Below are 72,089 nucleotides of genomic sequence, written 5' to 3' on the forward strand. Positions count from 1 at the left end.
TGCCCAGGAATTATTTATAAAGAGCTTGCAGCATGATGTTTCGGATCTGGAATCAAGGTATTTAAAGGTTCTGTGTACGATTATTGGATCGGAAGCAAAAGAACACAACAGATTAAGTTTTGGTATTACATCATTTATGTTTCCTATTTGCTCGGCGACTGGCCTCTCCGGAGTAATGGATGCAAATACAAAGTGGAGACAAACCCTTAGTGCCTGAACGAGTAGCACGGATTTCATCAACGTGCAATTTCTGATAAATCTTTTCACTTCTGCGTAAAAGATCCGCATCTCACCTATAAAATAGAAAGTAGGAAAGTATATAAGCGCTGATCTCTACAATGTAATGACACTTTGTAAAGTAACCTACAGTGGTCACAATGTTCGCCTTAGAATGCGTTGACTGCTTGGCGTTGGCAGTAACTGTGGAGAATCGCCTTCTGTAATTTGATTAATGGTTTTGGAAGCAGTGTTGATTTTCACCATTTTAGTTTGCCAGCTCATAATAATGGCACTTCTTATTCGTTTCCTGTACACCAAATGTTTGGCGGCAAAATGGTTGTTTTAGTAGGCTGAAACATTTTACGTCGTTGGACGATCACCTGTTGCGACTTTTGGATTTCTGTGTACGATTGTTGGATGAATTTTTTTCTCCATGTGAGATCATCCTGTTCTTCGCTGACTTCATCTTCTTCATCTTCTTGATTTTTTGGACGGGGCACCGTCTCCCTCCAATATTCATATCAGCCTGTTTCACAGAGTGTCTTTGCCTTCCACCGCCATCAGAATGCAAATCTCCATCTTCGAGGAAAAGCTCTTGAAAAGTCAGACTTCACGCTGGTCTTGATCAAGCATTGTCTTCATATAGGCTCTTCAGCTTGCTCACGAACTTCGTTTTCATCAATATCCTCCTTATCGCCTTCCTCCTCCTCCAAATCGGCATCCATTTCGTCTTCTCGTTCATCACCGCTCACCAGCTTCGGAACCGGACAGTTTCAGCCTCGTCTTCAAAAACTCAGTCAGACCCTCTAAATTCTCGTTCCTCTTCATGCATTCCCTCTTCTTCCCGACAAACGAATGGTTTTCATCGATAGTTTCATCTTCGTCATCTGACCGAATAGGCTTGGGCCCTTTTTTTCACAGCGGTGATTTTCTCCATCCTCTAAAAAAGAGAGGCACAGTTCCAGAACCATCAGCGTCATTTCAGAAACGAATTTTGGGAGGCACTACTGGAGCCATCTTCCTCGTCATCCTCATCAGCCATTGGAGATTATTCTTGCGAACGACCTTCTTCATCAGATTCATCATCTGCGTTTTTCAGTCAAACTGTGGCCGTGTCTCTTCCAGAAAGTCAGTGAATCTACGCGGTAAAAATAAGTTAGCTAAGCATACAACGAAAAACAAATCTTTTCGACCACAGCTTGCAGGAATTTTCCCAGGCAGAGGATAATAGTTCTTCGACGTTTGAGGTTTCATTGTTTATGTGCACTTCAACAGGAATAATATCTTCTTCTTCTTCAGCACTATCACTCCACGTCCAGGTTGCAGGTGAGATCCTCAAATTAATTCGAACATCCGATTCCCTGAAACATTAAATTGCATTACAAAATGCAAATTAACGCGCCAATTAAGATAATATTTACTTTCAAACTGGGCTTCATCCGATCTTGGGTAGATGTGCTGATCCCAAACACGAATCCAGCTTTTTGCAGCTGCTTCAAAGTTGAGGCGGAGGTTTCAAGAACCATTACTTTGATCGTCAGACTGGTTAGATGTTTGTACTGCTGATTTACTTTTGACTTATCATTTTCTTCGTAACCAAGAGAATCTTCTTGGTCTTGATCTTCGGGATCTTGGTCACTGCTGTCTTCAGTCTCTTTACTCAACAAATGTAATTTTCTTCTTTTTCCCTTTTTAGTGCGCTCAAGTCAATACTGCCAAGAATCTGGGCAGGGAACTGCAGCGTAACGGTCTGCCTATCGGTATTTGCTGAATAGTCATTCATCTTCTACACTACTTCTATACATCACAATTACTTAGCGATGGGTTATCTTTCGAGTTCAACCGCTGCAATCTCTGACCATACGATACTTTCAAGCGTTTCTTTGGCAGAAGTGGGTTGGTTAGTGACTACCCAGTGAAGACCGGATGCTATGTCTGGAGATTTCCGGTTCAACAATGGTTTCAGTAACATTGGTGCTTGAATTCAGAATAGCCATTTTGATCCACAATGGAAGTTTTACTTTTGTTGCTATACATCTTATGACTGTTTGAGAATTTTTCTGGAAGCTTTTCTTCATACTGGAAGGGATCTTCATTGGAGCTTGAAATGTTGTGGGTTCTCGTAAAATTAGTTCTCACTATTTACTACGAACATCAGCAGAAGTTGCAAGGAGATTTATCCTCTGAAATGTTTGTGGGATCTTTAGTAGTTTTGGTTCACTTGCAATGGCTTCTTCGATATTATTTCCCCCTTCTGCCCCTCCCACTACTTCCATTTCTTCCACAGTCTACTGAATTCTGTAGATCATCAGGCTGAAAATATCAAATTCTTTTAGAATACTTAAAATTCTATCTTTGCTTTTGACTGAACACAGCAGCTTCCCAGAATAGATGTACTCAGAACACAAAACACGAATTCAGATTTATCAGAAATTGCATCGTTGATGAAATCCGTGTTACCTGTTCCAGGCACCAAGGGTCGTTTCCAATTTTTGTATTTGCATCCATTACTCCGGAGAGGCCAGTCGCCGAGCAAAATAGGAAAACATAAACAAGATGTAATACCAAGGAAACTTAATCTGTTATTGTTCTTTTGCTTCCGATAGTATTTTATTTTTATTTTTTTTTTCAGAGTTCACAAATACGATTCATCCAAGCAAAATCCAGCACCAACCAAGAAAGCTAAAATGCCTCTAGAGTGCCAAAACTAATTTAACATTTAGTTCAAGTGAATTAGGTTTCTCCATATCTACTTAATAAAATATTTAGTCGTACCTTTCAAAGTGTCAGCGATAGTGTTGACTGTATGGGGCAGATGCGTTGTGTATCGATTCGATTCGGCGACCGATATGGGTATGCTATGCCCGGATACAGCGGCTGTCTTATAACATGTATCCCCCACACATCCACCCCACACATCCAATCGTACGCAGAACCTTTAAATACCTTGATTCCAGATCCGAAAACATCATGCTGCAGTTTTACAACATTCCCAGTTTTTATTTTTTTATTACTTTTCATTTACGGGTAAGTTTTAATTTTATGAGCTGTATACACGTATTGTTTGTACATCAATCAATTTTTCTAGTGCATAAAAATTTTTGCATTACATTATACGAACTAAATGGGTCCGTGCACGTCGCTAGCCGGACCACGTCGTGAAAAAGATTTATCAGGAATTGCATCGTTGATGAAATCCGTGTTACCTGTTCAGGCACAGGGTCGGTTCCAATTTTTGTATTTTGCATCCATTACTCCGGAAGGCCAGTCGCCGATGCACAATAGGAAACATAAACAAGATGTAATACCAAAAACAATCTGTTGTGTTCTTTGCTTTACGTGGTATTTTTTTTATTTTTTTTCAGGGTTCTAAATGCGATTCATCCAAGCAAAATCCAGCACCACCCAAGCTAAAATGCCTCTAAAGTGCAAACTAATTTAACATTTAGTTCAATTAGTTAGTTTCTCCATATCTGCTTAATAAAGAAATGATTTAGTCATTGCCTTTCAAAAGTGTCAACGACGGTGTTGACTGTGTGGGCCGGATTACGTTGTGTATCGATTCGGTTCGGCGATGATATGGGTATGCTATGCCGCGGATACGGCAATATCTTATAACATATCCCTTACACATCCACCCCCACACATCAATAATCGTACACAGAGCCTTTAAATACCCATTGATTCCAGATCCGAAAGCATCGTATCTTGCAAGTTTTACAACAATTCCGCAGTTTTTATTTTTTTTTATTACTTTTTATTTTACGGGTAAGTTTTAATTTATGAGCTGTATCACGTATTGTTTGTACACGTCAATCAATTTTTCTAGTGCATAAAACATTTTTGCATTACATTATACGAACTAAATAGGTCCCGTGCACGTCGCTAGCCGGACCACGTCGTGAAAAAGATTTATCAGAAATTGCATCGTTGATGAAATCCGTGTTACCTGTTCAGGCACCAAGGGTCGGTTCCAATTTTGTATTTGCATCCATTACTCCGGAGAGGCCAGTCGCCGAGCAAAATAGGAAACATAAACAAGATGTAATACCAAAACTTAATCTGTTGTGTTCTTTTGCTTCCGATGGTATTTATTTTTATTTTTTTCAGAGTTCTAAATGCGATTCATCCAAGCAAAATCCAGCACCAGCCAAGAAAGCTAAAATGCCTCTAAGTGCAAAACTAATTTAACATTTAGTTCAATTAGTTAGTTTCTCCATATCTACTTAATAAAAAATAATTTAGTCGTACCTTTCAAAGTGTCAACGACAGTGTTGACTGTGTGGGGCAGATACGTTGTGTATCGATTCGATTCGGCGACCGATATGGGTATGCTATGCCCGAGATACAGCGGCTATCTTATAACATGTATCCCTTACACCTCCACCCCACACATCCAATAATCGTACACAGAACCTTTAAATACCTTGATTCCAGATCCGAAAACATCATGCTGCAAGTTTTACAACAATTCCGCAGTTTTTATTTTTTTTTATTACTTTTCTATTTTACGGGTAAGTTTTAATTTATGAGCTGTATACACGTATTGTTTGTACACATCAATCAATTTTTCTAGTGCATAAAAATTTTTGCATTACATTATTCAAACTAAGGAGTCCGTGCACGTCGCTAGCCGGACCACGTCGTGAAAAAGATTTATCAGAAATTGCATCGTTGATGAAATCCGTGTTACCTGTTCAGGCACCAAGGGTCGGTTCCAATTTTGTATTTGCATCCATTACTCCGGGAGAGGCCAGTCGCCGAGCAAAATAGGAAACATAAACAAGATGTAATACCAAAACTTAATCTGTTGTGTTCTTTTGCTTCCGATGGTATTTATTTTTATTTTTTTCAGAGTTCTAAATGCGATTCATCCAAGCAAAATCCAGCACCAGCCAAGAAAGCTAAAATGCCTCTAAGTGCAAAACTAATTTAACATTTAGTTCAATTAGTTAGTTTCTCCATATCTACTTAATAATAAAAAATAATTTAGTCGTACCTTTCAAAAGTGTCAACGACAGTGTTGACTGTGTGGGGCAGATACGTTGTGTATCGATTCGATTCGGCGACCGATATGGGTATGCTATGCCCGAGATACAGCGGCTATCTTATAACATGTATCCCTTACACATCCACCCCACACATCCAATAATCGTACACAGAACCTTTAAATACCTTGATTCCAGATCCGAAAACATCATGCTGCAAGTTTTACAACAATTCCGCAGTTTTTATTTTTTTTATTACTTTTCTATTTTACGGGTAAGTTTTAATTTATGAGCTGTATACACGTATTGTTTGTACACATCAATCAATTTTTCTAGTGCATAAAACATTTTTGCATTACATTATACGAACTAAATAGGTCCCGTGCACGTCGCTAGCCGGACCACGTCGTGAAAAAGATTTATCAGAAATTGCATCGTTGATGAAATCCGTGTTACCTGTTCAGGCACCAAGGGTCGGTTCCAATTTTGTATTTGCATCCATTACTCCGGAGAGGCCAGTCGCCGAGCAAAATAGGAAACATAAACAAGATGTAATACCAAAACTTAATCTGTTGTGTTCTTTTGCTTCCGATGGTATTTATTTTTATTTTTTCAGAGTTCTAAATGCGATTCATCCAAGCAAAATCCAGCACCAGCCAAGAAAGCTAAAATGCCTCTAAGTGCAAAACTAATTTAACATTTAGTTCAATTAGTTAGTTTCTCCATATCTACTTAATAAAAAAATAATTTAGTCGTACCTTTCAAAAGTGTCAACGACAGTGTTGACTGTGTGGGGCAGATACGTTGTGTATCGATTCGATTCGGCGACCGATATGGGTATGCTATGCCCGAGATACAGCGGCTATCTTATAACATGTATCCCTTACACATCCAATAATAACATGTACACAGAACCTTTAAATACCTTGATTCCAGATCCGAAAACATCATGCTGCAAGTTTTACAACAATTCCGCAGTTTTTATTTTTTTTATTACTTTTCTATTTTACGGGTAAGTTTTAATTTATGAGCTGTATACACGTATTGTTTGTACACATCAATCAATTTTTCTAGTGCATAAAACATTTTTGCATTACATTATACGAACTAAATAGGTCCCGTGCACGTCGCTAGCCGGACCACGTCGTTTGAAAAGATTTATTTCAGAAATTGCATCGTTGATGAAATCCGTGTTACCTGTTCAGGCACCAAGGGTCGGTTCCAATTTTGTATTTGCATCCATTACTCCGGAGAGGCCAGTCGCCGAGCAAAATAGGAAACATAAACAAGATGTAATACCAAAACTTAATCTGTTGTGTTCTTTTGCTTCCGATGGTATTTATTTTTATTTTTTTCAGAGTTCTAAATGCGATTCATCCAAGCAAAATCCAGCACCAGCCAAGAAAGCTAAAATGCCTCTAAGTGCAAAACTAATTTAACATTTAGTTCAATTAGTTAGTTTCTCCATATCTACTTAATAAAAAAATAATTTAGTCGTACCTTTCCAAAAGTGTCAACGACAGTGTTGACTGTGTGGGGCAGATACGTTGTGTATCGATTCGATTCGGCGACCGATATGGGTATGCTATGCCCGAGATACAGCGGCTATCTTATAACATGTATCCCTTACACATCCACCCCACACATCCAATAATCGTACACAGAACCTTTAAATACCTTGATTCCAGATCCGAAAACATCATGCTGCAAGTTTTACAACAATTCCCGCAGTTTTTATTTTTTTTTATTACTTTTCTATTTTACGGGTAAGTTTTAATTTATGAGCTGTATACACGTATTGTTTGTACACATCAATCAATTTTTCTAGTGCATAAAACATTTTTGCATTACATTATACGAACTAAATAGGGTCCCGTGCACGTCGCTAGCCCGGACCACGTCGTGAAAAAGATTTATCAGAAATTGCATCGTTGATGAAATCCGTGTTACCTGTTCAGGCACCAAGGGTCGGTTCCAATTTTGTATTTGCATCCATTACTCCGGAGAGGCCAGTCGCCGAGCAAAATAGGAAACATAAACAAGATGTAATACCAAAACTTAATCTGTTGTGTTCTTTTGCTTCCGATGGTATTTATTTTTATTTTTTTCAGAGTTCTAAATGCGATTCATCCAAGCAAAATCCAGCACCAGCCAAGAAAGCTAAAATGCCTCTAAGTGCAAAACTAATTTAACATTTAGTTCAATTAGTTAGTTTCTCCCATATCTACTTAATAAAAAAATAATTTAGTCGTACCTTTCAAAAGTGTCAACGACAGTGTTGACTGTGTGGGGCAGATACGTTGTGTATCGATTCGATTCGGCGACCGATATGGGTATGCTATGCCCGAGATACAGCGGCTATCTTATAACATGTATCCTTCTTACACATCCAATTACATAACATGTACACAGAACCTTTAAATACCTTGATTCCAGATCCGAAAACATCATGCTGCAAGTTTTACAACAATTCCGCAGTTTTTATTTTTTTTTATTACTTTTCTATTTTACGGGTAAGTTTTAATTTATGAGCTGTATACACGTATTGTTTGTACACATCAATCAATTTTTCTAGTGCATAAAACTTTTTTGCATTACATTATACGAACTAAATAGGTCCCGTGCACGTCGCTAGCCGGACCACGTCGTGAAAAAGATTTATCAGAAATTGCATCGTTGATGAAATCCGTGTTACCTGTTCAGGCACCAAGGGTCGGTTCCAATTTTGTATTTGCATCCATTACTCCGGAGAGGCCAGTCGCCGAGCAAAATAGGAAACATAAACAAGATGTAATACCAAAACTTAATCTGTTGTGTTCTTTTGCTTCCGATGGTATTTATTTTTTTTTTTTTCAGAGTTCTAAATGCGATTCATCCAAGCAAAATCCAGCACCAGCCAAGAAAGCTAAAATGCCTCTAAGTGCAAAACTAATTTAACATTTAGTTCAATTAGTTAGTTTCTCCATATCTACTTAATAAAAAAATAATTTAGTCGTACCTTTCAAAAGTGTCAACGACAGTGTTGACTGTGTGGGGCAGATACGTTGTGTATCGATTCGATTCGGCGACCGATATGGGTATGCTATGCCCGAGATACAGCGGCTATCTTATAACATGTATCCCTTACACATCCACCCCACACATCCAATAATCGTACACAGAACCTTTAAATACCTTGATTCCAGATCCGAAAACATCATGCTGCAAGTTTTACAACAATTCCGCAGTTTTTTATTTTTTTATTACTTTTCTATTTTACGGGTAAGTTTTAATTTATGAGCTGTATACACGTATTGTTTGTACACATCAATCAATTTTTCTAGTGCATAAAACATTTTTGCATTACATTATACGAACTAAATAGGTCCCGTGCACGTCGCTAGCCGGACCACGTCGTGAAAAAGATTTATCAGAAATTGCATCGTTGATGAAATCCGTGTTACCTGTTCAGGCACCAAGGGTCGGTTCCAATTTTGTATTTGCATCCATTACTCCGGAGAGGCCAGTCGCCGAGCAAAATAGGAAACATAAACAAGATGTAATACCAAAACTTAATCTGTTGTGTTCTTTTGCTTCCGATGGTATTTATTTTTATTTTTTTCAGAGTTCTAAATGCGATTCATCCAAGCAAAATCCAGCACCAGCCAAGAAAGCTAAAATGCCTCTAAGTGCAAAACTAATTTAACATTTAGTTCAATTAGTTAGTTTCTCCATATCTACTTAATAAAAAATAATTTAGTCGTACCTTTCAAAAGTGTCAACGACAGTGTTGACTGTGTGGGGCAGATACGTTGTGTATCGATTCGATTCGGCGACCGATATGGGTATGCTATGCCCGAGAAACAGGCGCTATCTTATAACATGTATCCCTTACACATCCACCCCACACATCCAATAATCGTACACAGAACCTTTAAATACCTTGATTCCAGATCCGAAAACATCATGCTGCAAGTTTTACAACAATTCCGCAGTTTTTATTTTTTTTATTACTTTTCTATTTTACGGGTAAGTTTTAATTTATGAGCTGTATACACGTATTGTTTGTACACATCAATCAATTTTTCTAGTGCATAAAACATTTTTGCATTACATTATACGAACTAAATAGGTCCCGTGCACGTCGCTAGCCGGACCACGTCGTGAAAAAGATTTATCAGAAATTGCATCGTTGATGAAATCCGTGTTACCTGTTCAGGCACCAAGGGTCGGTTCCAATTTTGTATTTGCATCCATTACTCCGGAGAGGCCAGTCGCCGAGCAAAATAGGAAATACATAAACAAGATGTAATACCAAAACTTAATCTGTTGTGTTCTTTTGCTTCCGGATGGTATTTATTTTTATTTTTTTCAGAGTTCTAAATGCGATTCATCCAAGCAAAATCCAGCACCAGCCAAGAAAGCTAAAATGCCTCTAAGTGCAAAACTAATTTAACATTTAGTTCAATTAGTTAGTTTCTCCATATCTACTTAATAAAAAAATAATTTAGTCGTACCTTTCAAAAGTGTCAACGACAGTGTTGACTGTGTGGGGCAGATACGTTGTGTATCGATTCGATTCGGCGACCGATATGGGTATGCTATGCCCGAGATACAGCGGCTATCTTATAACATGTATCCCTTACACATCCACCCCACACATCCAATAATCGTACACAGAACCTTTAAATACCTTGATTCCAGATCCGAAAACATCATGCTGCAAGTTTTACAACAATTCCGCAGTTTTTATTTTTTTTATTACTTTTCTATTTTACGGGTAAGTTTTAATTTATGAGCTGTATACACGTATTGTTTGTACACATCAATCAATTTTTCTAGTGCATAAAAAATTTTTGCATTACATTATACGAACTAAATAGGTCCCGTGCACGTCGCTAGCCCGGACCACGTCGTGAAAAAGATTTATCAGAAATTGCATCGTTGATGAAATCCGTGTTACCTGTTCAGGCACCAAGGGTCGGTTCCAATTTTGTATTTGCATCCATTACTCCGGAGAGGCCAGTCGCCGAGCAAAATAGGAAACATAAACAAGATGTAATACCAAAACTTAATATGTTGTGTTCTTTTGCTTCCGATGGTATTTATTTTTATTTTTTTCAGAGTTCTAAATGCGATTCATCCAAGCAAAATCCAGCACCAGCCAAGAAAGCTAAAAAGGCCTCTAAGTGCAAAACTAATTTAACATTTAGTTCAATTAGTTAGTTTCTCCATATCTACTTAATAAAAAAATAATTTAGTCGTACCTTTCAAAAGTGTCAACGACAGTGTTGACTGTGTGGGGCAGATACGTTGTGTATCGATTCGATTCGGCGACCGATATGGGTATGCTATGCCCGAGATACAGCGGCTATCTTATAACATGTATCCCTTACACATCCACCCCACACATCCAATAATCGTACACAGAACCTTTAAATACCTTGATTCCAGATCCGAAAACATCATGCTGCAAGTTTTACAACAATTCCGCAGTTTTTATTTTTTTTTATTACTTTTCTATTTTACGGGTAAGTTTTAATTTATGAGCTGTATACACGTATTGTTTGTACACATCAATCAATTTTTCTAGTGCATAAAACATTTTTGCATTACATTATACGAACTAAATAGGTCCCGTGCACGTCGCTAGCCGGACCACGTCGTGAAAAAGATTTATCAGAAATTGCATCGTTGATGAAATCCGTGTTACCTGTTCAGGCACCAAGGGTCGGTTCCAATTTTGTATTTGCATCCATTACTCCGGAGAGGCCAGTCGCCGAGCAAAATAGGAAACATAAACAAGATGTAATACCAAAACTTAATCTGTTGTGTTCTTTTGCTTCCGATGGTATTTATTTTTATTTTTTTCAGAGTTCTAAATGCGATTCATCCAAGCAAAATCCAGCACCAGCCAAGAAAGCTAAAATGCCTCTAAGTGCAAAACTAATTTAACATTTAGTTCAATTAGTTAGTTTCTCCATATCTACTTAATAAAAAAATAATTTAGTCGTACCTTTCAAAAAGTGTCAACGACAGTGTTGACTGTGTGGGGCAGATACGTTGTGTATCGATTCGATTCGGCGACCGATATGGGTATGCTATGCCCGAGATACAGCGGCTATCTTATAACATGTATCCCTTCATACACATCCACCCCACACATCCAATAATCGTACACAGAACCTTTAAATACCTTGATTCCAGATCCGAAAACATCATGCTGCAAGTTTTACAACAATTCCGCAGTTTTTATTTTTTTTATTACTTTTCTATTTTACGGGTAAGTTTTAATTTATGAGCTGTATACACGTATTGTTTGTACACATCAATCAATTTTTCTAGTGCATAAAAAATTTTTGCATTACATTATACGAACTAAATAGGTCCCGTGCACGTCGCTAGCCGGACCACGTCGTGAAAAAGATTTATCAGAAATTGCATCGTTGATGAAATCCGTGTTACCTGTTCAGGCACCAAGGGTCGGTTCCAATTTTGTATTTGCATCCATTACTCCGGAGAGGCCAGTCGCCGAGCAAAATAGGAAACATAAACAAGATGTAATACCAAAACTTAATATGTTGTGTTCTTTTGCTTCCGATGGTATTTATTTTTATTTTTTCAGAGTTCTAAATGCGATTCATCCAAGCAAAATCCAGCACCAGCCAAGAAAGCTAAAAAGGCCTCTAATGCAAAACTAATTTAACATTTAGTTCAATTAGTTAGTTTCTCCATATCTACTTAATAAAAAAATAATTTAGTCGTACCTTTCAAAAGTGTCAACGACAGTGTTGACTGTGTGGGGCAGATACGTTGTGTATCGATTCGATTCGGCGACCGATATGGGTATGCTATGCCCGAGATACAGCGGCTATCTTATAACATGTATCCCTTTACACATCCACCCCACACATCCAATAATCGTACACAGAACCTTTAAATACCTTGATTCCAGATCCGAAAACATCATGCTGCAAGTTTTACAACAATTCCGCAGTTTTTATTTTTTTTTATTACTTTTCTATTTTACGGGTAAGTTTTAATTTATGAGCTGTATACACGTATTGTTTGTACACATCAATCAATTTTTCTAGTGCATAAAACATTTTTGCATTACATTATACGAACTAAATAGGTCCCGTGCACGTCGCTAGCCGGACCACGTCGTGAAAAAGATTTATCAGAAATTGCATCGTTGATGAAATCCGTGTTACCTGTTCAGGCACCAAGGGTCGGTTCCAATTTTGTATTTGCATCCATTACTCCGGAGAGGCCAGTCGCCGAGCAAAATAGGAAACATAAACAAGATGTAATACCAAAACTTAATCTGTTGTGTTCTTTTGCTTGCTTCCGATGGTATTTATTTTTATTTTTTTCAGAGTTCTAAATGCGATTCATCCAAGCAAAATCCAGCACCAGCCAAGAAAGCTAAAATGCCTCTAAGTGCAAAACTAATTTAACATTTAGTTCAATTAGTTAGTTTCTCCATATCTACTTAATAAAAAATAATTTAGTCGTACCTTTCAAAAGTGTCAACGACAGTGTTGACTGTGTGGGGCAGATACGTTGTGTATCGATTCGATTCGGCGACCGATATGGGTATGCTATGCCCGAGATACAGCGGCTATCTTATAACATGTATCCCTTACACATCCACCCCACACATCCAATAATCGTACACAGAACCTTTAAATACCTTGATTCCAGATCCGAAAACATCATGCTGCAAGTTTTACAACAATTCCGCAGTTTTTATTTTTTTTTATTACTTTTCTATTTTACGGGTAAGTTTTAATTTATGAGCTGTATACACGTATTGTTTGTACACATCAATCAATTTTTCTAGTGCATAAAAAATTTTTGCATTACATTATACGAACTAAATAGGTCCCGTGCACGTCGCTAGCCGGACCACGTCGTGAAAAAGATTTATCAGAAATTGCATCGTTGATGAAATCCGTGTTACCTGTTCAGGCACCAAGGGTCGGTTCCAATTTTGTATTTGCATCCATTACTCCGGAGAGGCCAGTCGCCGAGCAAAATAGGAAACATAAACAAGATGTAATACCAAAACTTAATCTGTTGTGTTCTTTTGCTTCCGATGGTATTTATTTTTATTTTTTTCAGAGTTCTAAATGCGATTCATCCAAGCAAAATCCAGCACCAGCCAAGAAAGCTAAAAGGCCTCTAAGTGCAAAACTAATTTAACATTTAGTTCAATTAGTTAGTTTCTCCATATCTACTTAATAAAAAAATAATTTAGTCGTACCTTTCAAAAGTGTCAACGACAGTGTTGACGTGTGTGGGCAGATACGTTGTGTATCGATTCGATTCGGCGACCGATATGGGTATGCTATGCCCGAGATACAGCGGCTATCTTATAACATGTATCCCTTACACATCCACCCCACACATCCAATAATCGTACACAGAACCTTTAAATACCTTGATTCCAGATCCGAAAACATCATGCTGCAAGTTTTACAACAATTCCGCAGTTTTTATTTTTTTTTATTACTTTTCTATTTTACGGGTAAGTTTTAATTTATGAGCTGTATACACGTATTGTTTGTACACATCAATCAATTTTTCTAGTGCATAAAAATTTTTGCATTACATTATACGAACTAAATAGGTCCCGTGCACGTCGCTAGCCGGACCACGTCGTGAAAAAGATTTATCAAAATTGCATCGTTGATGAAATCCGTGTTACCTGTTCAGGCACCAAGGGTCGGTTCCAATTTTGTATTTGCATCCATTACTCCGGAGAGGCCAGTCGCCGAGCAAAATAGGAAACATAAACAAGATGTAATACCAAAACTTAATCTGTTGTGTTCTTTTGCTTCCGATGGTATTTATTTTTATTTTTTTCAGAGTTCTAAATGCGATTCATCCAAGCAAAATCCAGCACCAGCCAAGAAAGCTAAAAGGCCTCTATGCAAAACTAATTTAACATTTAGTTCAATTAGTTAGTTTCTCCATATCTACTTAATAAAAAAATAATTTAGTCGTACCTTTCAAAAGTGTCAACGACAGTGTTGACTGTGTGGGGCAGATACGTTGTGTATCGATTCGATTCGGCGACCGATATGGGTATGCTATGCCCGAGATACAGCGGCTATCTTATAACATGTATCCCTTACACATCCACCCCACACATCCAATAATCGTACACAGAACCTTTAAATACCTTGATTCCAGATCCGAAAACATCATGCTGCAAGTTTTACAACAATTCCGCAGTTTTTATTTTTTTTTATTACTTTTCTATTTTACGGGTAAGTTTTAATTTATGAGCTGTATACACGTATTGTTTGTACACATCAATCAATTTTTCTAGTGCATAAAAAATTTTTGCATTACATTATACGAACTAAATAGGTCCCGTGCACGTCGCTAGCCGGACCACGTCGTGAAAAAGATTTATCAGAAATTGCATCGTTGATGAAATCCGTGTTACCTGTTCAGGCACCAAGGGTCGGTTCCAATTTTGTATTTGCATCCATTACTCCGGAGAGGCCAGTCGCCGAGCAAAATAGGAAACATAAACAAGATGTAATACCAAAACTTAATCTGTTGTGTTCTTTTGCTTCCGATGGTATTTATTTTTATTTTTTTCAGAGTTCTAACTAAATGCGATTCATCCAAGCAAAATCCAGCACCAGCCAAGAAAGCTAAAATGCCTCTAAGTGCAAAACTAATTTAACATTTAGTTCAATTAGTTAGTTTCTCCATATCTACTTAATAAAAAAATAATTTAGTCGTACCTTTCAAAAGTGTCAACGACAGTGTTGACTGTGTGGGGCAGATACGTTGTGTATCGATTCGATTCGGCGACCGATATGGGTATGCTATGCCCGAGATACAGCGGCTATCTTATAACATGTATCCCTTACACATCCACCCCACACATCCAATAATCGTACACAGAACCTTTAAATACCTTGATTCCAGATCCGAAAACATCATGCTGCAAGTTTTACAACAATTCCGCAGTTTTTATTTTTTTTTATTACTTTTCTATTTTACGGGTAAGTTTTAATTTATGAGCTGTATACACGTATTGTTTGTACACATCAATCAATTTTTCTAGTGCATAAAACATTTTTGCATTACATTATACGAACTAAATAGGTCCCGTGCACGTCGCTAGCCGGACCACGTCGTGAAAAAGATTTATCAGAAATTGCATCGTTGATGAAATCCGTGTTACCTGTTCAGGCACCAAGGGTCGGTTCCAATTTTGTATTTGCATCCATTACTCCGGAGAGGCCAGTCGCCGAGCAAAATAGGAAACATAAACAAGATGTAATACCAAAACTTAATCTGTTGTGTTCTTTTGCTTCCGATGGTATTTATTTTTATTTTTTTCAGAGTTCTAAATGCGATTCATCCAAGCAAAATCCAGCACCAGCCAAGAAAGCTAAAAGGCCTCTAAGTGCAAAACTAATTTAACATTTAGTTCAATTAGTTAGTTTCTCCATATCTACTTAATAAAAAAATAATTTAGTCGTACCTTTCAAAAGTGTCAACGACAGTGTTGACTGTGTGGGGCAGATACGTTGTGTATCGATTCGATTCGGCGACCGATATGGGTATGCTATGCCCGAGATACAGCGGCTATCTTATAACATGTATCCCTTACACATCCACCCCACACATCCAATAATCGTACACAGAACCTTTAAATACCTTGATTCCAGATCCGAAAACATCATGCTGCAAGTTTTACAACAATTCCGCAGTTTTTATTTTTTTTTATTACTTTTCTATTTTACGGGTAAGTTTTAATTTATGAGCTGTATACACGTATTGTTTGTACACATCAATCAATTTTTCTAGTGCATAAAACATTTTTGCATTACATTATACGAACTAAATAGGTCCTCGTCGCTATCAGCCGGACCACGTCGTGAAAAAGATTTATCAGAAATTGCATCGTTGATGAAATCCGTGTTACCTGTTCAGGCACCAAGGGTCGGTTCCAATTTTGTATTTGCATCCATTACTCCGGAGAGGCCAGTCGCCGAGCAAAATAGGAAACATAAACAAGATGTAATACCAAAACTTAATCTGTTGTGTTCTTTTGCTTCCGATGGTATTTATTTTTATTTTTTTCAGAGTTCTAACTAAATGCGATTCATCCAAGCAAAATCCAGCACCAGCCAAGAAAGCTAAAATGCCTCTAAGTGCAAAACTAATTTAACATTTAGTTCAATTAGTTAGTTTCTCCATATCTACTTAATAAAAAAATAATTTAGTCGTACCTTTCAAAAGTGTCAACGACAGTGTTGACTGTGTGGGGCAGATACGTTGTGTATCGATTCGATTCGGCGACCGATATGGGTATGCTATGCCCGAGATACAGCGGCTATCTTATAACATGTATCCCTTACACATCCACCCCACACATCCAATAATCGTACACAGAACCTTTAAATACCTTGATTCCAGATCCGAAAACATCATGCTGCAAGTTTTACAACAATTCCGCAGTTTTTATTTTTTTTTATTACTTTTCTATTTTACGGGTAAGTTTTAATTTATGAGCTGTATACACGTATTGTTTGTACACATCAATCAATTTTTCTAGTGCATAAAACATTTTTGCATTACATTATACGAACTAAATAGGTCCCGTGCACGTCGCTAGCCGGACCACGTCGTGAAAAAGATTTATCAGAAATTGCATCGTTGATGAAATCCGTGTTACCTGTTCAGGCACCAAGGGTCGGTTCCAATTTTGTATTTGCATCCATTACTCCGGAGAGGCCAGTCGCCGAGCAAAATAGGAAACATAAACAAGATGTAATACCAAAACTTAATCTGTTGTGTTCTTTTGCTTCCGATGGTATTTATTTTTATTTTTTTCAGAGTTCTAAATGCGATTCATCCAAGCAAAATCCAGCACCAGCCAAGAAAGCTAAAAGGCCTCTAAGTGCAAAACTAATTTAACATTTAGTTCAATTAGTTAGTTTCTCCATATCTACTTAATAAAAAAATAATTTAGTCGTACCTTTCAAAAGTGTCAACGACAGTGTTGACTGTGTGGGGCAGATACGTTGTGTATCGATTCGATTCGGCGACCGATATGGGTATGCTATGCCCGAGATACAGCGGCTATCTTATAACATGTATCCCTTACACATCCACCCCACACATCCAATAATCGTACACAGAACCTTTAAATACCTTGATTCCAGATCCGAAAACATCATGCTGCAAGTTTTACAACAATTCCGCAGTTTTTATTTTTTTTTATTACTTTTCTATTTTACGGGTAAGTTTTAATTTATGAGCTGTATACACGTATTGTTTGTACACATCAATCAATTTTTCTAGTGCATAAAACATTTTTGCATTACATTATACGAACTAAATAGGTCCCGTGCACGTCGCTAGCCGGACCACGTCGTGAAAAAGATTTATCAGAAATTGCATCGTTGATGAAATCCGTGTTACCTGTTCAGGCACCAAGGGTCGGTTCCAATTTTGTATTTGCATCCATTACTCCGGAGAGGCCAGTCGCCGAGCAAAATAGGAAACATAAACAAGATGTAATACCAAAACTTAATCTGTTGTGTTCTTTTGCTTCCGATGGTATTTATTTTTATTTTTTTCAGAGTTCTAAATGCGATTCATCCAAGCAAAATCCAGCACCAGCCAAGAAAGCTAAAATGCCTCTAAGTGCAAAACTAATTTAACATTTAGTTCAATTAGTTAGTTTCTCCATATCTACTTAATAAAAAAATAATTTAGTCGTACCTTTCAAAAGTGTCAACGACAGTGTTGACTGTGTGGGGCAGATACGTTGTGTATCGATTCGATTCGGCGACCGATATGGGTATGCTATGCCCGAGATACAGCGGCTATCTTATAACATGTATCCCTTACACATCCACCCCACACATCCAATAATCGTACACAGAACCTTTAAATACCTTGATTCCAGATCCGAAAACATCATGCTGCAAGTTTTACAACAATTCCGCAGTTTTTATTTTTTTTTATTACTTTTCTATTTTACGGGTAAGTTTTAATTTATGAGCTGTATACACGTATTGTTTGTACACATCAATCAATTTTTCTAGTGCATAAAAAATTTTTGCATTACATTATACGAACTAAATAGGTCCCGTGCACGTCGCTAGCCGGACCACGTCGTGAAAAAGATTTATCAGAAATTGCATCGTTGATGAAATCCGTGTTACCTGTTCAGGCACCAAGGGTCGGTTCCAATTTTGTATTTGCATCCATTACTCCGGAGAGGCCAGTCGCCGAGCAAAATAGGAAACATAAACAAGATGTAATACCAAAACTTAATCTGTTGTGTTCTTTTGCTTCCGATGGTATTTATTTTTATTTTTTTCAGAGTTCTAAATGCGATTCATCCAAGCAAAATCCAGCACCAGCCAAGAAAGCTAAAATGCCTCTAAGTGCAAAACTAATTTAACATTTAGTTCAATTAGTTAGTTTCTCCATATCTACTTAATAAAAAAATAATTTAGTCGTACCTTTCAAAAGTGTCAACGACAGTGTTGACTGTGTGGGGCAGATACGTTGTGTATCGATTCGATTCGGCGACCGATATGGGTATGCTATGCCCGAGATACAGCGGCTATCTTATAACATGTATCCCTTACACATCCACCCCACACATCCAATAATCGTACACAGAACCTTTAAATACCTTGATTCCAGATCCGAAAACATCATGCTGCAAGTTTTACAACAATTCCGCAGTTTTTATTTTTTTTTATTACTTTTCTATTTTACGGGTAAGTTTTAATTTATGAGCTGTATACACGTATTGTTTGTACACATCAATCAATTTTTCTAGTGCATAAAACATTTTTGCATTACATTATACGAACTAAATAGGTCCCGTGCACGTCGCTAGCCGGACCACGTCGTGAAAAAGATTTATCAGAAATTGCATCGTTGATGAAATCCGTGTTACCTGTTCAGGCACCAAGGGTCGGTTCCAATTTTGTATTTGCATCCATTACTCCGGAGAGGCCAGTCGCCGAGCAAAATAGGAAACATAAACAAGATGTAATACCAAAACTTAATCTGTTGTGTTCTTTTGCTTCCGATGGTATTTATTTTTATTTTTTTCAGAGTTCTAAATGCGATTCATCCAAGCAAAATCCAGCACCAGCCAAGAAAGCTAAAATGCCTCTAAGTGCAAAACTAATTTAACATTTAGTTCAATTAGTTAGTTTCTCCATATCTACTTAATAAAAAAATAATTTAGTCGTACCTTTCAAGAGTGTCAACGACAGTGTTGACTGTGTGGGGCAGATACGTTGTGTATCGATTCGATTCGGCGACCGATATGGGTATGCTATGCCCGAGATACAGCGGCTATCTTATAACATGTATCCCTTACACATCCACCCCACACATCCAATAATCGTACACAGAACCTTTAAATACCTTGATTCCAGATCCGAAAACATCATGCTGCAAGTTTTACAACAATTCCGCAGTTTTTATTTTTTTTTATTACTTTTCTATTTTACGGGTAAGTTTTAATTTATGAGCTGTATACACGTATTGTTTGTACACATCAATCAATTTTTCTAGTGCATAAAACATTTTTGCATTACATTATACGAACTAAATAGGTCCCGTGCACGTCGCTAGCCGGACCACGTCGTGAAAAAGATTTATCAGAAATTGCATCGTTGATGAAATCCGTGTTACCTGTTCAGGCACCAAGGGTCGGTTCCAATTTTGTATTTGCATCCATTACTCCGGAGAGGCCAGTCGCCGAGCAAAATAGGAAACATAAACAAGATGTAATACCAAAACTTAATCTGTTGTGTTCTTTTGCTTCCGATGGTATTTATTTTTATTTTTTTCAGAGTTCTAAATGCGATTCATCCAAGCAAAATCCAGCACCAGCCAAGAAAGCTAAAATGCCTCTAAGTGCAAAACTAATTTAACATTTAGTTCAATTAGTTAGTTTCTCCATATCTACTTAATAAAAAAATAATTTAGTCGTACCTTTCAAAAGTGTCAACGACAGTGTTGACTGTGTGGGGCAGATACGTTGTGTATCGATTCGATTCGGCGACCGATATGGGTATGCTATGCCCGAGATACAGCGGCTATCTTATAACATGTATCCCTTACACATCCACCCCACACATCCAATAATCGTACACAGAACCTTTAAATACCTTGATTCCAGATCCGAAAACATCATGCTGCAAGTTTTACAACAATTCCGCAGTTTTTATTTTTTTTTATTACTTTTCTATTTTACGGGTAAGTTTTAATTTATGAGCTGTATACACGTATTGTTTGTACACATCAATCAATTTTTCTAGTGCATAAAAAATTTTTGCATTACATTATACGAACTAAATAGGTCCCGTGCACGTCGCTAGCCGGACCACGTCGTGAAAAAGATTTATCAGAAATTGCATCGTTGATGAAATCCGTGTTACCTGTTCAGGCACCAAGGGTCGGTTCCAATTTTGTATTTGCATCCATTACTCCGGAGAGGCCAGTCGCCGAGCAAAATAGGAAACATAAACAAGATGTAATACCAAAACTTAATCTCTTGTGTTCTTTTGCTTCCGATGGTATTTATTTTTATTTTTTTCAGAGTTCTAAATGCGATTCATCCAAGCAAAATCCAGCACCAGCCAAGAAAGCTAAAATGCCTCTAAGTGCAAAACTAATTTAACATTTAGTTCAATTAGTTAGTTTCTCCATATCTACTTAATAAAAAAATAATTTAGTCGTACCTTTCAAAAGTGTCAACGACAGTGTTGACTGTGTGGGGCAGATACGTTGTGTATCGATTCGATTCGGCGACCGATATGGGTATGCTATGCCCGAGATACAGCGGCTATCTTATAACATGTATCCCTTACACATCCACCCCACACATCCAATAATCGTACACAGAACCTTTAAATACCTTGATTCCAGATCCGAAAACATCATGCTGCAAGTTTTACAACAATTCCGCAGTTTTATTTTTTTTTTATTACTTTTCTATTTTACGGGTAAGTTTTAATTTATGAGCTGTATACACGTATTGTTTGTACACATCAATCAATTTTTCTAGTGCATAAAACATTTTTGCATTACATTATACGAACTAAATAGGTCCCGTGCACGTCGCTAGCCGGACCACGTCGTGAAAAAGATTTATCAGAAATTGCATCGTTGATGAAATCCGTGTTACCTGTTCAGGCACCAAGGGTCGGTTCCAATTTTGTATTTGCATCCATTACTCCGGAGAGGCCAGTCGCCGAGCAAAATAGGAAACATAAACAAGATGTAATACCAAAACTTAATCTGTTGTGTTCTTTTGCTTCCGATGGTATTTATTTTTATTTTTTTCAGAGTTCTAAATGCGATTCATCCAAGCAAAATCCAGCACCAGCCAAGAAAGCTAAAATGCCTCTAAGTGCAAAACTAATTTAACATTTAGTTCAATTAGTTAGTTTCTCCATATCTACTTAATAAAAAAATAATTTAGTCGTACCTTTCAAAAGTGTCAACGACAGTGTTGACTGTGTGGGGCAGATACGTTGTGTATCGATTCGATTCGGCGACCGATATGGGTATGCTATGCCCGAGATACAGCGGCTATCTTATAACATGTATCCCTTACACATCCACCCCACACATCCAATAATCGTACACAGAACCTTTAAATACCTTGATTCCAGATCCGAAAACATCATGCTGCAAGTTTTACAACAATTCCGCAGTTTTTATTTTTTTTTATTACTTTTCTATTTTACGGGTAAGTTTTAATTTATGAGCTGTATACACGTATTGTTTGTACACATCAATCAATTTTTCTAGTGCATAAAACATTTTTGCATTACATTATACGAACTAAATAGGTCCCGTGCACGTCGCTAGCCGGACCACGTCGTGAAAAAGATTTATCAGAAATTGCATCGTTGATGAAATCCGTGTTACCTGTTCAGGCACCAAGGGTCGGTTCCAATTTTGTATTTGCATCCATTACTCCGGAGAGGCCAGTCGCCGAGCAAAATAGGAAACATAAACAAGATGTAATACCAAAACTTAATCTGTTGTGTTCTTTTGCTTCCGATGGTATTTATTTTTATTTTTTTCAGAGTTCTAAATGCGATTCATCCAAGCAAAATCCAGCACCAGCCAAGAAAGCTAAAATGCCTCTAAGTGCAAAACTAATTTAACATTTAGTTCAATTAGTTAGTTTCTCCATATCTACTTAATAAAAAAATAATTTAGTCGTACCTTTCAAAAGTGTCAACGACAGTGTTGACTGTGTGGGGCAGATACGTTGTGTATCGATTCGATTCGGCGACCGATATGGGTATGCTATGCCCGAGATACAGCGGCTATCTTATAACATGTATCCCTTACACATCCACCCCACACATCCAATAATCGTACACAGAACCTTTAAATACCTTGATTCCAGATCTGAAAACATCATGCTGCAAGTTTTACAACAATTCCGCAGTTTTTATTTTTTTTTTATTACTTTTCTATTTTACGGGTAAGTTTTAATTTATGAGCTGTATACACGTATTGTTTGTACACATCAATCAATTTTTCTAGTGCATAAAAAATTTTTGCATTACATTATACGAACTAAATAGGTCCCGTGCACGTCGCTAGCCGGACCACGTCGTGAAAAAGATTTATCAGAAATTGCATCGTTGATGAAATCCGTGTTACCTGTTCAGGCACCAAGGGTCGGTTCCAATTTTGTATTTGCATCCATTACTCCGGAGAGGCCAGTCGCCGAGCAAAATAGGAAACATAAACAAGATGTAATACCAAAACTTAATCTGTTGTGTTCTTTTGCTTCCGATGGTATTTATTTTTATTTTTTCAGAGTTCTAAATGCGATTCATCCAAGCAAAATCCAGCACCAGCCAAGAAAGCTAAAATGCCTCTAAGTGCAAAACTAATTTAACATTTAGTTCAATTAGTTAGTTTCTCCATATCTACTTAATAAAAAAATAATTTAGTCGTACCTTTCAAAAGTGTCAACGACAGTGTTGACTGTGTGGGGCAGATACGTTGTGTATCGATTCGATTCGGCGACCGATATGGGTATGCTATGCCCGAGATACAGCGGCTATCTTATAACATGTATCCCTTACACATCCACCCCACACATCCAATAATCGTACACAGAACCTTTAAATACCTTGATTCCAGATCCGAAAACATCATGCTGCAAGTTTTACAACAATTCCGCAGTTTTTATTTATTTTTTTATTACTTTTCTATTTTACGGGTAAGTTTTAATTTATGAGCTGTATACACGTATTGTTTGTACACATCAATCAATTTTTCTAGTGCATAAAACATTTTTGCATTACATTATACGAACTAAATAGGTCCCGTGCACGTCGCTAGCCGGACCACGTCGATAACATTTTCCGTTTTTTTTTATCGAATTCCCAAATTTTTTGATTTACTTATGAATTGATCGTATGCGTTATTGAATTTCTCGTAATGTTCATTTATGACATTGCTACTTTTTTCGAAAATTATTCGTAAATTAGAATTTACACGGTAACTGCAAGGCTTTGTTATAATGATGTTTTCGGATTGAAAACGTTCCGCGACACGCTTTGCCGTTGGCAACTTCCATGGTGATTTCCACAAGATACCACCCCATGTTCCAAATACATGAAATACCGGGTCCCCAATAGATTAACTGTAGTGTTGCTATCGTCTATCGTTAATTCGTTATCCTTATCCCCTCACCTCTTCTAGTAGTGGCTAGTGGAAACTGTTTGGGTTGTGAAAAAAAAACGCTATATTTGAACATAAAGATTTTTTTTTATTAGCGTGTTCTTCGTTTTCACAAAGGCCACTTTTGCGGGATGGGAATGGCATCTAAAAGGAAAAAAAACAATGAGTAGTGAAGGTCCAGTTAAGATTGTAGGAATTAACCAGGAGTATGTCTGCATCATTTCTTGTTGATGGATGGATGGAAAAAAGAACAATTCACTGTAAGACATGATTATGGCTGTTTCTCAACAATTAGATTTTCCATTATTTTTAAACAATGAGATTTTGCAAGCTTTGTGTGCTGTGTGTATTATATACACCACCTTATTTTGCCAATTTCCTCTTTAGTCTGTCTCGTTGATTCTCTGAATTTTTTTTATGTTTCAGGATGTTACATTTTTTTGCCAGTCTCCAGATGACAATAATGAACAACACAGCTTACAAAACAAGCTCCGTGCTAACAGAAGTATGATTGGATGAAGTTCAAAATTTTAGAAAATGCTGTATTTCTTGAAATGATTTCATAAAATATTTTACACAGGTGTTCTTGCTGCTGCCAGCCGGTTCTTTTCCATCCTGTTACCTGATTGTGAGTTAGACCTAGATGTCTGCATCTCAATTGATCTGAGCTTTGAAGAACTGTTTTGTGTTCTTGAGTACATCTATTCTGGGAAGCTGCTGTGTTCAGTCAAAAGCAAAGACAGAATTTTAAGTATTCTAAAAGAATTTGATATTTTCGTGCCTGATCATCTACAGAATTCAGTAGACTGTGGAAGAAATGGAAGTAGTGAGGCAGAAGTGGAAATAATATTTGAAGAAGCCATTGCAAGTGAACCAAAAACTACTAAAGATCCCACAAACATTTCAGAGGATAAATCTCCCTTTGCAACTTCTGCCGATGTTCGTGTAGTAAATAGTGGAGAACTAATTTTACGAGAACCCAATATTTCAAGCTCCAATGAAGATCCCTTCCAGTATGAAGAAAAGCTTCCAGAAAAATTCTCAAACAGTCATAAGATGTATAGCAACAAAAGTAAAACTCATTGTGGATCAAAAATGGCTATTCTGAATTCAAACACCAATGTTACTGAAACCATTGTTGAACCGGAAATCTCCAGACATAAAGATCCGGTCTTCACCGTAGTCACCAACCAACCCACTTCGCTGGAAGAAACGCTTGAAAGTATCGTATCGTCAGAGATTGTAGCGGTTGAACCTCAAGATAACCCATCGCTAAGTAATTGTGATGTGCATAGAAGTAGTGTAGAAGATGAATGGACTATTCAGCAAATACCGGATAGGCAGACCGTTACGCTGCAGTTCCCTGCCCAGATTCTTGGCAGTACGACTTTGAGCGCACTAAAAAAGGGAAAAAGAAGAAAATTACATTTGTTGAGGAAGAGACTGAAGACAGTGACCAAGATCCCGAAGATCAAGACCAAGAAGATTCTCTTGGTTACGAAGAAAATGATGAAGTCAAAAGTAAATCAGCAGTACAAACATCTAACCAGTCTGACGATCAAAGTAATGGTTTTGAACCTCCGCTCAACTTTGAAGTAGCTGCAAAAAAGCTGGATTCGTGTTTAGATCAAAGTACATCTACCCTAAGATCGGATGTGAAGCCTAGTTTGAAAGTAAATATCTTAATTGGCGCGTTAATTTCATTTTGTAATGCAATTTTAATGTTTCAGGGAATCGGATGTTCTAGTTCATTTGAGGATCTCACTCCAAACCTGGACGTGAGTGATAGTGCTGAAGAAGAAGATATTATTCCTAAGTTGAAGTGCACACAAAACAATGAAACCTCAAACGTCGAAGAACTATTGGCCCTCTGCTCGGGAAAATTCCCTGGTAAGTTGTGTCGAAGATTTGTTTTTTTCGTTGTATGCTTAGCTAACTTATTTTACCATGTAGATTCGCTTTCTGGAAGAGACACGCAAAAAAGTAGTTTGACTGAAAATGCAGATGACGAATCTGATGAAGAAGTTAAGCCGTTCGCAAGAATAATTCCAATGGCTGATGAGGATGACGAGGAAGATGGCTCCAGTAGTGCTCTCCCAAAATTCGTTTCTGAAAATGACGCTGATGAACCTGGAACTGTGCCTTCTTTTTTAGAGGATGGAGAAAAATCACTGTCAAAGGTGAAAAAAAGGGCCCGTGTTTGTCTGTCAGATGACGAAGATGAAACTATCGATGAAAACCATTCGTTTGTCGAAGAAGAGGAAATGCATGAAGAGGAACGAGAATTTAGAGGTCTGACTGAGTTTTTTTAAGACGAGGCTGAACTGTCCGGTTCCGAAGTTGGCAGCGGTGACGAACGAGAAGACGAAATGGATGACTGGGAAGAGGAGGAAGGCGATAAGGAGGATATTGATGAAAACGAAGTTCGTGAGCAAGTTGGAAGAGCCCATATGAAGACAATGCTTGATCAAGACCAGCGTGAAGTTCGACTTTTTCAAGAGCTTTTTCTCGAAGATGGAGATTTGCATTCTGATGGCGGTGGAAGGCAAAGACAATTTCGGTGGAAACAGGCTGATGGTGAAAATACTGAGGGAGACGGTGCCCGTCCAAAAAATCAAGAAGATGAAGAAGATGAAGCTGCTGAAGAACAGGATGATCTCACATGGAGAAAAATTCACAGTGATAGAGAAAAATGGCTCCTGCAACAAAAGTCGCAACAGGTGATCGTCCAACGACGTAAAATGTTTTCAGTTTACTAATCAACCATTTTTGCCGCCAAACATTTGGTGTACAGGAAACGAATAAAGAAGTGCCATTGGTTATGAGCCGGCAAACTAAAATGGTGAAAATCAACACTGCTTCCAAAACCATTAATCAAATTACAGAAGGCGATTCCTCCGCTGCTACTGCCAACGCCAAGCAGTCAACGCATTCTAAGGCGAACATTGTGACCACTGTAGGTTACTTTTACAAAGTGCTTAACACATTGTAGAGATCAGCGCTTATATACTTTCCTACTTTTCATTTTATAGGTGAGATGCGGATCTTTTTTACGCAGAAGTGAAAAAGATTTATCAGAAATTGCATCGTTGATGAAATCCGTGTTACCTGTTCAGGCACCAAGGGTCGGTTCCAATTTTGTATTTGCATCCATTACTCCGGAGAGGCCAGTCGCCGAGCAAAATAGGAAACATAAACAAGATGTAATACCAAAACTTAATCTGTTGTGTTCTTTTGCTTCCGATGGTATTTATTTTTATTTTTTTCAGAGTTCTAAATGCGATTCATCCAAGCAAAATCCAGCACCAGCCAAGAAAGCTAAAATGCCTCTAAATGCAAAACTAATTTAACATTTAGTTCAATTAGTTAGTTTCTCCATATCTACTTAATAAAAAAATAATTTAGTCGTACCTTTCAAAAGTGTCAACGACAGTGTTGACTGTGTGGGGCAGATACGTTGTGTATCGATTCGATTCGGCGACCGATATGGGTATGCTATGCCCGAGATACAGCGGCTATCTTATAACATGTATCCCTTACACATCCACCCCACACATCCAATAATCGTACACAGAACCTTTAAATACCTTGATTCCAGATCCGAAAACATCATGCTGCAAGTTTTACAACAATTCCGCAGTTTTTATTTTTTTTTATTACTTTTCTATTTTACGGGTAAGTTTTAATTTATGAGCTGTATACACGTATTGTTTGTACACATCAATCAATTTTTCTAGTGCATAAAAAATTTTTGCATTACATTATACGAACTAAATAGGTCCCGTGCACGTCGCTAGCCGGACCACGTCGTGAAAAAGATTTATCAGAAATTGCATCGTTGATGAAATCCGTGTTACCTGTTCAGGCACCAAGGGTCGGTTCCAATTTTGTATTTGCATCCATTACTCCGGAGAGGCCAGTCGCCGAGCAAAATAGGAAACATAAACAAGATGTAATACCAAAACTTAATCTGTTGTGTTCTTTTGCTTCCGATGGTATTTATTTTTATTTTTTTCAGAGTTCTAAATGCGATTCATCCAAGCAAAATCCAGCACCAGCCAAGAAAGCTAAAATGCCTCTAAGTGCAAAACTAATTTAACATTTAGTTCAATTAGTTAGTTTCTCCATATCTACTTAATAAAAAAATAATTTAGTCGTACCTTTCAAAAGTGTCAACGACAGTGTTGACTGTGTGGGGCAGATACGTTGTGTATCGATTCGATTCGGCGACCGATATGGGTATGCTATGCCCGAGATACAGCGGCTATCTTATAACATGTATCCCTTACACATCCACCCCACACATCCAATAATCGTACACAGAACCTTTAAATACCTTGATTCCAGATCCGAAAACATCATGCTGCAAGTTTTACAACAATTCCGCAGTTTTTATTTTTTTTTATTACTTTTCTATTTTACGGGTAAGTTTTAATTTATGAGCTGTATACACGTATTGTTTGTACACATCAATCAATTTTTCTAGTGCATAAAACATTTTTGCATTACATTATACGAACTAAATAGGTCCCGTGCACGTCGCTAGCCGGACCACGTCGATAACATTTTCCGTTTTTTTTTATCGAATTCCCAAATTTTTTGATTTACTTATGAATTGATCGTATGCGTTATTGAATTTCTCGTAATGTTCATTTATGACATTGCTACTTTTTTCGAAAATTATTCGTAAATTAGAATTTACACGGTAACTGCAAGGCTTTGTTATAATGATGTTTTCGGATTGAAAACGTTCCGCGACACGCTTTGCCGTTGGCAACTTCCATGGTGATTTCCACAAGATACCACCCCATGTTCCAAATACATGAAATACCGGGTCCCCAATAGATTAACTGTAGTGTTGCTATCGTCTATCGTTAATTCGTTATCCTTATCCCCTCACCTCTTCTAGTAGTGGCTAGTGGAAACTGTTTGGGTTGTGAAAAAAAAACGCTATATTTGAACATAAAGATTTTTTTATTAGCGTGTTCTTCGTTTTCACAAAGGCCACTTTTGCGGGATGGGAATGGCATCTAAAAGGAAAAAAACAATGAGTAGTGAAGGTCCAGTTAAGATTGTAGGAATTAACCAGGAGTATGTCTGCATCATTTCTTGTTGATGGATGGATGGAAAAAAGAACAATTCACTGTAAGACATGATTATGGCTGTTTCTCAACAATTAGATTTTCCATTATTTTTAAACAATGAGATTTTGCAAGCTTTGTGTGCTGTGTGTATTATATACACCACCTTATTTTGCCAATTTCCTCTTTAGTCTGTCTCGTTGATTCTCTGAATTTTTTTATGTTTCAGGATGTTACATTTTTTTGCCAGTCTCCAGATGACAATAATGAACAACACAGCTTACAAAACAAGCTCCGTGCTAACAGAAGTATGATTGGATGAAGTTCAAAATTTTATAAAATGCTGTATTTCTTGAAATGATTTCATAAAATATTTTACACAGGTGTTCTTGCTGCTGCCAGCCGGTTCTTTTCCATCCTGTTACCTGATTGTGAGTTAGACCTAGATGTCTGCATCTCAATTGATCTGAGCTTTGAAGAACTGTTTTGTGTTCTTGAGTACATCTATTCTGGGAAGCTGCTGTGTTCAGTCAAAAGCAAAGACAGAATTTTAAGTATTCTAAAAGAATTTGATATTTTCGTGCCTGATCATCTACATAATTCAGTAGACTGTGGAAGAAATGGAAGTAGTGAGGCAGAAGTGGAAATAATATTTGAAGAAGCCATTGCAAGTGAACCAAAAACTACTAAAGATCCCACAAACATTTCAGAGGATAAATCTCCCTTTGCAACTTCTGCCGATGTTCGTGTAGTAAATAGTGGAGAACTAATTTTACGAGAACCCAATATTTCAAGCTCCAATGAAGATCCCTTCCAGTATGAAGAAAAGCTTCCAGAAAAATTCTCAAACAGTCATAAGATGTATAGCAACAAAAGTAAAACTCATTGTGGATCAAAAATGGCTATTCTGAATTCAAACACCAATGTTACTGAAACCATTGTTGAACCGGAAATCTCCAGACATAAAGATCCGGTCTTCACCGTAGTCACCAACCAACCCACTTCGCTGGAAGAAACGCTTGAAAGTATCGTATCGTCAGAGATTGTAGCGGTTGAACCTCAAGATAACCCATCGCTAAGTAATTGTGATGTGCATAGAAGTAGTGTAGAAGATGAATGGACTATTCAGCAAATACCGGATAGGCAGACCGTTACGCTGCAGTTCCCTGCCCAGATTCTTGGCAGTACGACTTTGAGCGCACTAAAAAAGGGAAAAAGAAGAAAATTACATTTGTTGAGGAAGAGACTGAAGACAGTGACCAAGATCCCGAAGATCAAGACCAAGAAGATTCTCTTGGTTACGAAGAAAATGATGAAGTCAAAAGTAAATCAGCAGTACAAACATCTAACCAGTCTGACGATCAAAGTAATGGTTTTGAACCTCCGCTCAACTTTGAAGTAGCTGCAAAAAAGCTGGATTCGTGTTTAGATCAAAGTACATCTACCCTAAGATCGGATGTGAAGCCTAGTTTGAAAGTAAATATCTTAATTGGCGCGTTAATTTCATTTTGTAATGCAATTTTAATGTTTCAGGGAATCGGATGTTCTAGTTCATTTGAGGATCTCACTCCAAACCTGGACGTGAGTGATAGTGCTGAAGAAGAAGATATTATTCCTAAGTTGAAGTGCACACAAAACAATGAAACCTCAAACGTCGAAGAACTATTGGCCCTCTGCTCGGGAAAATTCCCTGGTAAGTTGTGTCGAAGATTTGTTTTTTTCGTTGTATGCTTAGCTAACTTATTTTACCATGTAGATTCGCTTTCTGGAAGAGACACGCAAAAAAGTAGTTTGACTGAAAATGCAGATGACGAATCTGATGAAGAAGTTAAGCCGTTCGCAAGAATAATTCCAATGGCTGATGAGGATGACGAGGAAGATGGCTCCAGTAGTGCTCTCCCAAAATTCGTTTCTGAAAATGACGCTGATGAACCTGGAACTGTGCCTTCTTTTTTAGAGGATGGAGAAAAATCACTGTCAAAGGTGAAAAAAAGGGCCCGTGTTTGTCTGTCAGATGACGAAGATGAAACTATCGATGAAAACCATTCGTTTGTCGAAGAAGAGGAAATGCATGAAGAGGAACGAGAATTTAGAGGTCTGACTGAGTTTTTTGAAGACGAGGCTGAACTGTCCGGTTCCGAAGTTGGCAGCGGTGACGAACGAGAAGACGAAATGGATGACTGGGAGGAGGAGGAAGGCGATAAGGAGGATATTGATGAAAACGAAGTTCGTGAGCAAGTTGGAAGAGCCCATATGAAGACAATGCTTGATCAAGACCAGCGTGAAGTTCGACTTTTTCAAGAGCTTTTTCTCGAAGATGGAGATTTGCATTCTGATGGCGGTGGAAGGCAAAGACAATTTCGGTGGAAACAGGCTGATGGTGAAAATACTGAGGGAGACGGTGCCCGTCCAAAAAATCAAGAAGATGAAGAAGATGAAGCTGCTGAAGAACAGGATGATCTCACATGGAGAAAAATTCACAGTGATAGAGAAAATGGCTCCTGCAACAAAAGTCGCAACAGGTGATCGTCCAACGACGTAAAATGTTTTCAGTTTACTAATCAACCATTTTTGCCGCCAAACATTTGGTGTACAGGAAACGAATAAAGAAGTGCCATTGGTTATGAGCCGGCAAACTAAAATGGTGAAAATCAACACTGCTTCCAAAACCATTAATCAAATTACAGAAGGCGATTCCTCCGCTGCTACTGCCAACGCCAAGCAGTCAACGCATTCTAAGGCGAACATTGTGACCACTGTAGGTTACTTTTACAAAGTGCTTAACACATTGTAGAGATCAGCGCTTATATACTTTCCTACTTTTCATTTTATAGGTGAGATGCGGATCTTTTTTACGCAGAAGTGAAAAAGATTTATCAGAAATTGCATCGTTGATGAAATCCGTGTTACCTGTTCAGGCACCAAGGGTCGGTTCCAATTTTGTATTTGCATCCATTACTCCGGAGAGGCCAGTCGCCGAGCAAAATAGGAAACATAAACAAGATGTAATACCAAAACTTAATCTGTTGTGTTCTTTTGCTTCCGATGGTATTTATTTTTATTTTTTTCAGAGTTCTAAATGCGATTCATCCAAGCAAAATCCAGCACCAGCCAAGAAAGCTAAAATGCCTCTAAGTGCAAAACTAATTTAACATTTAGTTCAATTAGTTAGTTTCTCCATATCTACTTAATAAAAAAATAATTTAGTCGTACCTTTCAAAAGTGTCAACGACAGTGGTGACTGTGTGGGGCAGATGCGTTGTGTATCGATTCGATTCGGCGACCGATATGGGTATGCTATGCCCGAGATACAGCGGCTATCTTATAACATGTATCCCTTACACATCCACCCCACACATCCAATAATCGTACACAGAACCCTTAAATACCTTGATTCCAGATCCGAAAACATCATGCTGCAAGTTTTACAACAATTCCGCAGTTTTTATTTTTTTTTATTACTTTTCTATTTTACGGGTAAGTTTTAATTTATGAGCTGTATACACGTATTGTTTGTACACATCAATCAATTTTTCTAGTGCATAAAACATTTTTGCATTACATTATACGAACTAAATAGGTCCCGTGCACGTCGCTAGCCGGACCACGTCGATAACATTTTCCGTTTTTTTTTATCGAATTCCCAAATTTTTTGATTTACTTATGAATTGATCGTATGCGTTATTGAATTTCTCGTAATGTTCATTTATGACATTGCTACTTTTTTCGAAAATTATTCGTAAATTAGAATTTACACGGTAACTGCAAGGCTTTGTTATAATGATGTTTTCGGATTGAAAACGTTCCGCGACACGCTTTGCCGTTGGCAACTTCCATGGTGATTTCCACAAGATACCACCCCATGTTCCAAATACATGAAATACCGGGTCCCCAATAGATTAACTGTAGTGTTGCTATCGTCTATCGTTAATTCGTTATCCTTATCCCCTCACCTCTTCTAGTAGTGGCTAGTGGAAACTGTTTGGGTTGTGAAAAAAAAAACGCTATATTTGAACATAAAGATTTTTTTTATTAGCGTGTTCTTCGTTTTCACAAAGGCCACTTTTGCGGGATGGGAATGGCATCTAAAAGGAAAAAAACAATGAGTAGTGAAGGTCCAGTTAAGATTGTAGGAATTAACCAGGAGTATGTCTGCATCATTTCTTGTTGATGGATGGATGGAAAAAAGAACAATTCACTGTAAGACATGATTATGGCTGTTTCTCAACAATTAGATTTTCCATTATTTTTAAACAATGAGATTTTGCAAGCTTTGTGTGCTGTGTGTATTATATACACCACCTTATTTTGCCAATTTCCTCTTTAGTCTGTCTCGTTGATTCTCTGAATTTTTTTATGTTTCAGGATGTTACATTTTTTTGCCAGTCTCCAGATGACAATAATGAACAACACAGCTTACAAAACAAGCTCCGTGCTAACAGAAGTATGATTGGATGAAGTTCAAAATTTTAGAAAATGCTGTATTTCTTGAAATGATTTCATAAAATATTTTACACAGGTGTTCTTGCTGCTGCCAGCCGGTTCTTTTCCATCCTGTTACCTGATTGTGAGTTAGACCTAGATGTCTGCATCTCAATTGATCTGAGCTTTGAAGAACTGTTTTGTGTTCTTGAGTACATCTATTCTGGGAAGCTGCTGTGTTCAGTCAAAAGCAAAGACAGAATTTTAAGTATTCTAAAAGAATTTGATATTTTCGTGCCTGATCATCTACAGAATTCAGTAGACTGTGGAAGAAATGGAAGTAGTGAGGCAGAAGTGGAAATAATATTTGAAGAAGCCATTGCAAGTGAACCAAAAACTACTAAAGATCCCACAAACATTTCAGAGGATAAATCTCCCTTTGCAACTTCTGCCGATGTTCGTGTAGTAAATAGTGGAGAACTAATTTTACGAGAACCCAATATTTCAAGCTCCAATGAAGATCCCTTCCAGTATGAAGAAAAGCTTCCAGAAAAATTCTCAAACAGTCATAAGATGTATAGCAACAAAAGTAAAACTCATTGTGGATCAAAAATGGCTATTCTGAATTCAAACACCAATGTTACTGAAACCATTGTTGAACCGGAAATCTCCAGACATAAAGATCCGGTCTTCACCGTAGTCACCAACCAACCCACTTCGCTGGAAGAAACGCTTGAAAGTATCGTATCGTCAGAGATTGTAGCGGTTGAACCTCAAGATAACCCATCGCTAAGTAATTGTGATGTGCATAGAAGTAGTGTAGAAGATGAATGGACTATTCAGCAAATACCGGATAGGCAGACCGTTACGCTGCAGTTCCCTGCCCAGATTCTTGGCAGTACGACTTTGAGCGCACTAAAAAAGGGAAAAAGAAGAAAATTACATTTGTTGAGGAAGAGACTGAAGACAGTGACCAAGATCCCGAAGATCAAGACCAAGAAGATTCTCTTGGTTACGAAGAAAATGATGAAGTCAAAAGTAAATCAGCAGTACAAACATCTAACCAGTCTGACGATCAAAGTAATGGTTTTGAACCTCCGCTCAACTTTGAAGTAGCTGCAAAAAAGCTGGATTCGTGTTTAGATCAAAGTACATCTACCCTAAGATCGGATGTGAAGCCTAGTTTGAAAGTAAATATCTTAATTGGCGCGTTAATTTCATTTTGTAATGCAATTTTAATGTTTCAGGGAATCGGATGTTCTAGTTCATTTGAGGATCTCACTCCAAACCTGGACGTGAGTGATAGTGCTGAAGAAGAAGATATTATTCCTAAGTTGAAGTGCACACAAAACAATGAAACCTCAAACGTCGAAGAACTATTGGCCCTCTGCTCGGGAAAATTCCCTGGTAAGTTGTGTCGAAGATTTGTTTTTTTCGTTGTATGCTTAGCTAACTTATTTTACCATGTAGATTCGCTTTCTGGAAGAGACACGCAAAAAAGTAGTTTGACTGAAAATGCAGATGACGAATCTGATGAAGAAGTTAAGCCGTTCGCAAGAATAATTCCAATGGCTGATGAGGATGACGAGGAAGATGGCTCCAGTAGTGCTCTCCCAAAATTCATTTCTGAAAATGACGCTGATGAACCTGGAACTGTGCCTTCTTTTTTAGAGGATGGAGAAAAATCACTGTCAAAGGTGAAAAAAAGGGCCCGTGTTTGTCTGTCAGATGACGAAGATGAAACTATCGATGAAAACCATTCGTTTGTCGAAGAAGAGGAAATGCATGAAGAGGAACGAGAATTTAGAGGTCTGACTGAGTTTTTTGAAGACGAGGCTGAACTGTCCGGTTCCGAAGTTGGCAGCGGTGACGAACGAGAAGACGAAATGGATGACTGGGAGGAGGAGGAAGGCGATAAGGAGGATATTGATGAAAACGAAGTTCGTGAGCAAGTTGGAAGAGCCCATATGAAGACAATGCTTGATCAAGACCAGCGTGAAGTTCGACTTTTTCAAGAGCTTTTTCTCGAAGATGGAGATTTGCATTCTGATGGCGGTGGAAGGCAAAGACAATTTCGGTGGAAACAGGCTGATGGTGAAAATACTGAGGGAGACGGTGCCCGTCCAAAAAATCAACAAGATGAAGAAGATGAAGCTGCTGAAGAACAGGATGATCTCACATGGAGAAAAATTCACAGTGATAGAGAAAAATGGCTCCTGCAACAAAAGTCGCAACAGGTGATCGTCCAACAACGTAAAATGTTTTCAGTTTACTAATCAACCATTTTTGCCGCCAAACATTTGGTGTACAGGAAACGAATAAAGAAGTGCCATTGGTTATGAGCCGGCAAACTAAAATGGTGAAAATCAACACTGCTTCCAAAACCATTAATCAAATTACAGAAGGCGATTCCTCCGCTGCTACTGCCAACGCCAAGCAGTCAACGCATTCTAAGGCGAACATTGTGACCACTGTAGGTTACTTTTACAAAGTGCTTAACACATTGTAGAGATCAGCGCTTATATACATTCCTACTTTTCATTTTATAGGTGAGATGCGGATCTTTTTTACGCAGAAGTGAAAAAGATTTATCAGAAATTGCATCGTTGATGAAATCCGTGTTACCTTTTCAGGCACCAAGGGTCGGTTCCAATTTTGTATTTGCATCCATTACTCCGGAGAGGCCAGTCGCCGAGCAAAATAGGAAACATAAACAAGATGTAATACCAAAACTTAATCTGTTGTGTTCTTTTGCTTCCGATGGTATTTATTTTTATTTTTTTCAGAGTTCTAAATGCGATTCATCCAAGCAAAATCCAGCACCAGCCAAGAAAGCTAAAATGCCTCTAAGTGCAAAACTAATTTAACATTTAGTTCAATTAGTTAGTTTCTCCATATCTACTTAATAAAAAAATAATTTAGTCGTACCTTTCAAAAGTGTCAACGACAGTGTTGACTGTGTGGGGCAGATACGTTGTGTATCGATTCGATTCGGCGACCGATATGGGTATGCTATGCCCGAGATACAGCGGCTATCTTATAACATGTATCCCTTACACATCCACCCCACACATCCAATAATCGTAAACAGAACCTTTAAATACCTTGATTCCAGATCCGAAAACATCATGCTGCAAGTTTTACAACAATTCCGCAGTTTTTATTTTTTTTTATTACTTTTCTATTTTACGGGTAAGTTTTAATTTATGAGCTGTATACACGTATTGTTTGTACACATCAATCAATTTTTCTAGTGCATAAAACATTTTTGCATTACATTATACGAACTAAATAGGTCCCGTGCACGTCGCTAGCCGGACCACGTCGATAACATTTTCCGTTTTTTTTTATCGAATTCCCAAATTTTTTGATTTACTTATGAATTGATCGTATGCGTTATTGAATTTCTCGTAATGTTCATTTATGACATTGCTACTTTTTTCGAAAATTATTCGTAAATTAGAATTTACACGGTAACTGCAAGGCTTTGTTATAATGATGTTTTCGGATTGAAAACGTTCCGCGACACGCTTTGCCGTTGGCAACTTCCATGGTGATTTCCACAAGATACCACCCCATGTTCCAAATACATGAAATACCGGGTCCCCAATAGATTAACTGTAGTGTTGCTATCGTCTATCGTTAATTCGTTATCCTTATCCCCTCACCTCTTCTAGTAGTGGCTAGTGGAAACTGTTTGGGTTGTAAAAAAAACGCTATATTTGAACATAAAGATTTTTTTATTAGCGTGTTCTTCGTTTTCACAAAGGCCACTTTTGCGGGATGGGAATGGCATCTAAAAGGAAAAAAACAATGAGTAGTGAAGGTCCAGTTAAGATTGTAGGAATTAACCAGGAGTATGTCTGCATCATTTCTTGTTGATAGATGGATGGAAAAAAGAACAATTCACTGTAAGACATGATTATGGCTGTTTCTCAACAATTAGATTTTCCATTATTTTTAAACAATGAGATTTTGCAAGCTTTGTGTGCTGTGTGTATTATATACACCACCTTATTTTGCCAATTTCCTCTTTAGTCTGTCTCGTTGATTCTCTGAATTTTTTTATGTTTCAGGATGTTACATTTTTTTGCCAGTCTCCAGATGACAATAATGAACAACACAGCTTACAAAACAAGCTCCGTGCTAACAGAAGTATGATTGGATGAAGTTCAAAATTTTAGAAAATGCTGTATTTCTTGAAATGATTTCATAAAATATTTTACACAGGTGTTCTTGCTGCTGCCAGCCGGTTCTTTTCCATCCTGTTACCTGATTGTGAGTTAGACCTAGATGTCTGCATCTCAATTGATCTGAGCTTTGAAGAACTGTTTTGTGTTCTTGAGTACATCTATTCTGGGAAGCTGCTGTGTTCAGTCAAAAGCAAAGACAGAATTTTAAGTATTCTAAAAGAATTTGATATTTTCGTGCCTGATCATCTACAGAATTCAGTAGACTGTGGAAGAAATGGAAGTAGTGAGGCAGAAGTGGAAATAATATTTGAAGAAGCCATTGCAAGTGAACCAAAAACTACTAAAGATCCCACAAACATTTCAGAGGATAAATCTCCCTTTGCAACTTCTGCCGATGTTCGTGTAGTAAATAGTGGAGAACTAATTTTACGAGAACCCAATATTTCAAGCTCCAATGAAGATCCCTTCCAGTATGAAGAAAAGCTTCCAGAAAAATTCTCAAACAGTCATAAGATGTATAGCAACAAAAGTAAAACTCATTGTGGATCAAAAATGGCTATTCTGAATTCAAACACCAATGTTACTGAAACCATTGTTGAACCGGAAATCTCCAGACATAAAGATCCGGTCTTCACCGTAGTCACCAACCAACCCACTTCGCTGGAAGAAACGCTTGAAAGTATCGTATCGTCAGAGATTGTAGCGGTTGAACCTCAAGATAACCCATCGCTAAGTAATTGTGATGTGCATAGAAGTAGTGTAGAAGATGAATGGACTATTCAGCAAATACCGGATAGGCAGACCGTTACGCTGCAGTTCCCTGCCCAGATTCTTGGCAGTACGACTTTGAGCGCACTAAAAAAGGGAAAAAGAAGAAAATTACATTTGTTGAGGAAGAGACTGAAGACAGTGACCAAGATCCCGAAGATCAAGACCAAGAAGATTCTCTTGGTTACGAAGAAAATGATGAAGTCAAAAGTAAATCAGCAGTACAAACATCTAACCAGTCTGACGATCAAAGTAATGGTTTTGAACCTCCGCTCAACTTTGAAGTAGCTGCAAAAAAGCTGGATTCGTGTTTAGATCAAAGTACATCTACCCTAAGATCGGATGTGAAGCCTAGTTTGAAAGTAAATATCTTAATTGGCGCGTTAATTTCATTTTGTAATGCAATTTTAATGTTTCAGGGAATCGGATGTTCTAGTTCATTTGAGGATCTCACTCCAAACCTGGACGTGAGTGATAGTGCTGAAGAAGAAGATATTATTCCTAAGTTGAAGTGCACACAAAACAATGAAACCTCAAACGTCGAAGAACTATTGGCCCTCTGCTCGGGAAAATTCCCTGGTAAGTTGTGTCGAAGATTTGTTTTTTTCGTTGTATGCTTAGCTAACTTATTTTACCATGTAGATTCGCTTTCTGGAAGAGACACGCAAAAAAGTAGTTTGACTGAAAATGCAGATGACGAATCTGATGAAGAAGTTAAGCCGTTCGCAAGAATAATTCCAATGGCTGATGAGGATGACGAGGAAGATGGCTCCAGTAGTGCTCTCCCAAAATTCGTTTCTGAAAATGACGCTGATGAACCTGGAACTGTGCCTTCTTTTTTAGAGGATGGAGAAAAATCACTGTCAAAGGTGAAAAAAAGGGCCCGTGTTTGTCTGTCAGATGACGAAGATGAAACTATCGATGAAAACCATTCGTTTGTCGAAGAAGAGGAAATGCATGAAGAGGAACGAGAATTTAGAGGTCTGACTGAGTTTTTGAAGACGAGGCTGAACTGTCCGGTTCCGAAGTTGGCAGCGGTGACGAACGAGAAGACGAAATGGATGACTGGGAGGAGGAGGAAGGCGATAAGGAGGATATTGATGAAAACGAAGTTCGTGAGCAAGTTGGAAGAGCCCATATGAAGACAATGCTTGATCAAGACCAGCGTGAAGTTCGACTTTTTCAAGAGCTTTTTCTCGAAGATGGAGATTTGCATTCTGATGGCGGTGGAAGGCAAAGACAATTTCGGTGGAAACAGGCTGATGGTGAAAATACTGAGGGAGACGGTGCCCGTCCAAAAAATCAAGAAGATGAAGAAGATGAAGCTGCTGAAGAACAGGATGATCTCACATGGAGAAAAATTCACAGTGATAGAGAAAAATGGCTCCTGCAACAAAAGTCGCAACAGGTGATCGTCCAACGACGTAAAATGTTTTCAGTTTACTAATCAACCATTTTTGCCGCCAAACATTTGGTGTACAGGAAACGAATAAAGAAGTGCCATTGGTTATGAGCCGGCAAACTAAAATGGTGAAAATCAACACTGCTTCCAAAACCATTAATCAAATTACAGAAGGCGATTCCTCCGCTGCTACTGCCAACGCCAAGCAGTCAACGCATTCTAAGGCGAACATTGTGACCACTGTAGGTTACTTTTACAAAGTGCTTAACACATTGTAGAGATCAGCGCTTATATACTTTCCTACTTTTCATTTTATAGGTGAGATGCGGATCTTTTTTACGCAGAAGTGAAAAAGATTTATCAGAAATTGCATCGTTGATGAAATCCGTGTTACCTTTTCAGGCACCAAGGGTCGGTTCCAATTTTGTATTTGCATCCATTACTCCGGAGAGGCCAGTCGCCGAGCAAAATAGGAAACATAAACAAGATGTAATACCAAAACTTAATCTGTTGTGTTCTTTTGCTTCCGATGGTATTTATTTTTATTTTTTTCAGAGTTCTAAATGCGATTCATCCAAGCAAAATCCAGCACCAGCCAAGAAAGCTAAAATGCCTCTAAGTGCAAAACTAATTTAACATTTAGTTCAATTAGTTAGTTTCTCCATATCTACTTAATAAAAAAATAATTTAGTCGTACCTTTCAAAAGTGTCAACGACAGTGTTGACTGTGTGGGGCAGATACGTTGTGTATCGATTCGATTCGGCGACCGATATGGGTATGCTATGCCCGAGATACAGCGGCTATCTTATAACATGTATCCCTTTCACATCCACCCCACACATCCAATAATCGTACACAGAACCTTTAAATACCTTGATTCCAGATCCGAAAACATCATGCTGCAAGTTTTACAACAATTCCGCAGTTTTTATTTTTTTTTATTACTTTTCTATTTTACGGGTAAGTTTTAATTTATGAGCTGTATACACGTATTGTTTGTACACATCAATCAATTTTTCTAGTGCATAAAACATTTTTGCATTACATTATACGAACTAAATAGGTCCCGTGCACGTCGCTAGCCGGACCACGTCGATAACATTTTCCGTTTTTTTTTATCGAATTCCCAAATTTTTTGATTTACTTATGAATTGATCGTATGCGTTATTGAATTTCTCGTAATGTTCATTTATGACATTGCTACTTTTTTTCGAAAATTATTCGTAAATTAGAATTTACACGGTAACTGCAAGGCTTTGTTATAATGATGTTTTCGGATTGAAAACGTTCCGCGACACGCTTTGCCGTTGGCAACTTCCATGGTGATTTCCACAAGATACCACCCCATGTTCCAAATACATGAAATACCGGGTCCCCAATAGATTAACTGTAGTGTTGCTATCGTCTATCGTTATCCTTATCCCCTCACCTCTTCCAACATGGTCTCCACGGTATATACCGACCGTTCGGTAAGATTGCGTTCCTGCTTTCCCTCTCTGTAGTCCTATCTACAAGTAGTGCCGCCAATGGCCGAAGGAGGAATTAAAAGCTTCTAAACAGTTTTGACAAACGAAATTTACTGGCGGTAATTTACAAATGGTTACTACTTTGTGCTCAAGAATTCCACGTAAGTAATTACTTTTAACATATTGGTTGGTGTTATAAATTTTTATTCTAGTTCGTTACTTACAAATATAGTTTTCCATTAGGCCCTGATCCACTGCCCAAAAACCTATCTGATCTGATAAAACAGGATAATCTTCATGAGAATAAAAAAGCTATTGCTCTGGGGGAAAAACCGCCTGTTGCTAAAGTGACATCAGCAGCAAGGAAACAAGCTGAGCTGAGACTGAAAAAAAGAGAAAATATTGTCGCGGGTGGGAAATTGGTTATCTCTTCGCAGAGATGAGTCATCCGCTCCTTGGACAACGCTGCGAGAAAATATTGTCGCGGGTGGGAAATTGGTTATCTCTTCGCAGAGATGAGTCATCCGCTCCTTGGACAACGCTGCGATCGTGGTGAAGAAATTATCGGGAGAAGTCCGCTCTAAGAAAGATACGCAGATATGCAGTCCGGAAGGGGAGTAATTCGCGCGACGGTATAAAACGCTGCCCCGAATCTGCGTTAGATGAGTCTCCATCGGGTGAGCTCCCGGAGCTGGGCTCCGTAAGAGGAGTTCCCTGGTAGTTCCCTGGAGTCTTCAGACGCTCTCCGAGTTTGGTATGGTCATCCCTTATTGTTACTAGTTAAAAGTGAATAATTGTCTAGAATTTAAGTCATCACTTGTTGTATTCGTGTATTCTTTGTTCCAAATACAACTCACGCGACAATTGGTGGAGATACAGTCCGTTACCCGTGAGTAACGAAATCGTGCTTTAAGTGGCAATTGTTAAGAACGCAGCTCGTTATTAGTAAGTAAACGAAGTCGTGCTGCAGTCATTGTTAGCCGATGCCGAAGAGGACAAACCAACGGCTACCTAGTTGCCTAAGAGACCCCAGCCGACGATTACATCCGCTTCGAGAACTGTCAAGCGTTCCGGTAGAAACTTCACCTATCCCAGCCTCATCGTTGGAGAGTGGAACTTCCTTTGTTGGTGAAGCCCTAAATTTTGAAGGTCCTATTCCAAAGGACCATTTGACCAAAGAAGCTGACAGTCAGGGTAAATCAGTCGAGACTAAAGAGGCTTATACTAGGATCCAGAAACCGAGGTCGATTTGAGAGCGGCGATGAGTCCAGTTGTTCCGGTCGGGGGACAACAATTTATAGTGCCATCAAGGCATATTGAGCAGCCGAAAAGACAAGCTATGGAAGCTGTCAGAAAATTTATTAGCCCGCCAATCTTCTGGAAAAATTCAGAAGAAGATGCGCACCAATGGATGGAGCGCTTTGAATAACATTCTACCCACAACAGATGGGGTGATATTGGAAAAAAAAAAAAAAAAAAAAAAGTAATTTTGAAAAGTATTTTGATGACGCCGCCAGGAGCTGGTTCAAGTGTACAAGGCTCCCAAACGAGTGGATGGTAAATCTCAAACGGCCGGAAGATATGCGATTGCAGCGCCTCTTCCGTGGCCGAAGGCAGGCGGTTTAAAGAAAAAAAAAAAAGAAAAAAAAAAAAAAAAAAAGGGAAAATCCTTAAGACTATCCGGGAAATACAAGAAACATTTAAACAAGTAAACGCAACCGGAAAGAAGAAAAACGAAGGAGTAAAAGTCCCTTATTTGCCAAGAGGACGCAAGCTGATTTTTAGTATCATCAACCTTCGTGGATCGCAGAAGATTAGTACAGTCGGGTCGCCTGTCTTGAAGAAGGGGGACCTGTCGCGGGTGAAAAGGGAAATTGGTTATCTCTTCGCAGAGATGAGTCATCCGCTCCTTGGACAACGCTGCGATCGTGGTGAAGAAATTATCGGGAGAAGTCCGCTCTAAGAAAGATACGCAGATATGCAGTCCGGAAGGGGAGTAATTCGCGCGACGGTATAAAACGCTGCCCCGAATCTGCGTTAGATGAGTCTCCATCGGGTGAGCTCCCGGAGCTGGGCTCCGTAAGAGGAGTTCCCTGGTAGTTCCCTGGAGTCTTCAGACGCTCTCCGAGTTTGGTATGGTCATCCCTTATTGTTACTAGTTAAAAGTGAATAATTGTCTAGAATTTAAGTCATCACTTGTTGTATTCGTGTATTCTTGTTCCAATACAATTCGGGTGACAATATTGTCGCGGGGAACAACAGCAGATGTCCCTATCTGTTCCTAGAAGCGTCAAACTCAAACGCTATAGTTACGAATGTTCTACTATCTGTTATGTTATCAGACATTCCTTCCTAAATAAGTAGAAGTTCCAGAATAGCTTTAGAATGTGCAGTAAAATCTATTAACCTTAGGGAGAGGGCGTAATTTCAAAGCTACTATAAAACCCACTGTTTTTCCATTATTAGTGGCTCTCTCTTCCACTGAACTAGACGCTTAGCAAAAGTAAGGTTTCAATTCATTATTCATGTAATCATTGTATTCCCTTTTTCTGTGTTAAGAATAATACAAACGTTTTCAAGTCAAGTGTGACAAATGGTGGAGATGCAGCTCGTTACCCGTAGTTAACGAATTTAGTGCTGCTTTAAAAAATTAGTCGATGCAGAAAAAATCTAATCCAAGATTACCTAGTTGCCCTCGCGATCCAAGTAAACGATTGCATCCAAAACAATCACCCGAATTGTCGGGTGGTGAAAGTGCAACAGCAGGCCCGACACAAGATCCAGAAATCTCTACTTCTATCGAAAATCTAGTTACCTCAAGTGAAGTAAAGTTTAAGCAGAGCGATTTCAGAAACCCTGAAAATCAGTCAGATTCAAGATCCGACTCCGAAGCAGAGTTACAACCTGACTCCGAAGCAGATTCAAGATCCGACTCCGAAGCAGAATTAAGTCTGCCCACACATCCGGTTGTTCCTGTGATAGGACAACACCCTTTGGTACCTCCAAGACACCAGCAGCAATTTCAAGGTACAGCTATGGCAGCTGTTAGAAAATTTATAAGCCCACCTGTTTTTCGGGGGAGTCCAACGGAAGACGCTCGTCAATGGTTAGAGCGCTACGAAACAATCTCTACCCACAACGGTTGGAAAGATGCTGACAAAAGAAATAATTTCAGTATGTACTTGGATGATACTGCAAGAAATTGGTTCCTGTGCGCAAGACTCCCGAATGACTGGGAAGACACAGCAGGGCAGGCAGCTGCTGGAGGAAATGCGGCTGTGGCCGCAGTACCCGGTCTACGTTCGGTGTTTTTGAAAGAATTTCAACCAGATAATTACGGTCTTTTTCAAGAGACCAGACTCAGAAGTAGGACCCAAGGAGTGGACGAGCCAACCATTAGGTACTACTACGAAATTCTCAATCTTTGCAGACTGGTTGACCCGAATATGTCAGAAACGCACCGATTGGAGCATCTTTTTAGAGGACTTCGCCCAACACTTTTCAGAAAAATTTATCCGCTGAAACCCAAGACATGCGAAGAATTTTTGGCACTAGCAAAATCCTATACAGAAGCATCACTCATGTCAGACACACGAGGATGGAAGGAAATGACAACTGAGCCGCAGAAGCCTCAGGAGCAGTTACCAAACCTGTCAGTGGTCTACCCAGACCAGCAAGCAGATTTGATGAAGACGATGAGAGAATTAATTCAAGAGACTTGCGAAAAGTTAATTTCAAAAGAGAAAAACGAGCAAGTAAATTCAAGAGGACCTTTTAAACCAAAAGGTCGCACTCTAACAGGAAGGCCGCAATGTTTTTTTGTAAGAGGTCAGGACACATTGCTCGCAACTGCTTCAAGAACCCTGAATCAGAACAATACAGAGGTCCGCCTAAAGATGCAGCCGCAGGGGCGACTGCAAAGGGAAATCTTTCCATCAACCTAACCGTTCCAGATACGTTGGAAGAAAAAATGGCTGACCCAGAAATGATCGTGTTCAACTTGAATCCTGCAAGACTAATAAAGGAAGCAGTAAGGTGTGGAGAAATAACTGCAACAGCACTGATTGATACAGGAGCTGCAGCCACAGTAATCTCACCCGAATTACTAGAGAAAACGGAATTTGTCAAAAAACCTCTAGTCGGACCAAAAATCCGTCTAGTAAATGGTCAAACCCTGTCACCACAGAGTACGGCAGACATAGTAGTAACCCACAGGGGCAAAACTATAAAAGGTAATGCAATAGTTATGCCAATGTCGGGTTTTGAACTACTGTTAGGAAATGACTTCCTACAACAATTTCGAGCTATCCACATTGACTACGAGTCAGAAGAGTCATCATTCACAACAGGGAAATCACCGCTTCCAGAAATCACTGCTCTCCAAGCAGAACAGTCACAAGAAAGCCGGCTGATTTCAAAAGATAGTCAAGAAATACCAGCATACACGGTAAAGCAAATTCCAACATCTATCTCTCACAGAATGGAAGGTTCGTGCATCGTGACACCATCAGCTTCACTGTTAGCAACATCAAGTCTGTCTACCGGTCACGCGCTCGTACAAACGGATTTGAAAGATATTCCAGTCGCCAACCTGTCTCCGAAAACAGTGTGGCTAGAAAAAGGAGTGACACTGGGAACCCTAGAGAAACACCCCGAAGCTGAAGAAATGGAAGAAATTCAAGAAATTCTAACACTAGATGCTTCGGAGGAGAACCAAGATGCAGATGCAGAGAAAGAAGAATTGTTGAAACATCTCGAAGGAAGAATTGGGGAAAATCTAACAAAAGAAGAGAAAGAAGAGACAGTAAAAATCCTCAAGCAATTTGCTCATTGCTTTGCACTAAACGAGGATGATTTGGGATACTGTTCAGTCGTTAAACAAGACATCAATACCGCTAATGCGCGCCCAATCCATCAGCTTCCTTACAAGAGTGCCTGGAAAGAACGAGCTGTTATTAAAGATCAAGTGGAAGGAATGCTGCGTAGAAGGGTCATAGAACCTTCTGACAGCCCTTGGTCTTCCCCAGTGGTTTTAGTCAAGAAAAAAGATGGTACTTGGCGCTTCTGCGTGGACTATCGCAAACTTAACGCAGTAACGGTAAAAGATTCATACCCCTTACCACGTATTGCCGACACCTTGAGTCGGCTGGAAGGCGCCATATTTTTCTCAAGCATGGATCTTCAATCAGGATACCATCAAGTTCCAGTTATCGACAGTGACAGACCGAAAACAGCCTTCATCACTGCAGACGGATTGTACCAGTTTCGTACTCTTCCGTTCGGTTTAACAAACGCCCCTGGTACTTTTCAGAGGGCCATGGACATCATCTTAGCTGGACTTCGTTGGACGAAGTGCCTGATATACTTGGATGACGTCATAATCTACTCAGCAACCTTCGAACAGCATTTGCAAAGACTTCGTCTAGTGCTGAGTTGCCTTTCTCAAGCTGGGTTGAAGTTAAAATGGCAAAAATGCTCATTCATGGAGCACGCACTGAAAGTGTTGGGACACCTCATCTCAAAAGAAGGTGTGGCACCAGATCCTGAAAAACTGGAGGCAGTGCAAAGTTTCCCATCACCCAATGAAGGCCATTCAACAGCAAACAAGGTGAAACGAGTACAAAGCTTTCTTGGTCTGTGCTCGTATTATCGACGTCACATCCAAGGTTTTGCATCAATTGCACGCCCGCTTACTACACTGACGAAGAAAGAAATTCCCTTCACGTGGGGAGAAGATCAAAGTAGCAGCTTCAATACTTTGAAACTAGCACTTACTTCGGCACCAGTATTGGCGCATCCCAACTATGATCTACCAATGGAAATCTTTCCCGATGCCTGTGGTTATGGCATAGGAGGCGTTCTTGCTCAACACATTGAAGAAGCAGAACGTCCTATAGCATACGCCAGCCGCCTTCTAACAAAATCAGAAGTGAACTACTCAATCACCGAAAAAGAGTGTCTTGCACTAGTGTGGTGTCTTTCCAAGTTTCGATGTTTTGTGTGGGGTTGCAAAGTGAAAGTGGTGACCGATCATCAGGCTCTTTGCTGGTTAATGAGCAAAAGAGACCTTGCAGGCCGTTTGGCCCGATGGAGCTTGTCGCTTCAAGAATACGACATAACTATTGTGTACCGTAGTGGGAAAACGCATGACAATGCAGACTGTCTTTCAAGAAATCCGCTACCAGTTGCAGAAGAGCTAGAAGATGATCGCTGTTTCATCGTGGGAGCAATCACCTTCCCTGGCCTTTCCGAAGACGAAGACGAGTCATTCGCCGAAAAGCAGAAAGCTTGTCGCAATTGGAATCAGCTAATTGTGAAACTCCAGAACGGAAAATCAAGAGTCAAAAATTTTGTAATTCACAACGAAAAGCTGTACAAGGAAACTTTTAAAAATGGAAAGAACTACAGAAGACTGTGCGTACCGGTCGATTACCGTGAAAGAATTCTACAGGCATACCATGACGACGTTGTGTCAGGTCACCTTGGCATCAAGCGTACTCTACACAAGATTTGTGATCGTTTCTTCTGGCCGAAGATGGCACTCGACATAACTCGTCACGTACAGAGCTGCGTACATTGTCAAAGCAGAAAAGGAGTCCCAGACAAACCTGCAGGACTCTTACAATGCATCAAAGTAGAGAGACCATTTCAAAAAGTAGGCATTGATCTACTAGGTCCATTCCCACTATCTACCAAAGGAAACAAGATGATTATCGTGGCAGTGGACTATCTAACCAAATGGGTTGAACTGAAAGCCATGCCGACTGGAAAAGCAGATGACGTCGCAGAATTTTTTGTTAATCAAATTCTTCTACGTCACGGAGCTCCAGAACAAATCATAACGGATCGAGGAAAATGCTTTACCTCAGATCTAACGCAAGCTGTTGTCAAGAAATTGCACACAAACCACAAGACAACTTCAAGTTACCACCCTCAGGCAAATGGAGCGGTGGAAAGGATGAATCATACATTGGCAGCTATGCTCTCAATGTACGTCAGCAGTGACCAACGTGATTGGGATCATACTCTACAATACGTATGCTTTGCATACAACACAGCAAGACAAGAGTCGACGGGGTATTCACCATTTTTTCTGCTCTATGGACGTGAACCCAGACTTCCCATTGATTTGGAATTGGACGCTGATCCCAACCCATTGTTGACAGAAGAAGACGCTGCAATGAGTTATGCAGATCGACTACAAGCTGATCTGACTGAAGCAAAAGAAATTGTAAAAACTAGAATGCAGAGAGTAAAAGAAAAACAAAAAGAAACCTATGATGCTCGCCATAGAGAACTATCTTTTCAAACAGGAGATCTAGTCCTGATCTACAAGCCATTTCGCAAAGTAGGAAAAGCAGAAAAACTTCTTCACCGCTGGTTGGGACCATTCAAGGTGTTGAGAAAAACTACACCAGTAAACTACGAAGTAATCTCCGCAACCGGACGGGGAAAATCAGATATTGTTCACGTCGCTCGAAGGAAGTCATTTCACGAAGCCACTTTGGAATGGGAGTCACCGCAGACATCCATCCAGGTAACACTGATAGAGCCGCAGAAAAAGACAAACAGAACGATGGAGAACAACAAGAAGAAGCACAAGACCTACCTGATGCAGTTCACTCACAACCTCTGTCCGACGAGGAAGTAACAGTACCTGAGGAAATTAACGTGTCACCCGACACAAGTAGTAGTGAAGTGATAACCTCTTCTCCAGACCAGGTCCCTTCAGATGCATCACGAAGACCGCTACGAAATAGAAGACCTCCGGCTAGGTATCTCACCTTTTTAGTGCCGTTCTTCATTTTCTTGCTGGCCCCCTCCACAAGCAGTTCACTAATCCTGAGAGAAAACGCCATTTTCAAACAACAAGCTGACGTTGCGTTTAGTGAGTCATCTTGGACAATAGTGACTGATCTTGATTTTGGATTACCTGATACGGCCACGGCGTACCTTAAAGAGAAAATTCTGCAACAGCAGGAAGTAGCAGAAAGATGGAAGAATCAAGGTACCAGACCTCAAAAAATAGCAGCCAAAAGAATTACCAGCAGAATGCAGTCTTTCCTGAAAGGAATGGAGAACGCAGCAGATCGATTATCGAATATCAAAAAAGCCTTAAATACAAACCAAAGAAATCGTCGAAGTCTCGTCGACGGGGGAGGAACAATCCTTAAATGGCTTTTTGGGGTATCGACACAAAAAGATTTAGAAGAACTGAATAATCAAATTCAACTTCTCTCCCGAAATCAACGAGAAGTGATCCACATTATAGACAAACAAGCCACAGTCTTGAATGAATCACTATGGGAAACCACAACTAACGCAAAATTAATTAGAGAACTACGAGGCCAATACTCCATGCTGAAAAATGTGACCACAAACATAATGGAAAAAATAGCTGACATGGAAGACTTAGAACTGAGTCACTTCGAATATTTTTTCCAACTGGATGAAACGTTTGAAGCAATGAATCAAATCTTGCTGTGGCTACAACAACTTGCTGATAGTCTCGACGTCGGCTTTAGTCTTCTAGCCAACGGGCATTTGGCCCCTCAAATCATCTCTCCAAATAAATACAACAAAGTCATCAAAACCATCAATGGTCAATTACCAAGAGGATGGTCTATTTCTAGCAACGAACTTTGGGTCGCTTACCGGGAGTCTACTGTCTCGGTTGCAGCCATGGAAAATTCCTTTCGCCTCTTCATACGTGTTCCTATTTTTGATCACGCTCAGCAGTACAAGCTCTTCCAGATTATCAACCTACCAGGATCAACAGATAATGGAACACATGGCGTCTTGTTTGGAAATTTACCAGATTACCTTGCTGTGTCAGGAGATCTCGAAACATTTATGGAACTTTCAAAAGACGACATTAAAGACTGTAGCAAGATAGGACGCCCGCTATGCAAATTCCATACCGGTGTCAGCAAAAGAACTGCTCGAAAATCCTGTGCAACAGCTGTGTTCATGAATGATACACCAAGAATTAACACACAATGCAGAAAGAAATTTACGGAATGGCACGGTCCTGAAGTCGTTTACATGGGATCCAACCAATGGGTTTATTCTGCAACAAAGCCACACGAAATTGTATTTTCGTGTCCATCTGGTGGTGAGCAGCCAACACTAAGAACAACAACATTACCGCCTGTAGGAATGTTTGAAATACCTTTGGGATGCACTGCTCGTACAGAAGAGTGGGTATTCCCAGCTAGTATGGAAGGCAACATAATGGCACTAAAATTGCAAGCAGTTGCCCTACCAACAGTTGAAATTTTTTCTCAAGATTTCAACATTACTGCAAACAAGAAACATACCTTCGTGGAACTTCCGCGAGAAAACACCTCTTCAATAGACATCATTAGTCAACTGCTTCATCGTAATGCTCAAGCCAGCCTTTCAACGGAAATGACCGGAGAGCAAATTCACAATCTCATCACTGAAACGAAAAAACAGAAAGAAACATCTTCTATACGCTACCCTTACGAATTGGTATCTGCAATCTCACTTATTGCCTTAGGGTTAATTGCCCTAGCATACAAATTGTATACACTCAGTGTACGCTTGGCCGTACATGAGCGATACGACAACCCTCCCCCCGGAGACCGCGGGAGGGAGGAGCTAGAGATGCAAGAGGCGTAACCATTTTGTCATACGGAAGAAAGAAAAAAGACATTTCCAGTAGAAAAAAGTGTATTGAAAATCCATAGAAAAATTTACATCGCTATTCATTTAATTGATCGTCAATGTAATCCAGTAGAGAAGTTAAGCTACGGGAAAACTCCCGTAGCAAATGGAAATCGTTTGGACTGGGAGTCTCCATGTTGAACGATTCCAAAACATCGTTCCACGTCTGACGCGCGGCCAGGCGATTATCCATTTCAGCCTGTGTTACTTCAGTGTAGAAATCAGAACGGTGCGGAGTGGGATGAAAAATGTCCTCATCAGACTCAACCCACCAGAGAAGGCGCGCATGAGTCATACAAAATAACTCGCGATACTTGGCGTAGCCTGAATAAGTACTAAAAGAAAGAGATGCATTTGTTAAAAAGGAAGCAAGGAAATTTAAAAAAAAAAAAAAAATTACTTGTTACCTGAAATAATAATCTGCAAACCAGACAGTGCTTACGGGTGGTGAAAAACTCAATCGAGCACCAGTCCGTTGAACTTCCGCAAGAATGGTGAAGAAAAACACACGGTCACTAGGAAGTAAACGGCTGTAACAACTACGATGATTGTCAAACGTTAAGTCGACAAAACGCACAAGAGCGCACTCGAAAATGCGAAGATTGTCCACAACGTCAGAGTAGCTGAACATTTTTCTACGGAGGCTGAAAAAACACTATACAAGTATTCTGGAATAGTCATCTTACTTTTATTCTATTGTGATTCCTCTTTTCCGATAATTTGTTATCAATGTTTACTTATTACCGTCGTCAAAGCTTAGTTTCATGTTGCGCAATTACCCCTTTTCAGCTATCTTTTAATTACTCTAGAAAAAATCTTAAAGTTCTTATGATGTTTCCAGTTTCCCACCTTTTATCATGTTGTCCCACTTTTCATACTATTTTGTAGTACAGTCGGGTCGCCTGTCTTAAAGAAGGGGGACCTGTCGCGGGGAACAACAGCAGATGTCCCTATCTGTTCCTAGAAGCGTCAAACTCAAACGCTATAGTTACGAATGTTCTACTATCTGTTATGTTATCAGACATTCCTTCCTAAATAAGTAGAAGTTCCAGAATAGCTTTAGAATGTGCAGTAAAATCTATTAACCTTAGGGAGAGGGCGTAATTTCAAAGCTACTATAAAACCCACTGTTTTTCCATTATTAGTGGCTCTCTCTTCCACTGAACTAGACGCTTAGCAAAAGTAAGGTTTCAATTCATTATTCATGTAATCATTGTATTCCCTTTTTCTGTGTTAAGAATAATACAAACGTTTTCAAGTCAAGTGTGACAATATGACAGCTGAAGAAATCAAAAAATGGGATGAACTAGGTGCTGCTGTGTATGTAAAATTAAAAGTGGAATATAGTTTTTTATGCTATAGTAATTATAATAAGTTTGATTTAAACTTTGGTTTATTTCCAGAAAAACATTCAAACAAGCCCAGGGAAAGGGTTCTAAGTCTGTCGGAAACTCTTCCATTAACATCAACCCTGCAAAGCAACCTACACCACCCAGGTTCATTGGCAATTTATAGGTTTTTTAACTGTGAAAGGCACTGATTGGTTAATTTAATATATTTGCAGGTCAATGAGAGGAGGTCATGAAATGAGTTCCAACTCTGCTGCAACATCTAAAGAGAACTGTCCCGAAAAGCAGAATACACCTTCCAGGAGAATGCCCATCTCTCCTCTTCATATCAGTCCTAATCCGCAGTCTACATCACAAAATTTGTACACCAACAACGCAGGGTCAATCATAGGAGGACTACATGAAACTAGTTCTATTTCTGCTGCAAGCTCTAAAGACAACAGCCCTGAAAAGGGTTCTAAGTCTGTCGGAAACTCTTCCATTAACATCAGCCCTACAAATAAGCATACACCACCCAGGTTCATTGGCAATTTATAGTTTTTTTTAACTGTGAAAGACACTGATTGGTTAATTTAATATATTTGCAGGTCAATGAGAGGAGGTCATGAAATGAGTTCCAGCTCTACTGCAACATCTAAAGAGAAATGTCCAGGAAAGCAGCATACACCTTCTAGGAGAATGCCCATCTCTCCTCTTCATATCAGTCCTAATCCGCAGTCTGCATCACAAATACATGGGATTGTTGATAACCTTTGTCCAAATGGTTTTGTCTTTAAAAATAATATATATATACAATACAAAAAAAGAAAAATGGATAGTACTCGTCGAGATCGCGTCGCGTTGAATTATTCTGACTGCCTCTCTGCTTTATTAAATTATCGCCTACTTTCGATTGTGTAGCTTAACCGGTTTTTTTCTTTATTCCGGCATGCGTTTTTTTTTAATCTTTCTAATGTTTCGGGCGATATTTTTATTTAAAAAATCAAGCGAGGAAACTAGTCGCGTAAGCATAAGCGCAAGGCACGCAAACACCTTGAACGAACAGGCTTTTCTCCCCGCTTTTCTGCAAGGCGCAAACATTGCAAGTCGTTATCGCATTTAAGTAAAAAAAGGTACATCAATGGATTCTAAAATAAAGCTTTATTAAATCCTTTTTCATTGCATTATTCGTCAGCCGCATAATGAAGGGTGCGTGAAAGTGAAAACTTATTCGCCGTTGATTACAGATACTTGCGTACAAATTAGGCTTTCCTACCGATTTGATCGAGATTCGAACATCGAACCTTTCGCATCACCGGCTAACCATTACACCACCGTTGACATGCGATGCAATGGGAAAACATGGGGCCGTATGGTGTGGCTCAGGTAAACCCCCCTTCACTGTCCCCTCTCCCATGGGTACGCGCAATCCCCCCCGCCCGACCCCCCCTTCTGGCCGGCTTGGGCAGCGCGTCAGTTCCGTAAAACTTGAAACTTTGTACGCGTTTTACGGACACTCCCGCTCATTTTCACACCCTAAACCCTATATTAAAAATGATCAGCGTAAAAAGATCTACAACCCTGTATTAATCGTTTTTGGATTAGAGAAAACTTGTCTTGCTAGGGAAGAGCCAAAGCATCTTGATATAGTAATGATTTTTCGAGAATCGCTAGTGGCCTGACTTTTCCTTTACGTGAGAATACAGTATTTTGATCACAACCGGTGAAAGAATGAAATCCAGCGAGAGATCTTGCAAATCGAGGTCCGAGTTTTCCGTACAGGAAAATATTGGTTACTAGTGGCATTTTTCCTGCGATGCTAAGTCCATTGCACCAATACTCTTCGTGAATTGTATAGGGGCAATCACAACCTACTATTAATAGTTTTGCTGCATACTTACGTTTATCTTCTGACAGTCCTACAGAAAAGATTTTTTTAAAAATACAAGAAATGTGATCTGGAAACAGAAATTGCTACACATACTAACCAAGATACGTAGCAATTAACTGACACAAAAAAAAATTTAAAAAATTAAACACTGATTCACAAAATCCACTTTGTATTGGGAAAAAACACTTTCAGCCAATACAAACAACGCAAAACATGACATAAACAACCAGAGAAAATGGCGGACATCGAAACAATTGACACGCGAAACCGCGATGGGAATTGCCTCTATAAATTAATTACATGATATTATTAAACTAAAAATCAACTTACGTTTAGAAGTGTTTTTACCTTGTAATCAGAACTGATGTTCGCATCTGTAATAGTTTTCCGCATGTGACTGCGTAGACTATTAACGAAGAAGTTAGATTTTTATTCGAGTTTTGTATTTACCGCATTTCTCTGCTACAACACACGGAGAGGAAGGATGTACGATGATGAAAGAACAGGACAGAAGAACGGTTGGTTTGATGAAAGGAATAACACACTAGTACACGTTAAGTGGGGAACAGTCTGTCAAAGAGTCTCTCTGTTTCTTCTTCGTTAGTCGTATTTATTACCTCTCAGAGTGGCATTTTCTTGGAGGTCAAGTGAAGCGTTTTCTAGCGGTCAACTAAAGAAAGCGGTAACCTTGCCCTAGTTACAAGTAGGGGAATATTCTAGACTAGCTAGATGGACAATGTGATTAAGGGTCACGAATAGGGGTCTTTCTCGAGTTAACTTCCTGTATTGTTTTGTGACAATAACAAGTGTTATCCTGAGAAGTTGAACTCTCAAGGTTCTTTGTAAGTTAAGATATCGATTCTTTACATCACCCCCCCTTCTCTTTTGTTGCGTCCCGCAACAAACAGTCCCAGCTTCTGTATTTTAATTTCATCGAATGATGTGTGAATCCTACGCTGATGACACGGGTACGACGTTTCAGTTTCCTGGATTAGACTTCGTCTATTTGTCGTGCTCCCGAGTTGAACCATTCAGCCGGCATATCCTTCGATAGTATTCTTACAGTGCTTTTTTGTTTTTGTTTTTGTTTTTGTTTTTTGGGGGGTGCGTATACGTTTGATCTCTTTTACATTCTCCTTTGTAACTTCCTTTGACGACCCGTTTCTACTTAGGAGACGAAAAAATGAAACATGGTTTGAAAATGGACAATCCGACACCAAAAAAATCTGCTATTGAGTCTAGAAGAGGGTTTTAAGGAAAGTAAACAAATTGGAGCACATTGATTATAGGTACACAGCGGCGAAATTATAAGGGAAAAGGAAAGGTACTAGTGATGAAAAACGACACTATGGCAATTTTATTCGACTCTTCGTGGCTGTGATCGTGGTCTACGTGGTAAGAAGGCCTCGCCTTCCTGAGTCGTGTGTGGCGGTTGTGGTTGGCGCGGTCGCGTACGGCGTGGGGGAACTGCTGCCGATGCGGATAAGGTGGATTGGGATGGGTTGGTCACTGCTGTTGGTTGTACGTCGATGGACATGGGTAGATATGCAGCGGTGATGGCCAATGGAGGCTTTTTGAAACAAGTCATTTGGAGGATTTTGGAAAGGAGGGGGAAATCCTTGAGTAGTAGCGAACCGATTCCGCAAATTCTCACGGCCAGTACTGACAACGCACCAAATCCCGAGACTGCTCCGAAATTCTTTACCCATCCACCGATCTTAGCGACGAAATCAATGTTCGGTGCGTCGCCGTGATGAATGAGTACGTTTGATGTCAGTAATTGACGCGAGTTATCTTCTGCGTAATGCTCAGGAATAGAAGCCAAGATGTCGGCCATCACCGTGACTCAACGGCCCGTTTTGCATCGCGGGATTCATTTGCAAAAAATTTTGTAGGGAATTATCAGGAGCCGATGGGATCATCTCTACCAAATTATACAAAAACCATTGGAAGAAAGCCAATTTATCCACTTGAAGTCCCATCACACCTTGGCGACGAAAAAATCGATTCCCTATGCTCATCTGCTCCGCCTCAAAAGAAATTGTACTTTCCAAAATGATTTTTTGCATGAAGCAGAAATTCTTTTAGATCGGTTTCACTATCACGGATACCCTCTAAGGATCTTACAAAAGGCCATGGAAAAAGCAAATAAAAAACTAGGGAGTCGCTGTTGATGACTTCACCCTCGCGGAAGCCCGAAGAAATGACAACATGGTCGCAGACGACTAGTCTATAAGTATGAAGGAATTGCGCCGTCACTTTTGGCGATGCTTATGGTCTAGTCGATAAGCTTCGTCTAGATTATGTCGGCACAGGTAACCCTAGTAACACTGGTCTTGACAGACTTGACAGCAGACGGACGCTCAAAATCACTTTAAAATTTTAAATCAACATGGGGAAGGTAGAAAATAAAATGCGGAGTGCTAATTCGCTTTTGAAGTACAGTATCCTGCACAAAAAGGTAAACACCGATTTATTTTGAAAAAGCCATCTGTGGGTCGAAAATATTAATAGTTTACGTTTTTAAGGAGAGGTAGGGTGGTTTTGGCGCAAAATCATCATAAGGGGGGTTGGGTAATGTCAGTCCAGACACTTTTTTTCCCTAGGTATTAAATGTCTGGAAAAAAGTGTAGACTGTATCATCGGTAGACTCCCTACCCCCCGGCTAAGTAGAACAATTTTTGCAATACAAAATAGAGTCTTTCCCTTACTCGTTATTGTCATTATCAGGTCGGGTAATCGGGTAGCATATGGAAACACAAAATTATTTTTATCAGTATGCTAGCTATTTGTTACTAAATTGTTAGTGGCTTATTGGATACGTTTTCGTCGGAAACACCGGAGTTCCGCGTTCAAAGCTTGTATGCGTTAATAGTATTCAGAGCAAATCTAACTAATGAATATAGTTAAATAAAATTTTGATGAGATATATAATATTTAAAATTTTGAAAAAAGTATTTATAGGCGATTAATGATTATTTAATTCGCAAAATAATTACAACTCCCCTTATAATGATTTTGCGCCAAAACCGCTCTACATCTCCTTAAAAAGGTAAACTATTAATATTTTCTACCCACAGATGGCTTTTTCAAAACAAATCGGTGTTCACCTTTTTGTGCAGGACACTGTACATCGCTCGTCGAAAGCGTGGGAACGAAGCTGCAAAATTGAAAAGGCTGAAACAGCCTTTCGCTGGGACAGGAATGTTTAAATTAGGTAATTACAAAATACGAAAAGAACAAAAAGTTGACAAGGCAACCAAAGCCAAAAAAAGTAAAAAACCAATTAAGATTGGGCAAGCCGAAAAAAATGAAAAATCTGCTGAAGTAGTCGAGCAAAATAAAGAAATTGCTGAAGTAATCTTGGAAGTGGGTGATCAAGAACCTACCGCTGAAGCTTTGTTCTGTGCAAGTGATGTAAGCATAAACCTATAAAGAAGAATCATGTTGGAGAGCGAAGTTCAAGCAATGGAATTATTAAGTGCAGAAGTTGAATTGTCTACATCACCCCTGAACAGTTACAATGAAAATGAAAGAACACGTAAGACCTGGAGACAGAGGATATCTGATCAAGTGTGCGACTGGGATAATTGCAAAGAAGAGTTTTACCTGTCTTTTGTTGGTTCTCACGCCTTTGTTAAAAACAGATGCAGCAAATGCTTTGTTGAATTAAGGTTCTACATCAAATGCACAGCTTGCCTTGACAGCTATTGCTATGAGTGCGACCAAAGAAAACATTTAACTTCTCCATTTCATCATCGCACCTTCTTCAGTGAGATGCATTCCAAAGTTCTTTTGCCAACACAGTTTGTTGATTGTAATGGAGGATTGATCAACCAAGGTATTTTACATTTTATTTTTTTAAGTTATTTTAACTGATTTTTTCTTTAATCTACATGTTTTTGTGCCTTGTGTGGCCCCAAATACATGTGCTTCATGTTCAGAAAATGGAATTTTGCGAGCTCAGTGTGGACCTGAGAAAGTTGCTGTCATAACAAAAGAAGGTAAATATCTCAAGTTCGCTGTATGTTCTGACAACTTATTAATTCAAAATTTTAAAAGGGCGTTTTGATTTGACATGGACCGAATTTAAATGTTCCAGCTGTACAGCAGTCATATCAGCAAAACAATCGGATTTCGTTGCCTCTGGGTGGTGGCCTGGGTCTCCCAATACAAAAACATACTTATTCTCGATGAATCTGCTTGTTATGTGGAACCATTTGTCCCACAAAACGCCAGGAACTTCAGAGCGAAAATTTCTTGATACCCTAGGAGAAATCTCAAAACTTGCCGGACGGTCTCATGTTATTGACCGGCATATCTTTGGAATGTCCAACAGATATTTTCAACAAATGGAACATTTAATTGAAGTTGAAATACGACTGCGTAAGCTCTTTAATTGCAAGGCATGTGGAAAAAACCCTTTGGCAATCCACATAGATTGAATAATAAAGCTCTATCGTTGGCTAAGTGCTCAAGGGTAAGTTTTAAAATTTACATAATTTTTGCGCTATGAATAAATGAAGTATACATTTATCAATAGATGCGGCCTTTCGTATTTGTTTCCTGGAGTCGGGTTCGTCGGTGATTCCGAATTTGAACTTCACGCGGAAAAAATAAATAAAGTGAAACCGAAGGTTAGTTAAATTTTCAAAAATATGCTTTAAAGAAATATTGCATTTTTTGCTTTTGCTCTGTATATATATTCATATTGGAAAAGTAGAGAAAGATACGTGTGGGGGAGCCGCCTATAAAGCCGGAAAGTCTGGCGCCATAGGAAGAAAAGGCCTGTCAGAAACCGGTGGGGTTTTCTGTACCTGCCGGCATGGCTATCTCTTGAGAGCGGTCGATATGCTCAAGGGCGAGACATATCGCCATGTTCACTATCTACATGATTTCGCGTATCGGAGCGGATGTAAATTTCTCTGCTATGACGTGGTATGCCAATACTGGTCCTTCGCTGCCGACATTTCCGAAGAATTGGAAGAATTCAAATGCCATACCAAAAACATGCAACCTTTCCTCTCTCGCTGGCATGGGAAAACTCATGCGTGGTATTGTCAGGTATATTAATTTGTTTATCTTTCTCCGTGTGTTCTTAAATTTACTTACATTTTACATTTCAGATTTTGTTTTCTGGACACTGGTTAAAAGGTGCTTGCCTGACTACTGGTGAGACAACAGAACAAACCAATTCAAAAATGGCCAGATATAGTAGTATCACAAAGCACATGGGTAGATCCAGTAAGCTTATTATTTAATACTGGTAACCGTTTTTCTTCTTTCAATGTAAAAACATAATGGCATTTTTTCCTTCATTCAGACCGTCGCGATCATTTAACGTTGGCAATGATATACGCAAACATAGAGAAAGAAGAGGTAATGCCAAAGCTGTTGAAAAAATTTTTGAAATCAGTAAATATATTTTTCCGTAACCTTTTCTCAATAATTGTATTTTCGAAATTTAGGCGGAAGAAAGTTCTGTTCGTTATGAGCGCGAGTTTCAGAGACTTATAAATAAACGGAAAGATTAACTGTTGCTCTTACAAAATTCGATAGATGACAAACTAAAGGAGGTTAGTTAATACTTTAAGTTGACAGCTCTTGCGCTGGAATTTCCAAATTTCTTTATTCAAAGGTTAAAGGAGAAATGCTTCAGTGCTTAAAACAGATCAACGAAATTGTTAAATCTGGATTTCCGACTCAAGAATCATTGGCCCGCAGCCAGAAATTGAAAGAATCTTATGATATGGCAAATTAAACAAAGTTGAATTACATCTTTTAATCATATTGGTAGTCTAATAGTCATATAATGAACTTTTCAGAGCAAGTTAGTAATAGAACAATTACAAGAAAACAAGAGAAAAACTATAAGCGACCTTGATGGAGACATTCTGATGAAGTTACCGGAAATACTTCAACAACTGAAAGTCGAAGTACGAAAATGTCTAAGTACATTATTTTATATGTCTTTAAACTAGCATCCTCTTTATAAACAAATCCAATTTTTACTAGACAAAAGAATTTCGGCGAAAACTCCACTATCAGTTTCTCAAAAAAATTTGGAAGGCATACATCTTATTATTAAAAATATCTAGAATCGCATTTCAAAGGACACTGGTAATGATATATTCACGTCTGTATGTGGTCAAAATAATTAACTTGTCCACGTTATTCATAGATGCTTCCAAACAGCGAATACAGCTTAGGAAGCAGATGGGCTAATACGTTGAAAAGGCTACGAAACTTGTTGCCGTTATAAATTCGCAGCTAGATGGAGGTGTGGTTTCCATGGACGACTGTTACCGGGGCGTTTTTCCATGGCAGTCTGCATATGATAGTACGACAACACCACTTATTCCATAATATAAAACCTAACATGTAAAACAAATCTTATTATATAGTATCATTCCAAGACAATTTCAACTTGGTTGATGCCTGGATGCTAACTAACAGAAGCAGGGAAGAAATTTTGCAAGTGAAAGAAGAAATGAAGAGTTTTGAAACTGGGTTGGTTGACGCCAAAAAAAAAAACTGGAAAAATAATTTAATATGCACCTTCATAGTGAATATCTTTTAATGAGGGGAAAAGCATTTCTTATGCATCCAGAAATTCAGAGGCTTAGTCGCTTGTTGGATGATTGCGACCACTGGTTTTGTGAGACCAGCACAGATTCTAACAGTCGCGATATTATATAGACCGAGAGCCTCCGACGGTTAGGGGTAATTTTTTTAACAAAAGGCAGACCGCCAAAAATATTTAAGTTAAGGTATTTTATCGGCAGAAATGCAAGTCTGCCCTGCCACAGAGGGTTCCCCTGGGCGGTACCGACTCCCGAAGTCGGCGGGAAATGCCCAAGTTGGGCAAAATTTCAAGACGGATAAGATTTTCACTAAAAAAAAGAGCGTGAAAAGTTATACCTAAACCGCTCAGACCAGACGAAAAAATCGGGTTCCCAATACCGACCAGACGCAGGTGTGTAACGGTTTTCCCCCTGTCAAATTCCTTTATGATTAGTGGCAACGTCGCATTGACGGCGGCAAATTCAAAAATTTCATGTTATTTTTTTAGTACTCGAATGATTTCTGTAATATAACATTTATTTTGGTTGTAATTATTATATTCTGAAATTGAATGAATACATAATAGCAACTCGCAACACATTACTGTCATCTAAAGCTTTATTATTTTATTATTTTGCCGATTCAGAAGCCGAAAATGGGTGTTTCTATAATTTAACTCCACAAAAACCAAAGTAAGTCACAATCAGTAGTTAGCACAAGAGCATGTCATAACCGTTCTCGATGGAAACTGAAATAAAAGCTTAATATTCGTTTTCTCCTCCTCGCGAAGGAAAGATTGCATAATAACATTCAAACATTAACGAATATGACAACTAATAGCTAATACAAGAGCTGCTCCAACAATGACGTCAAGTTATCGGGCCGGGAAAAGGGAAATTTAGGCTAAAAAAAAACAAAATAACAAAAAAACCTAAAACAAAAAAAAATGATGTGACGGGATCCCATTTGATGATGACTTATTCACATCTTAGCTTTCATGTTCATAAGACGATCAATAACAGAGAAGATTGATTTTCCCGTGACGTCGTCACCAACGTTCCGATCGCAGTTTTGTTATTACAAAATTGTTGGTCTATATTCACCATGTAGCCGCGTCTCTGTTCAATATTTCACTTCTTAAGCTACTACACCCAACTAGGTATGGGGCGATGAACGTGACGAAAAACTGACTGAAAAGATAGCCAAATAGGCAAGGGAGGAATGGGATTAGGCCAAAGGATTTGTGGCAAAAGACAATCAATTAAATTAGCCCGACTTTTCACTTACAGGATATACTTTGTGGGTGGACTAAACGTGAGCTAAGCTTATTCGACGTCAATGGCAACATACTTCGTCCGCTCATCCCGTTTGGCTGATCGGTATACCTATAGCCTAACATAATAGCAATATACATAATAGCAACTGGCAACACATTACTGGCATCTAAAGCTTCGTCTGCTTGGTAAAAGATTTTTTTTGACAAGAAGGAAATGTGATGATACGAGAAGTTAAAAATGGAAAATAATGCAAGTCAACCTAACAGAAAGTGTATTCTTCACCTAGAAGAATCCCAAACGAAGGAAGGGATAATTTCATTTAACGAAATTACGGCATTTCACGTTAATTTAATTACGTCATTAATTACGGCATTCATAATTTCTTTATCGTCACCAGATAAGCTTAGTCCTTAATCCAATGGCCCTATTCCTGCTGACACTCATCGTTGCCACGCATTGATGTGCCGTTGTTTATGTTTGGCAGTATCTCACGAATTGTTGACAATCTAAGCCACGGGTGAGGCAACGTTCTGCGAAGCCAAAAAACGACACGTCGGCAGGATCCGGTTCCGATTCAATTAGCTTTCAGTTTGACAGCCGCGGGCTTGACTTGCCAGTCGAAAGGAGTTGGGAGGAGGCAGTCACTAGCGAATACATTTTGACGTGCTCTCACGGCAAATCAAAGCAAAGAAAATGGGAAACACACAAGCGGAGACTGGTTCCTGCTGTTTGGGAAATTTTCCCGTTTTGAATAATATCGCTAAAGTCTTGAATATTAGCGTATACCACACAGAGTGACACATGGAATCCATCTTCAAACGGATAAACCAATTTTCATTGAATTTTCTTTTCTATTCTCGCACTGTTGTTCTTTCCATAGCAGAAACGAAAAGCAGTTGTTGTTATCAGCTGCTCTCTTTGTTTGTTATTTTACTAACAGCTGTTTGACGTTTAATTGACTTGCAATCGTCAACTAATAATTTAACCAATCATGCCGAGGATCACATTGCTCAACGTTCGAAATAAATGAGCACAAACACACAGGTAGATTTGATGTGTTTTGTCAGTATAGGTATACCGATCAGCCAAACGGGATGAGCGGACGAAGTATGTTGCCATTGACGTCGAATAAGCTTAGCTCACGTTTTGTCCACCCACAAAGTATATCCTGTAAGTGAAAAGTCGGGCTAATTTAATTGATTTTCTTTTGCCACAAATCCTTTGGCCTAATCCCATTCCTCCCTTGCCTATTTGGCTATCTTTTCAGTCAGTTTTTCGTCACGTTCATCGCCCCATACCTAGTTGGGTGTAGTAGCTTAAGAAGTGAAATATTGAACAGAGACGCGGCTACATGGTGAATATAGACCAACAATTTTGTAATAACAAAACTGCGATCGGAACGTTGGTGACGACGTCACGGGAAAATCAATCTTCTCTGTTATTGATCGTCTTATGAACATGAAAGCTAAGATGTGAATAAGTCATCATCAAATAGGATCCCGTCACATCATTTTTTTTTTTGTTTTAGGTTTTTTGTTATTTTGTTTTTTGTTTTTTTTTAGCCTAAATTTCCCTTTTCCCGGCCCGATAACTTGACGTCATTGTTGGAGCAGCTCTTGTATTAGCTATTAGTTGTCATATTCGTTAATGTTTGAATGTTATTATGCAATCTTTCCTTCGCGAGGAGGAGAAAACGAATATTAAGCTTTTATTTCAGTTTCCATCGAGAACGGTTATGACATGCTCTTGTACTAACTACTGATTGTGACTTACTTTGGTTTTTGTGGAGTTAAATTATAGAAACACCCATTTTCGGCTTCTGAATCGGCAAAATAATAAAATAATAAAGCTTTAGATGACAGTAATGTGTTGCGAGTTGCTATTATGTATTCATTCAATTTCAGAATATTATAATTACAACCAAAATAAATGTTATATTACAGAAATCATTCGAGTACTAAAAAAATAACATGAAATTTTTGAATTTGCCGCCGTCAATGCGACGTTGCCACTATTCATAAAGGAATTTGACAGGGGGAAAACCGTTACACACCTGCGTCTGGTCGGTATTGGGAACCCGATTTTTTCGTCTGGTCTGAGCGGTTTAGGTATAACTTTTCACGCTCTTTTTTTAGTGAAAATCTTATCCGTCTTGAAATTTTGCCCAACTTGGGCATTTCCCGCCGACTTCGGGAGTCGGTACCGCCCAGGGGAACCCTCTGCGGCAGGGCAGACTTGCATTTCAGCCGATAAAATACCTTAACTTAAATATTTTTGGCGGTCTGCCTTTTGTTAAAAAAATTACCCCTAACCGTCGCAGGCTCTCGGTCTAATACGTAACCTTTGCGAATATTACGGTGAAACTGATAGCGGAAGTACGGATGATGATGATGTCGATCAGGGAACGGAAACTGAAGATGAGTTGGATGAAAGAGAACCTGAAAGTGATAGCGGAAGTACGGAAGATGATGATGTCGATCAGGGAACGGAATCTGAAGATGAGTTTGATGGATAAGAATGCGATTGCTATATATTGTGTGATAGAGATCAGTGAAAAATGCAGAGTTTAAAAAAAATTATATTACGTGTTTTTGTTTCATTAATGAGTAGTTTCGGGGAGTGCGACGTGACACCTCCCAACTCTATCCCCCAGCTCTTCCCGGATAGTAGCAACCCCGAGATAATGGCGAGAAAAATGACAGATTTTTGTCGATTTCTTTGGCATTGCATGTTCCTCTTGAAGGGAGGATGGTTAAAAAATAAACCTTTATAAAGATTGAGATAAATAGGAAAGCAATTAGATGATAAGTTTCCATATGCGAGCTCTTTTCCACTCCTTCCCGTACAGTTAAAAACGGAATCATTTATAACGCCTAAACTGTAGATAAAAACACTTTGGATTTTACGTGAATCAATATCTTTCCTAAAGCTTGTTCCTTTTTCTGAATAATTGAATGCGAAAAAAACGTAGAAAAGACCAAAAGAACAAAACACTTGTTTTATTCGTTTCATCGATCAAGCGCACAATTGTAATCAACCGACTGAAGCAAAAAAATATTATGGAATGAAATTGATTTTTGACTTTCCGTTTTATTTCATACGCCCATTCCGAGTAGAAGGAGCGTAACAGAAAATCGAGCATCGACGCCAACAGCACAAAAATCGGGGCTCAAAAGCTCCAGGTGAGCGCCATATGGTCGATATTGCCCCTTATGTTTTTCTTCTTCGTTTATTTGCTGTCCGTGTAGTTGGCACGGGGAATTTTTCAGTTTCTGTCTACATGTGTTATACATTTTCTGCTGTTTTAGAACCCAGCCAACTCTCCCCAACTCATTTATAGTTGGTGTGTGTATGTTCCACTTGATAGAAGCGCCAAGGCCAAAAAGGAGAAATAATCGATTCATCTGCCAGTGGAGGTTTTGATAGGTAGATAGATGTACAGGGGTGAGCACTTATAGAAAACACCAGTAGACACAACAACACGGTGTTGTTGTTGTGAATAGAAAAAAATGAAGATAACACGACCGCGGGATTTTATTTCGTACCACTCCATGGCGCGTGCTCGATTGTATATGGAGAGGTCCAATCAGATGGAAATCAAATATGCATACACTTTCAGAAAATCTATAGAAAAAAACATTTTTAACGTGCGTATTGTTTAATATTGGATCAAATTCCTTTCAATTAATTGAACGGAAAAAGGTTTGGAGGACCTTGTGTTCATCAGAGACATTACGTTCTTCCACCGAATTTTTTTATCTCGCGAGTGAACCACCAATTAGATAGATACACACTTTTGACTGTGCGTTAGGCAATCCATCGATACACATGAGAGAAACTATGTGCGCTGGAGGAAGAATTTGCCTATTTATCTTGTACACAATCTGATAACGGAATATAAGAAAATAAGTGGGACAAAATAATTTTTTTCAACGGATAATGGGAAAGAGAGTCTAGCGCTCTCAACATACCCGGCGGCAGCAATCAGCCCGGGCAAACATATAGACTCCCTTATATATTATATAGGACATGTAAACTCCAAAAAAATGCGTCTAACCAAGTGTGAATTGAATTTTAAAAACAGAACATCAATGGCCGAATAAGAAAATGCGTAAAAGATTATGGCAACTTTTTTGGGCAATTGAATTTGGCGGAGATTGTATTGGGGAAGAAAAGCCAATATGTTCATCAATAACACAATCGCGCCCGTCGGCGGTGCTTATTAGCGTGTACATAAATGGCTATGTTAACAAAGATACATGTAAATCCTTACGAAAAAGGAAAGGAAACTTATACGGTGAGCATTGGGTACGTGAATAACTCACACGAAGAACCTGTATTCATTCAATCATTCATGATGAAATCAATGTTAACCCAATAATTAAATACAGTCATGCTTGCAAGTTTCTTTAGCAGGCAAATGGGTCTATATCCTTTCATTTTGTTTGGACGGAAGGGATACTATGGTGCCTACCATACCCTCGTTTTCTTTCCATTCTTCTCTTCCTCTACGTTTCAGTCAATTTTCCTACTTTTAATTTTGCACTTTTTTCGCGGGTTGCAAAGAAAGAGAAATAGGAATAGCATAAAGGGGTACGGTAGGCACCAAAGTATCCCCTCCATCAAAAAGAAATAGAAGGATATAGACCGATTAGCCTGCTAAAGAAACTTCCAAGCATGACTGTATATTTCTTGGTTAAGAGGGATGTCGACTAATCATCAAACTGAAGAATCTGCTTTCTTCAACTTCTTTTTTGTTAATAGTAATCACCAAAATTGTTTTCAAAATTATTTTTGAATATCAGACCGGCAATCAGGGCAAACGAATATTTCGTTTTCGTCAACAGCCGGAAACCCTACACATCTAATCATTCATAGTAAAATAATTAATCCAAACTTTAATAATTGGATTAATTGTATACACTAACTTTTTATGAAACCATTGGTCACAAGCACCTTCACACTTCACCAACATTTGCCTTTCTATTGGCTGTAAAACAAGAACTAAAATAAGAGTTTTACGCGTACAGGGCACTTGCCCTGGTATGAGCAAAATATGTCGAAGTTTGGGAAACACTTGCTGAAGTTTCGGCAACCTCTATAGGAATTTGGGTGGGGCGTTGCGGAGGCTGATTACTTTTCGGAGCGTGAGCAACACAGGCAGAAGTTTGAATGGGGCGTCCTACAGTTTGTTCAACAGATGACAGAAAGCTCGTGCTTTTTTCGATTCAATTGCGCCTCCAGACTTCTTTTTTCTCTTTTCTGGCATAAGAGAAGGGATGGCAATTGGGTCTCCAAGTGCAACATCTGTATAAATAAAACATTACAATATGCAATATTTATAAAACAACTTAAAACGCAAGTCGTTACCTGATACACTAACTGGGATAGCATCGATATCTTTACCTTGAACGGTTTGCTGCCAATCATCAAGCATACCTAAATAATTGTAAATATTTTGTTTTACATGTTTTGAAAACATCGATCTATTCAATTTTAGATTACCCAACACAAACTGAGGGTTTAGCTCGCCTTCTTGTAACAAAACTCCTAATGGTTCCTGCATCTGTATTAATTGAGCTACAACAAAGCAAATATGTTAATCTAAATAATATTTTCAACATTACCGAATTATTACCTTGAGCTTCATTTGAAAGAGTTACAACACCATCTGCTCCAACATTGAAAGCAAAATCAAAAATTGTGTTATTCTGGTCACAAACATCTGCTTCAGCGGTAGTAATCTCCCCATGCTCTGTAGGTAGACTTATTCCATCAGCATTATCATCTACGGGATAACAATCATTATCACTATCAGCATGATTATTTTCAGCATTGTCTCCATTGTCAGACTCAGGAACATCATCTTGAAGAGTAGAAAACTTAGTCGCAGTGCTATGACACTGCTCTACTTCCACAGGTTCATTTGCTTTACGCTTTCCTGAAGTTAAATATATTATGAACAGTTGAAATAGTTAAATGAAAAGTAATCCTATTTACCTTCCATTAATGAAAATATTTTTTCCCAGTACTTTAAGAAGTTTTTTGAGTCTGACTTTTTTATGAGTTGCTTCGTTGTCTCTCCAAAACTCCAACATCCAGTGCTCCCAACACTTTCATTTGGGAAATAGGAAAATATCAGAAACTGTGCATTAATATCTCTTGACATCTGATTTGCTTGTATAACAAATAATTAAATTAAGTTTAAAACCCAAACAACTTAACGAAAAACCATACTAGGAAAAGAAGCCTAGACATTCTATGTTTGTTTGTGTTGAAGTTATTTGACTGTTTGTTTTTCCCATATGATCTAAATTTAGGCTTACTGAAGCCTTTTTTTAAGGTTTTTCGATCGTCTTTCTTTTTTATTTTTTCCTTCTCAGGTGAATTCATTACATCATTATTCTCAAGAATAGACGCCATTTTTCATAATCGTCTGTAATTGCAAGGCCTACTTAATGGTAAAGGTCTGTAAACTTGTATCACCTAGCATGAAGGCGAGAGGATCTGTCAAATTCCCTATCCTTTCCCCGGGCAAGAGCCAATCAGAAGAAGAAGAAAAGGGGTTACAACTTCGCCATCTGGCGTTCGATACTGCTATCTCGTTAGAATGGCTAGTTCTATCATGTGTTTTACAGATTACTTAAATACTGAATTTACTGAAATAATTAAGTGAAGCATTTGAAAAACATCTTCATCATACTCATCTGGTGTATGATGTTGCTATACAGAAATACAATTATGATGAAAATAAGAAAAAAATTGATAAAATTTTTTGTCGTTCCAGCCCTGACAGCTAGTGATAAAATAGACCATAATACTTACAATTATAAAATAAAATGTGAAGCAGTAGAAAAAACATCTTCTTAATCCTTAGCTGGTGTATAATGTTGTTTCATGGAAATACAAATATGATCTAAACAAGAAAACAAATTGAGAAACATTATTTTTAATCGTTCCTAACAGCTAGTGATGTAAATAGACCATATAATACTTACAGTTATGAAAAAATTAAATGAAGCAATATAAAACATCTTTGACAGATTGTGCATGACATTCTTTGATAGCAATATATGCAATCTTTCATCTGTATAAGAAAAAAAGGAAAATGTTGACGTTACCATGGTATAAGAGTAGATGGTAGAACCACCCTGTTGGATTTGGCCGTAAGGCCTTGTCATAGCTTTTTGAGGGGGTGTTTCAAAGTGAGATCACCCGGTGGGTGGGAGAGGGGGAGAGGGAAAGTGCGGACGTGCCAGAAAACGGTAACAGTGCAGCAATTGCCACCACGCGTAGCGTTGCTGAACTAGGCAAACGTTTGGGAGGTTTTTCCCAGCCCTTCGTTGTCTTAAAGATTGAGTTTCCTTAGTCGTTGTGTTTGTTTTTCTTATTCTTATTTTTTTTTCCTTTAATTTAGTCCACAGAAAGTATTGATTGTTTCTGTCAATGAATGTGCAAGCCAGGATGACCTGATTTCCAATCCATCACAAGATCAGGATAGCTATTGCGAGCATGAGCAACTGAATCATAAGGAAAGCATTTCTACTCCACACTGGTATATGAAATGTTACGTATTTTTTTTATTGTAATTCTTCATCATTGTTTTTTTCTTGACTATAGTCCAGAGCAACTAGTGACTCCTACTGTCAATGCACCAGCAAGTGGGGATGACCGCATTTCTGATCCATCTCCAGTTGAGAACGGCTATTGCGAACGTGAGCAATTGGACAGCTTATCAGCTCCACACAGGTATATGAATTAATTTTTTTTTTGGTATTGCAATGTTTAATCATTTTCCTTTCTTTAATATAGTCAAGAGCAAATACTGACTCCCACTGTCTATGAACCAGCAAGTGAGGTTGACCTGACTTCCCATCCCCAACAACTTGAAGATGGCTACTGCGAGCAGGAGCAGCTGAATCCTGTGGAAAGCATTGCTGCTCCACATAGGTATTTGTACGAATTTGATTTAACTCGTTTTGTATTGCTTCATTCTATCTTCTTTCCTCAATTTAGTCCAGAGCAACTACAGGACCCGACTGTCAATAAACCAGCAAGTGAGGTTGACCTGATTTCCGTTCTTTCACCAGCTGCAGATGTCTTAGTGGATACAATGAATGAAATTCCAGAGAATGAGAATCCTGAGGGAAGCATTGCTGCTCCACAGAGGTATTTGTACGAATTTGATTTTACTCGTTTTGTATTACTTAATTTTATCTTCTTTCTTTAAATTAGTCCGAAACAACCAGCGGCAACAAAACAAAAAAGGAAATACAGTATAATCCCACCGAGTGCCTGCAGATTGTGCCAAAAAGAAATTAAGGGCCAATGTCCTGCATGTCAGATGAAGGAATTTAAGCGGTTATTAAGAGAGGAAGATAAGCAACTGCGGAGTGTCATGAGGCACCAAGCAAAATCAACAAGATACAACTGTCAATACAAATGTTTAAAAAGAGACTCGCACATAACTTTTTTTCCAAAATTTTAATTTGGCTAACGTTACCTATTTTATCGTGAATTTTCCAGTAAAAAGTACAGCAAAACAACAATAAATATAAATAAACACAAGTGAAACCAGAGTCCAGAGTGACACTGCCAAAGAGTGACAACTGACAGGTAGTGATAGCAAACCTCCCAAACGCTTGCCTAGTTCAGCAACGCTACGCGTGGTGGCAGTTGCTGCACTGTTACCGTTTTCTGGCACGTCCGCACTTTCCCTCTCCCCCTCTCCCACCCACCGGGTGATCTCACTTTGAAACACCCCCTCAAAAAGCTATGACAAGCCCTTACGGCCAAATCCAACAGGGTGGTTCTACCATCTACTCTTATACCATGACGTTACCATTCTGAACATTATACAGTCATGCTATACAGAATATAACTTTTTAAGAAACCAGACAAAATGGAGCAAAATGAAAATAAAAATGGAAAAACCTGATCAAAAGCAAGAAAAATAAACAACTGCAGACGAATTCAGATAAAATGCAAAAAATTAATTTGACAGCTCTATGGGATATTTGAATTCTGGATTTAAAGAACTCAGTTAAGCAAAGTTTACTTGAAATCCAAGAATTAACTATGATTTTAAGAGCTTATTTCTGTTAAACTGTTAAGAAATCTTCCAAATAAATTCAAAATAAAAGAGGAAAACAAAGTAAAAGAAAAAATAACTGTATGAAAATACCCGGCTAAAAACACAAAATGGCTGACCAGGTTTTATTACAGACAGCCGACGTTACGAAATTAACAATTGACTAGTCGATAAGTATTGATCTAGGTAGGGGAAAAAGTGACGGCGCAATTCGTCCATACTTATAGACTAGTCTTCTGCGACCAACCTGAGAAATGACGAGGATAGACTGACAGTAGTCTTTGACTATGACGAATATTCCTTTCGTACCCTCAAAACTGAAATCGGACGCTTCTATAATGATCTTCTACTGGATCCTCTCACCACTGAAGGAACGGAAAAAATTGGCTGCCCTATCCCCCCAACCCCCTAGGTTAGCGTTCAGAATTAGCCAATCACTCGGTTCCAAAGTTGGACCGACTTACAAGCTCGGCTAGCTCCATCTATTTCTCAACAAAAGAAATAAGCAAAGCATTTTTTTTCTATACCCTAACCTATCCTGACCTAAACTAACCTAACCCATTTTTCCTATTTTTTCCCCTTTTTTCCAAATCAGTGAGGGATATAACTGATTTCACCCAAAAGCAGTTGACAGACAACGGATCATTTTCGTTTTTAAAACTATACCTAACCGAACCCAATAAAACCATCCAAATTGGGAAATGGGGCATCTAACTCCGGCAACCCTGCATTATTCAATTCTGGGGCTTGGTCTTGAGGACCATGAAACCCGTCAATATCCAATTTGGCCAGGCCAACCCTAGGCTGTTTCATTTTACACTTTTTTTTTTATTTTGCGGGGGACGTTTAATATATCTTGCGCCTAGGTAAAAAAATACATTCCGTGAAAAAAAAAAAATAGTTTTAGCACCCGCGCCGACGAAGAAACTGAAAAAAAGGAACAAAGTTCGCCTTTTTTTTACAATATCTTGGGTTCAATCAAATATTTTCA

General features: G+C 38.8%; 5 protein-coding genes and 2 pseudogenes across 5 annotated transcripts; all 7 read left to right on the forward strand.

The window, feature by feature from the left end:
- The first annotated feature begins 24,350 nt into the window (after positions 1-24,350).
- On the forward strand, positions 24,351-28,713 carry LOC123477505 (annotated as a pseudogene).
- A 258-nt stretch (positions 28,714-28,971) lies between these two features.
- On the forward strand, positions 28,972-31,869 carry LOC123477516. The gene is made up of 8 exons (XM_045180898.1): positions 28,972-28,998; positions 29,235-29,313; positions 29,389-30,095; positions 30,149-30,481; positions 30,539-30,698; positions 30,762-31,527; positions 31,602-31,763; positions 31,840-31,869. The coding sequence occupies exons 1-7, from the start codon at positions 28,972-28,974 to the stop codon at positions 31,630-31,632; spliced, it is 2,103 nt and encodes a 700-aa protein (XP_045036833.1). The 3' UTR covers positions 31,633-31,763; positions 31,840-31,869.
- On the forward strand, positions 31,647-36,904 carry LOC123477517 (claspin-like). Its single transcript, XM_045180899.1, has 9 exons — positions 31,647-31,763; positions 33,371-33,449; positions 33,525-34,231; positions 34,285-34,617; positions 34,675-34,834; positions 34,898-35,664; positions 35,739-35,900; positions 35,977-36,127; positions 36,891-36,904. Exons 1-9 carry the CDS (start codon positions 31,647-31,649, stop codon positions 36,902-36,904), a joined length of 2,490 nt encoding a protein of 829 aa, XP_045036834.1.
- A 336-nt stretch (positions 36,905-37,240) lies between these two features.
- LOC123477518 (claspin-like) lies at positions 37,241-41,037 on the forward strand. The gene is given in 10 exon segments (XM_045180900.1): positions 37,241-37,267; positions 37,504-37,582; positions 37,658-38,364; positions 38,418-38,750; positions 38,808-38,967; positions 39,031-39,378; positions 39,381-39,796; positions 39,871-40,032; positions 40,109-40,259; positions 41,024-41,037. Coding segments are annotated over 10 exon segments (2,397 nt in total).
- On the forward strand, positions 40,834-53,957 carry LOC123477519. The gene is made up of 8 exons (XM_045180901.1): positions 40,834-41,418; positions 41,501-41,655; positions 52,218-52,267; positions 52,351-52,443; positions 52,512-52,814; positions 52,884-53,059; positions 53,542-53,661; positions 53,881-53,957. The coding sequence occupies exons 1-8, from the start codon at positions 41,388-41,390 to the stop codon at positions 53,955-53,957; spliced, it is 1,005 nt and encodes a 334-aa protein (XP_045036836.1). The 5' UTR covers positions 40,834-41,387.
- Positions 53,958-59,978: 6,021 nt separating this feature from the next.
- Positions 59,979-64,522, forward strand: LOC123477520 (annotated as a pseudogene).
- Positions 64,523-69,115: 4,593 nt separating this feature from the next.
- LOC116926923 lies at positions 69,116-70,581 on the forward strand. The gene is made up of 6 exons (XM_045180902.1): positions 69,116-69,132; positions 69,425-69,562; positions 69,628-69,756; positions 69,820-69,957; positions 70,024-70,176; positions 70,243-70,581. Exons 1-6 carry the CDS (start codon positions 69,116-69,118, stop codon positions 70,493-70,495), a joined length of 828 nt encoding a protein of 275 aa, XP_045036837.1. The 3' UTR covers positions 70,496-70,581.
- The last annotated feature ends 1,508 nt before the right edge of the window (positions 70,582-72,089 follow it).

The sequence above is a fragment of the Daphnia magna genome, unplaced genomic scaffold (assembly GCF_020631705.1).
Source record: "Daphnia magna isolate NIES unplaced genomic scaffold, ASM2063170v1.1 Dm_contigs074, whole genome shotgun sequence".
Lineage (NCBI taxonomy): Eukaryota > Metazoa > Arthropoda > Branchiopoda > Diplostraca > Daphniidae > Daphnia > Daphnia magna.

Coding starts and splice junctions, on each gene's coding strand:
- LOC123477519 (XM_045180901.1), top strand. CDS start 41,388: ATGGTTACTACTTTGTGCTCAAGAATTCCAC. Junction 52,815..52,883: donor AATAAGCATACACCACCCAG/GTTCATTGGCAA, acceptor ATATATTTGCAG/GTCAATGAGAGGAGGTCATG. Junction 53,662..53,880: donor GGCCGTATGGTGTGGCTCAG/GTAAACCCCCCT, acceptor TTTTTGGATTAG/AGAAAACTTGTCTTGCTAGG.
- LOC116926923 (XM_045180902.1), top strand. Junction 69,563..69,627: donor AGCATTTCTACTCCACACTG/GTATATGAAATG, acceptor TCTTGACTATAG/TCCAGAGCAACTAGTGACTC. Junction 69,757..69,819: donor AGCTTATCAGCTCCACACAG/GTATATGAATTA, acceptor TCTTTAATATAG/TCAAGAGCAAATACTGACTC.
- LOC123477516 (XM_045180898.1), top strand. CDS start 28,972: ATGAGTAGTGAAGGTCCAGTTAAGATT. Junction 30,482..30,538: donor ATGTGAAGCCTAGTTTGAAA/GTAAATATCTTA, acceptor TTAATGTTTCAG/GGAATCGGATGTTCTAGTTC. Junction 31,528..31,601: donor TGCAACAAAAGTCGCAACAG/GTGATCGTCCAA, acceptor TTTGGTGTACAG/GAAACGAATAAAGAAGTGCC.
- LOC123477517 (XM_045180899.1), top strand. CDS start 31,647: ATGGTGAAAATCAACACTGCTTCCAAAACCATTAATCAAATTACAGAA. Junction 31,764..33,370: donor AGGCGAACATTGTGACCACT/GTAGGTTACTTT, acceptor TTTATGTTTCAG/GATGTTACATTTTTTTGCCA. Junction 33,450..33,524: donor CAAGCTCCGTGCTAACAGAA/GTATGATTGGAT, acceptor TATTTTACACAG/GTGTTCTTGCTGCTGCCAGC.